The sequence below is a fragment of the Podarcis pityusensis genome (genome assembly GCF_964106645.2).
Source record: "Podarcis pityusensis genome assembly, chromosome: 7".
Taxonomy (NCBI): Eukaryota; Metazoa; Chordata; class Lepidosauria; order Squamata; family Lacertidae; genus Podarcis; species Podarcis pityusensis.
Genome location: NC_138031.1, coordinates 78,889,357 through 78,961,445, shown reverse-complemented (window position 1 = coordinate 78,961,445; position 72,089 = coordinate 78,889,357). Strand labels below are relative to the sequence as shown.

General features: G+C 41.6%; 1 long non-coding RNA gene across 2 annotated transcripts; it reads left to right on the top strand.

Annotated features, from left to right (window-relative positions):
* Positions 1 to 37,987: 37,987 nt before the first annotated feature.
* On the top strand, positions 37,988 to 62,310 carry LOC308482194. 2 transcript variants are annotated; one of them, XR_013989136.1, is made up of 4 exons: positions 37,988 to 38,014; positions 51,165 to 51,299; positions 51,499 to 51,572; positions 62,272 to 62,310. It is a non-coding gene; the product is annotated as an uncharacterized lncRNA (long non-coding RNA). The 2 variants fall into 2 exon arrangements; XR_013989137.1 differs by lacking the exon at positions 37,988 to 38,014 and having other exon boundaries at positions 51,057 to 51,299.
* The last annotated feature ends 9,779 nt before the right edge of the window (positions 62,311 to 72,089 follow it).

Below are 72,089 nucleotides of genomic sequence, written 5' to 3'. Positions count from 1 at the left end.
TAGCAATGATGGACAAGACTCCCAAATACACTGCTTACACTTCCCAAAGAAAATGAAAGCAGTAACCCCCAAGGTTCAAGTCCCCAGCCACATGTAATTTGATGGGTAGGAAACTGCCATGTTATGTGCATATTTGAAGCTATGTGCATGCTAATTAAAAAAATGCAAACCTGATCCAAAGTGCAAAATATACAAAGGGGGCCACTAGGGGCGCATCGGAAGATGGCTGACAATAACATCTCTCCGACCCACACGAGGTAATTAAGAGGCTGTGATGGGAGTAAACAGCCTCCCTGCCCCCCCAAGCCTGTGGGGGGCACTGCCCTTGCCTGTTGTGCCTTATACCACCCCCGAATTTGTGGGGGTGGGGGCACTAGGCAGAAAGCCATCCTGTGGATCTCGGCGCTCCTGGACGCTGTCTCTGGTCCGCGCCCCTAGCTGCAGTAACTTCAAAAGAAACAATTAGGAGGAAGCGAATGCACATATTTCAAGGAAGAAGGGGGAGTAAAGACTGCTAACTGAAGAGATCTCTGATAAACAAGATGGGTCGGAGGAACAAGAATAAATCATGAGAAGACACACCAAGGAGGCTCGGTATGTTCGGCAAGGACTGGATGGGGGAGGGGAAAAAACTTCCTTCCTTCTTTTCTCTATGTGATTAACCAAGAAACACCCCCCCCCCTCAAGTCACAAGTCAGAAATGCCATTTAAATGATTTAAGCTGTGGATTTAAGGCTGTGTGGAGATAATTTTCTAACCAAAGCATGTTTTAAGAAGATCGTGGAAAGTATAAGAGCTTTGGAATGACACAGTAAAAAATGCCGTCGCCATTTTGGCAAGTTCTGTCGGAAGACTTAAGCCTGGGAGGAGGAACAGAGTTGTTTTTATATTGTGGGTGAGCCTTCTTAGGGGGGCTTAAGAGCGACAGATTTGCAAGATTAATGATGGAAAGAGTGATGTTATTTATGAAAGCGATGATATATGGAAACCATCTTGATATGAGGATTGGACGAACGGAAAATTCACACAGGATTATAATTGGTGTTTACCGGCTTAAGGAGATTATGAGAAGAGATCATAAAGGAAAAAAGAAAAATATACGAACAAGATGAGATGTGGAAACAGCAAGATAAGACTGGATAGAATTATGAACATTATTTGGACAGATTTGTGGATATTAACGCAGCACCAAGAAGATGATTGGAATCCCCCCTCGGAACTTGAAATATGGGTTCCCCCAACAAAAATTTAAAATTTGGCTTTGTAATTCGGAATTTATGTGATGTGATTTGATTTGATTGGTCGTTTAATAAAAAAGTATTTTTAAAAAAAAAACAAAACAAAGTGCAAAATATATTTGGAAAAATCAACCTGACTCACATATACAAAAGGTGGTTCACATATGCATGTTCGTCAGCTGATCACCGATAGAACAGCACAGATAGAACTTTGTATCACCTGAAGTGCATTGCTTTTCAGCCACATCAGTTCACACATTCAGACACCAGTCTTTAAGGTCTGGTTTCCAACATGCTTGCTCATCATTTGATGAATGCAATGTTTTATTATTTTATTTTTATTTCTATACTGCCCTTCATCTGAGGATCATAGGAAGGTTTTCAATATGAAAACACAGAAATACATAACCTAGTAACATACACAATAATAATAACCCCCACCCCTGTCCATAGATAGTTTTATGAATGTTTTCGCCTGCCAGCTAACATTGCTCCATTTCACTACACATGATGGCTGTGTGTGCTTGGTGACAGGCAGATGGGTGTGTGAACTGATTCCAAGTACACCACAATAATCAAGAAATCCAATGATGTAAATACATATGTGAACTGGTCCAGAGAGGATAAGGAAATTGGATTAGCACTTGCTAAACCAGGTCTTTGCCAATCGCTGGCTCTGGGACTTTGAGCCCAGGTGTTCCAACATGCCTTGTAGAAAAGCAAGTGCTCTCTTTTGGTTATTCAGCCTATGTCGTTCATTCAGAATAAAGTTTAAGAGCTTCTGTCAAAGTGATGACTGGCCCCTTGCCTATTGAAATGTCACATCCAATGTCTACAAATCTATGCCTATATGTTTGGAGAGTAATCCATTTTTTATTTCTTTAGTAGTCCTTTATTATCTCCCTTTTCTGCTATCTTCTCTGCTGAATTAAAGCTGCTCAGCAAGTCAGATTTTCTTTCAAATTGCACAGTTGAAAAAAAAAGAAAAAAAGAACCTCAAGCTCTTTGTACAATACTTATTGCTGGTATTATTTTAGAAATCCATGAAATAAAAATGAAAGCGAGTGCCATGTAGTCTTCTGAAAGTCAGATAATTGCTTAATTGTAACATTTTTTTCTGCTGTGGTGTTCCACTTAGAAGGCTTGTGTTCTATTCCACTGTGAGCTATCGCGGAAGACCATTATAACATTTAAATCATGATTTTCAATGAAAACTAGTAATATTTAGAGCTGCATGAAATCTCTGAAGTCAATGGGAGATTTGCATTTACTGAGTAATTTCTTAGACACAAAGTAGGTCTATGTCAAACTGATTTTGAGGGTCACTTTTACCTCCTTATTGGAACTACCGTTGAGAGTTTTATTCTTCTCCATTCCCTTTGTCCAAATTAGGGTGCACTAAATATACTCCAGTTTCAGTCTGCACCAGTATCCCATACATAGGGATTCTGGTGGGATAGAAACATTTCCTGAAAAACACTGTAAAAATGAACACCTTTATTTGTGGATGGTTGCTGCTTCCTTTTTTTCCTAAGTTAGTTATATTGATAATTCCAGCCAGTCAAAGATCACATGAAAATGATGACACTCTGAAGATGTATATCCGCGAGGGGGCGGATTCTATTTTACCAATGCTAAGGGACCCAGCGATCTACCATGATCTACCAAAACCTACAAGGGATCTACCAGTAGATCGCGATCAACCTGTTCAACATCCCTGATCTACAGGGTTGAGGACAATGATTCCTGTGCAAAAGTTGTGTACAGTATCTTCCTCTTGTCCTAGTCAAAAAGGACAAGAATTGCTACAAAATGAAAGAAATGCTTCTGGTTACATGGAATTGTGCCTACATAATATTGTGCTGCTGTGCCTATAAGAGAACGGATGGTGGAACGTCAGCATTTCATAATGGTGGCTACATTGCTCCTTTTTCGTTGGCTCTCCAATACAAAATGGTTAAGCAGAATCAAATGAAGAAAGGCAAACCAACACACACACACATACACACACCCCAGGTGCAGAAAGAGGTGAATGTGGAAATGTGTGCTGAAATGGCAAGTGACAAACATAAACCACAGATTGCACCATTCTCCAAATATAATCAAATCTCTCCTCTTTACTTGCAATAGGAGGGTTATACTTCAGAGCTGTCAGAAAAAGCTAACAACCGTAGATAGTGTAGGAAAAGGTTTTAGACTCTTTATACTGTCACATACTTCTGCAGCGGAGTGATTAATGATGCCATGAAAAGATTAAATAATGGAATTGGAGAGGGGGGAGACAAAAGGTTGGGGCAGGGCAGAGACACACAAATAGAATGAAATAAGCTCTTTAGGGAAGAAAACTGCCCTGATTGGTCCAGCAGGTGCGAAGCTCCATTCTGTATACAGAAGCTGCTCAGGTATGGCTGCATTTATAAATTCTCTGTTTCAGCAAATATTTTCTTCCCTTTTGCTGTTTGAACCAATTTGGCCCTCCAAAGGAAAGGTGACTTGCTGGATTTCTATGCAGCATAGATGGCGATTGTGTCAGGAACTTCATGCAGGGATGTACATTCTAACCCACAGTCAATTTCCTTGCTGGCTTGAAAGACACACACACACAGAAAAGTCTGGAGTTGCATCCACATTCGAGACATCAAGTACAAATCCTATTTACACTATAGGGTGAGACTGGAAATGCATGCAAGGATCTCCTTTGTCTTGGTTTAGGTTCCCCTGGAAAAATGTTTTTCAGCTGATGTATTTTCTCTCTCATTTTTTGGGCCATGTGGGGTGCAGCTAAAGGAGATTGAGTTGGGGACAATGCTGACATTAGCACCCCCTTAAGTTAGTCTTTGGGATTGAGCTGCCTGGTGCTGCCAGTGTACAAACACTACTGAACCTAAGAGCATGTTGGAGTGAAGACCCTGATGTTGTTTGCCCTAGTCCAGCAAAATAGCAAGCAGGTATACTGGGCTTGGGATGCGGGTGGCGCTGTGGGTTAAACCACAGAGCCTAGGACTTGACGATCAGAAGGTCGGCGGTTCGAATCCCCACGATGGGGTGAGCTCCCCTTGCTCGGTCCCTGCTCCTGCCAACCTAGCAGTTCGAAAGCACATCAAAGTGCAAGTAGATAAATAGGTACCACTCCAGCGGGAAGGTAAATGGCACTTCCATGCGCTGCTCTGGTTCGCCAGAAGCGGCTTAGTCATGCTGGCCACATGACCCGGAAGCTGTATACTGGCTCCCTCGGCTAATAAAGTGAGATGAGCACCGCAACCCCAGAGTTGGTCACGACTGGCCCTAATGGTCAGGGGTCCCTTTACCTTTACCTTTATACTGGGCATAACAATACATAATATGTATATGGATGCATACCAGTTTAACTGTTATGGATTTTCTCAATGATTCCTGAAATTTGCCGTTTTGTGAAAGTACTGTATGTTAGAAATCCCTAATCCTTTGAACCACAGTTCCCAGGGTTCCCAGGAGAGAGGGAATGACTGATAGCTCAGGAATGTGGGTTTGAGCCCCAAGTTAGGCTAAAGATTCCTGTATTGCAAGGGTTGGACTAGATGACCTTTTTGATCCCTTCCGCCTCTTCAATTTTATGAAACAGTGTCTAATCTGTGCAAAGGTGCCATCCTGGGGATTGTTCCAGTTGAATGTGCCTCCCTGGGGATTGCTTTGCAAATCTCACTAATATAGCAAATAGCACAATTTTATATGCTAGGTTATAAATGATGTTTAACCCATTTAAATTTGTTGTGTAGATTTGCCCATAATACCAATTGATGCATGCCTGCAGACTGTATTTACATTCCGCAGAAGGTCAAGGTGGGGATCAAGTTTTACCCTTTACTGACAAACCATCATAATTTCCACAGAACTTCTCTGGGTCAACATTCCTTAATGCACTGAGCTGTTTCCTCATCAACTCCACTCCACAATAGGCCCCTGCAGCCAAGAGCAAGTGGCTTAAAATTGCCCCTTCAGTTCACCAAGCAGTTCTGAAGTTATCTTCTACATGGGTGCTGTGGGATGTAAGAATCAGATGCAGTCAAACACAACATGGCTAGAGTAGACATGAAGGTTATCTCAGTCCTCCAGCCGGAACTTCCTGCTTTCCAGGACTGAGACGAAACTTCCTATGTATAACTTGAGGTGGGCGTGGCCTCTTCTGAAGTAGAAAGAACCAGAATCACAGGCTGGCGGTCGTCTTGTCATCTTAACAACATCACTACTAAGATGCACTCTTGGCTCCAGGCCAAGAGACGAAAAGGGGGGCTTTCTCCCATAAGGAGATAGTCACCACATTTAAACTATGTTCTAACCTTTTAAGTCTGCCTTCTGGGAACCTTTGTGTGAACAGATGATTACTTGTGAGTAAACATTTTATACTTTACAGAAGACTGTGTAGCATCTTATTTTAGGAGGGATTAAATAGGGAAAATACCAGGAAATATTTGCAGAGACTCTAACAAGTCTGAGCAAGCTATCTGCTGTGCGTGTGTTTAAAAAGGGGAATGTTAACTCTGCTGATTTTGTTGAACTTGTAAAGACAAGTTGGGATAGGATAGCTTAGACAATATATATCCTTCCCCTCATCCCTAAACATTCCCACAGGTGCAACTTCAGAACTTGGATTACGTAGGTACCTTCATTTTCCACATTCAAAAGCATCTCTTGGCTCCTCCTCACTTGCAAGTTCCCCATCCTTGTGCTGTTGAATTCAGTCTCTTTGCACAGGGTGGATCCCCAAAATGGCCAGACAAAAGGGGAGATGGCTTCTTTGAAGTGACAAAGCACTGGCATTTATTTCCACCTGCCAAAATCCCGGCTGCTGTAAACACGAAAGAAAGGCCGCTCGCAAATGGTATGTGCTACTGTTTGCTGACATTTTGTCAGGTAGACAGTTAATGTTATCTTGACTAAACCAGATGAAATCTACAAACACGGCAAAAAAACTACACTGTAAATATGGGAAGACACAATGGGCTAGCAAAATCTAATTATCATGATGGCAAGTGTAGCCTATGGAGGTAAGAGGATAGCTGTCAGAGTCGTTAAAGCTGAAAGGTCTCTTTACAATTTCAAAAAGCATCACTTATCTCTCTTTTGTCTGGGCTGTCAACAGGAGATAAATGCTGGCATCCGTCCTAATCAGCGACATGGGTTTCTTAATGTGATGACATATTTGGCAAAGAGAGCACTCACTTTGCTCCGCCTATGTGGAATATTGGGAAAAGAAGAGGGTGAGCAAAGCAGCAGAAAGGGTGGTAAAGAGGTTCACAAAATACTGGACTTCATAATAGCCTTTTATTTCAGTAAACGGGAGAAGCCTTAATGACATAGGAACCATGCATGTCCCTGCAGACCATTAGGCCCAAAAGTCAGCTCACACACATTGCTGGAAGCTGCTGGGTGTGGGATGGTGTGCAGTCAAACCAACGATGCATGTTTGTGAGTCGAGGACCTGCCACCCGCTTAGGGATAAATAAGACACAAGGACGCATGTATTTTAAGTTAATGGGCTAAAGAAGGCCACAACTTTATTGGTTAGAGCATGTGAGTGGTATTGGCTTAGGCACTAGATCAAGCAAACTATATATGACTCCACCCTGCACAGCGGGGGGGCATTTGAAGGTTAATAACCAGTGGGAGGAGCTTGTTGATGCAAATCCAACTGGAAGCTTCCCCTGACGTCACCGGGGGTCATACCATGGCCCTAGCTACCAGCAGGGCATCAGACAGGATCCACGACTGCAGGATTCCTTTAATGGAATACCCAAGAAGGGGAGGGGTAGGTGATGGCCACAACCTGCCCTCCAACACACGACACATATTCCAATGCCTAACCGCCAATACCCGAAAAGTTGTGACGATTTGCTACGAGGTAGGCAAAAAACCAGGGACGCAGGTGGCACTGTGGTTTAAACCATAGAGCCTAGGGCTTGCCGATCAGAAGGTCAGCGGTTCGAATCCCCGCGACGGGGTGAGCTCTCGTTGCTCAGTCCCTGCTCCTGCCAACCTAGCAGTTCAAAAGCACGAAGTGCAAGTAGATAAATAGGTACCGCTACAGTGGGAAGGTAAACAGCATTTCTGTGCGCTGCTCTGGTTTGCCAGAAGTGGCTTAGTCATGGTGGCCACATGACCCAGAAGCTGTACGCTGGCTCCCTTGGCCAATTAAGCGAGATGCGCGCCGCAACCCCAGAGTTGGTCACGACTGGACCTAATGGTCAGGGGTCCCTATACCTTTACCATTACCAAACCAACGATGCATGTTTGCTAGATAGGCACACAATAGGAGTTGAAGCTCAGAGTTTTCCTGTAAGTTTGCTAGAGCCACTCCTACTGTGCCTGGACAGGGAGAGGACATGACTGTATATAACTTCCCCTTTGCTCTTTCAGCTCATTCCAGCAATGTAGAACATCTTCATTTCTGAGCTTCATCGCTCAGACACCATTTTAAACTAGACTATAAAATAGGTCTTTGTAACTGAATTACCATTTTAAGCCTGCCTGAACAAAGCCACTGTCATCTGTTATTCTTCAACAAGAAATACTGAGCGAGTAAATGTTATTTTTAGCTTTTACAAGGCTGTTTGTGTGATTGTTGTTTGAAGGGGGAGAAAAGGGGGGAACGCCAGGAGAATCCAGTCTGCCTTAAAGCATCCTGGATTACCTAAACTAAAAGGCTAAAACTAGCTTATCTAAGATTCCCTTTAAGTTGCAAAGGGATGGCACTCTGCCAAACTCACCAAGGAAGGATAGGATAATATCTAATAAATATATCCTCTACTTGCATCTAAACCAGGGGTAGGCAACCTAAGGCCTGGATGCCAGACGCTGCCCAATCCGCCTTCTCAATCCGCCCGCAGACAGTCCAGGAATCAGCGTGTTTTTACATGAGTAGAATGTGTCCTTTCATTTAAAATGTGGGGTGTAAGAATCAGGTGCAGTCAAACACAACATGCTAGAGTAGACAGGAAGGTTGTCTCAGTCCTCCAGCCGGAACTTCCTGCTTTCCAGGACTGAGACGAAACCTCCTATGTGTAACTTGAGATGGGCGTGGCCTCTCCTGAAGTAGAAAGAACCAGAACCACAGGCTGGTGACCATCTTATCTTATCTCTATCAATGCCATCTTAACAGCATCACTACTAAAATGCACCCTTGGCTCCAGGCCAAGAGAAGAAAAGACTATAAGGAGATAGCCACCACATTTCAACTATGTTCTAACCTTTTAAGTCTGCCTTCTAGGAACCATTGTGTGAACAGATGATTGCTTGTGAATAAACGTTTTATACTTTACAGAAGACTGTGTAGTGTCTTATTTTAGGAGGGATTAAACAGGGGAAATACCAGGAAATATTTACAGAGACTCTTACGAGTCTGGGCAAGTTATCTGCTGTGCGTGTTTTTAAAAGGGGGAATGTTAACTCTGCTGATTTTGTTGAACTTGTAAAGACAAGTTGGGATAGGATAGCTTAGACAATATATATCCTTCCCCGCATCCCTAAACATTCCCACATAAAATGCATCTCTGGGTTATTTGTGGGACATAGGAATTTGTTCATTTTTCTATCTCCAAAATATAGTCCGGCCCCCCACAAGGTCTGAAGGACGGTGGACCAGCCCCTTGCTGAAAAAGGTTGCTGACCCCTGATCTAAACACATCACTACACTGGGGATCCTGCTTTTCTTCCAACAGAACAAAACCTAGGCATGTTTAGATAGGTGTGTGGAGTACTCTTTGCACAAATCTTTTTTTTTTTTTAATAATATTTATTAAGATTTGAAAGGTTACAGAAAGGAAAAAGGAAAAATAGAAAACAGCATATTAAGCAAAAACAGAACATCACATCACAATACAGAAAAGAAGAAAAAAAATAAAAAAAATAACAAAAAAATGCAATGAATCTTCCCATAACTTATCTTTCATTTACTTATTTCCTTGACCTCCTCACACCTCCCTTTTTTGTATTCTAGTTCAGTTAGCTATTTCAGCAAATCATTTCCATCTTTTCCAGTTTTTGTCCTATATTTTATCTTAATATAATGTAACTTTACTTTCCCCCCTTTTACCATTTAAAAATCTATTTTTTCTTAATCCTCTATAGCATTTCTGCTAAAACCACATTACTTCATTCCAACATCCATCTAACATTCCTTAATTTTACAATGTTTCTGTAAATAAACTTTAAATTTCTTCCAATCTTCTTCCACCGACTCTTCTCCCTGGTCTTGGATTCTGCCAGTCATTTCCGCCAGTTCCATATAGTCCATCACCTTCATCTGCCATTCTTCCCGGGTGGGTAGATCTTGTGTCTTCCAATACTTCGCGATGAGTATTCTTGCTGCTGTTGTAGCATACATAAAGAAAGTTCTATCCTTTTTTGGCACCAATTGGCCAACCATGCCCAGGAGAAAGGCCTCTGGTTTCTTCAGGAAGGTATATTTAAATACCTTTTTCATTTCATTATAAATCATCTCCCAGAATGTCTTAATCCTTGGGCACGTCCACCAAAGGTGAAAAAATGTACCTTCAGTCTCTTTACATTTCCAACATTTATTATCGGGCAAGTGATATATTTTTGCAAGCTTTACTGGTGTCATGTACCACCTGTAGATCATTTTCATTATATTCTCTCTTAAGGCATTACATGCCGTAAACTTCATACCTGTGGTCCATAACTGTTCCCAGTCAGCCATCATAATATTATGTCCTACATCTTGTGCCCATTTAATCATAGTTGATTTCACCATTTCATCCTGGGTATTCCATTTCAACAGCAAGTTATACATTCTTGACAAGTTCTTAGTTTTGGGATCTAGCAGTTCTGTTTCCAGTTTTGATTTTCCCACCTGGAAGCCAATTTTTTATCCAAATTGTACGCCTCCATTATTTGGTAATAATGGAGCCAGTCTCGCACTCTATTTTTTAGTTTTTCAAAACTCTGCAGTTTTAATCTGTCTCCCTCTTGTTCCAAAATTTCCCAATATTTCGGCCGGTTGGCGTCCATATTGAGCTTTTTCTGAGCCTTCGCTTCCATTGGTGACAACCACCTCTTTGCACAAATCTTCAACTGGATACATGGGTGCTGGGAGTGAGGAGAGCAATCCCATCCCCCTTCAAAATGTTTTGTGGCTGTATGAAGAGTAAACATTCTTGTTGTTTTACACAGGATGCACATTCTAAACATCCCATAGCACTTTGAGGGAGGATAGGCTGAGAAGCGGGTGGCGCTGTGGGTTAAACCACAGAGCCTAGGGCTTGCCGATCAGAGGGTCGGCGGTTTGAATCCCCGCGATGGGGTGAGCTCCCGTTGCTCAGTTCCTGCTCCTACCAACCTAGCTGTTCGAAAGCACAAAGTGCAAGCAGATAAATAGGTACTGCTCTGGCGGAAAGGTAAACAGTGTTTCCGTGCACTGCTCTGGTTTGCCAGAAGTGGCTTAGTCATTGTGGCCACATGACCTGGAAGCTGTCTGCGAACAAACGCCGGCTCCCTCGGTCACTAAGACAAGATGAGCGGTGCAACCCCAGAGTCATCCGCGACTGGACTTAACGGTCAGCGGTCCCTTTACCTTTACCTTTTGGGCTGAGAAGCAGTGACTGGCCCAAGGTCACCCAGCGAGCTTCATAGCTATGTGTGGATTTGAACCCAGGTCTCCCAGATCATAGTCTGACACTCTAACCACTGCACCATGTTGCCTCTCTTATTCTAGACTTTTGCAAATGGGTGAATTAATTATTTCACAGCGTTACTGGAAACTATGCTGTGCAGCAGCAATTTCAGTTCACAACAGTAGCTAAAAAGGAAAATTGCATTTGAGTTTGCATTAATTGCTTTCAATGGACTGGCATCACCCACATTTCCCCTGTTGTTCTGCCTTGTGTTTCTCTACCTTCCCTTTATCTTCCATTTCATAATACTGCTTTTCGTATGAGGCTTCCTTCCCACCAGCAGCCATAACAGCTTGAGGGCAGCGAGAGCAGAAGCTCTCATAGGAAACTGCCATGGCCAAAGAATCTAGCAATTTCCCAAGATGGATTAGATACCAGTAGAAAACGGGGTCCACGATTGCCAGCTGACTGTGCTAAACTGCCTGCATATGCTTATTTATGTATATCATCCTCTCATTGGAGTGATAAAAAAGAATTACAGTAAAACATCTTAACAACGATTTTAGTGAATAACAACAATTCTAGAGACAACATCAGTGATGCCAACTAAGAAAGATCTCAGAAGGCTGGCTGAAAGAATAAAGTCTTCAGTGGAGGCTGAAAAGACAAACAAGATGGTAGATGTGTAATGGTCAACAGGCTTATATGACTGGTTCAGTCCCTGCACCTCCATTTTGGCAGCCCTGTTTAGAAAAGTTTTTAATGTTTGATGTTTTTAACGAGCAAGATAGAATCCTCTGGGTTCAGGCAATGTATAGAGCAACAGGTCAGTCCTATAAGCCCATTGCTGCAAGTAAAGCCCAGAAGATGAACTCAAAAGGAAGAAACATGCAGGCAGATGTGTGGTAGAATGCAGATCGTGCTCAGAAACATGGCATGGATGAGTTCATTTCTGCTAATCCTTGCAAGTTTGACCATGCTGCACTCTTTAGAGTACTTCAGAGGCAGACCTGGGATCACTGATTGAATGATTCCTATTCTTGTTTGGGTTGGTTTAGCCTGGGCCAAGTCTTTGTGTTAGTCGAATACTGTGCTCATTATGGTGTGAGGGGCTGTCACCTCCATCTGTGCTACCTGAATGAATTTGATGGAACACTCAGAGAATGGCGCTGTCATTGACCTGTTTGATGTTTTTAATATTCTGTTGGGAGCCGCCCAGAGTGGCTGGGGAAACCCAGCCAGGTGAGTTGGGTATAAATAAATTATTATTATTATTATTATTATTATTATTATTATTATTATTATTATTATTACTGTCACCTTCTCCCACATCCTGAGAATGGAAAAAGCACTAGGAGTAAATGTCAGTGCTCACAGCTCACTGAACCTCACCAGAGACTTCACCTACCTCCCTAGGTTCAGCCGTGCCACTGGAGCAAGCCCAAGAACTTCTGCTTTTTGAAGATAACTTAAGCTGCGAGGAAGGTTTGGGCTGCAGGTTGCAGCATAGGCTTCTGCTTGTTTCTGAGATCATGGATAGAGTTCTCTCCTGCCGCTGTCCATGGTACTGATCCTACATCACTCCGTTATCCCATGCAGCCCACACCAGTACTGTTTACTAGGGCAAGCAAAGTGTGATAAACCTGTTGTTTTTTGCAGTTTAAAGCAGGGACCAAAGCAAGAGATTTAGGGTACAACTGGGGACAATGCAGAAGATCCTTAGTCACATTCTCCCTTTTAAAAAAAGTTAATTGCAGCTGGTAAATCAAGATCTTGTTGCCATTTTGCTGATTAAAATATATATATCTCTCTCTCTCTCTCACACACACACACACAGAGAGAGAGAGAGAGAGAGAGAGAGAGAGAGAGAGAGAGAGACTGCTTTTGCCCTGCAACGAACATATATCTTTTCTCACAGGGTGCAAACAGCAACTTCAAGGGGAAAATTAGAATGTAGCACTGAATGGGGAAAGGTTGCCCCTCTTCTCCAGTTCTGACGCGGTTGCTATGGACCTTTTTCAAAACCCCAAGAGATCTTGGTTAAGGATCTCCCACATAATGTCTCGTTTGGCATTTATTGAGCACAAACACCAGGATTCCCCTATCACATTCAATGAAAAGATAGGTCTTCATATGGATTTCCAGTTTCACTTTCAGCTATTTCAGAGCCATTTGATGTTCACAACAGGCAAGTGTTTAAACAGGCAAGTACCATCAACATTTCCCCTGGTCTTCTGCCTCACATTATTCTACTTTTCATTCTGCATAGCCTTTTATATGAAGCTGGGTGGTGGAGAAAATATACAATATCACCTAGTATAAACTTCGCGAGGCTGAAGAATTATTTCATTCCTGTTGATGTTTCTTTTTTTTTTTTTTTTTTTTTTTTGCTTTTATGATTTTATTGAATTCCAACTCATAATACATTTTATCCATTATACAACAAATCATATCCATTTTAGACTTCCTTCAACGTCACTGACATTCTTTCATAGTTATCCTTTTGGTACACATTCCATTCTTCCATATTGCCATTTACACCTCCCTTCCCTCATTATTTCTATTAAACAATATTCATAAATTCTTTACAGAGCCTCTTTAAAACCCGCCAGCGTTGTATTTGCACCATAGTTATTTTCCAGATAACACACAAATTTCTCCCAGTCCTTTATAAATTTTTGGTCTTTAGTGTATCTGATTTTCCCTGTTAATTTGTCCAGTTCTGCATATTCTATTAATTTTGCTCTCCACTCTTCTACCCTTGGAATTTCCTCCTGCTTCCACCTCTGAGCCAATACGATTCTGGCAGCTGTTACAGCATACTGGAAAAGTTTGCAATCTTTCCTTCTAATGTCCTTCCCTACAACACCTAATAAAAAAGCCTCTGGCCTTTTCACAAAGGTATACTTTAACATCTTCTTCATCTCATTATAGATCTCATCCCAGAAGCTTTTTACTTTCTTACATTCCCACCACTGGTGGAAGAATGTCCCTTCTTTGCATTTACATTTCCAGCATTTGTTATCTACCTTATACATCTTTGCCAATCTTACAGGTGACAGGTACCATCTGTAGAGCATTTTCATCATATTTTCCTTCAATAACGTGCAGGCCGTAAATTTTATGTTCTCTTTCCACAACCTTTCCCAATCCTCCAGTTGAATATTATATCCTAAGTCCCTTGCCCACTGTACCATCACTGACTTCACCTCCTCATCTTTCGTGTGCCACTCAATAGAAATGGACAGATTGAGAAGAACGAAGAATAAAGAAGGGAAATTACCTAAAACATTCTTTTCGATGACAAAGAATTGTAACTTAGTAGATATTTGGAGGCTCAGACATCCCCTAGAGAAGCAATTCACATACCACTCAGAGTCGAACCAATCAATGTCAAGAATAGATCAAATATGGGTATCAAATGAGCTAACTCCAAGAATTCAAAAAATTGAAATACAGGCTAAGGTGATTTCGGACCATAACCCAATAGAAATGGAGCTAAAAGGTTTTGAAGAGCGAACTTTTAGGTGGAGGTTGAATGATAACATATGGGACGACCAAAAGTTCGTCGAAAAAGCACAAAAAAATCTAGATAATTACTTCAGAGATAATATGGATAAAGGGACAAAAACGAGTGTGGTGTGGGATGCAAGTAAGGCAGTGATGAGGGGCCTCTTTATTCAGCAGAATGTATGGAAAAGAAACAACAAAGAAAAAAAGACAAAAGAGATCTTAGAACAGATTATGAATAAGGAACAAAAATTGATAAAAAAACCTAACAATGAGAAGATACTACAGGAAATTAAGATTCTCCAAACCCAATTTGCGATGTTAATAAATAAAGAGGTTGAATGGAATATCAAAAGGCTAAGACAAAAAAACTTTGAGTTTGCCAATAAATCAGGAAAATGGTTGGCCTGGCAGGCTAAGAAAAGGAAAGAACAAAGTACAATTAATAAAATTGAGGTAAATGGAGAAGAAATAACAGACCCGAAAGAAATTAGGAAAAGATTTTTAGATTTTTACAGACAACTATATAAGAATAAAGAAAAGAATAACAAGAAGAAAATAGAAAGATATTTGAAAGAGAAGATGGTGAGAAAGATCCCAACAGATCAAAGGGAACAACTGAATGCCCCAATATGTAAAGAGGAAGTAGAAGAAGTCATAAAAGAATTAAAAAGAGGGAAAACACCAGGTCCGGATGGACTTACATCTAGCTATTATAAAGAGATGAGAGATACGTTGATGGCCCCGTTGGTAGAAGTAATGAACAACATTTTAAAAGAAAAGGACATTCCAGGAACATGGAAAGAGGCATTTATTACAATAATACCAAAACAAGATTCGGACTTAACCCAAATTAAGAATTATAGACCTATCTCGTTACTGAACACAGATTATAAGATCTTCACAGGAATCCTAGCTAAGAGATTAAAAAAGATATTAGTAAAAATCATACATAAAGACCAAGAAGGTTTCCTACCGGGCAGACAACTAAGGAACAATATAAGAAATATAGTCAATGTTATTGAATATTTGTCCGATAGGTGTGATAAACCAGCAAGTTTAATATTCGTAGATGCAGAGAAAGCCTTCGATAATGTGATCTGGGAATTTATGTTGAAAAATTTGGAGGCTATGGAAGTGGGTCATGAATTTTTTAATGGTATCGAAGCAATCTATACAGAACAGAAAGCTAGGTTGATTATAAATAACATCATCACGGAAGATATTAAAATATCTAAAGGAACAAGGCAGGGTTGTCCGCTTTCGCCATTGCTATTTATAGTGGTCCTGGAAGTTTTATTAAATGCAATAAGACAAAATAAGCAAATCAAAGGGGTGACATTAGGCATAAATGAATATAAAGTTAAGGCCTTCGCGGATGACGTGGTTGTGACTCTGGAAGAACCTATAGAAAGTACAAAAGAAATTTTGGATGAGATGGAACAATTTGGAAAATTAGCAGGATTTAGACTGAATAAGAGGAAGACCAAAATGATAGTTAAAAATATGGACCAAGATAAAATTGAATTATTAAAACAACAAACGGAGATAGAGGTAGTCAAAAAGGTTAAATACTTGGGAATTTGGCTCTCGGATAAGAATATAGATTTATACCAATATAATTATATCCCTATGTGGAAAGGAATAAAGAGGGATTTAGAGGTTTGGAATAGATTGAAACTATCACTATGGGGAAGAATATCAATGGTAAAAATGATGGTGCTTCCTAAGTTGTTATTTTTATTTCAAACTTTACCCATACTAAAAGGTACAAAAATTTTCGGGGAATGGCAAAAGGCGATTTCAAGATATGTCTGGGAAGGAAAGAAGCCTAGAATTAAATTTAAGTTATTGACAGATGCAAAGGAGAGAGGAGGCTTCGCACTACCAGACATGAGATTGTATTATGAGGCAGCATGCCTGTGCTGGTTAAAAGAATGGGTAAAATTGGAAAACAAAGAATTATTAGATTTGGAAGGGTTTAATAACAAATTTGGGTGGCACGCGTACCTATGGTGTGACAAAAAGAGAGTACATAAGGGATTTGGAAATCACATTTTTAGAGGAGCACTAATAGAGGTTTGGGATAGATATAAAAATATACTAGAACCAAAAGTCCCACATTGGTTATCCCCGTTAGAAATAATGTGTGTTAAGAAAACTAACATGAGAGGAAAGTGGGGAACATATGGAGAAATGGTTACCAATGAAGGAGGGAAGTGGAAAATGAAATCATACGACCAAGTTAAAGCATTAACATATGATTGGCTACACTACTTCCAGATAAACGAAATGTTTAAAAAAGAGTTGAAGGAAAGGGGGTATGCAGAAAAAGAATCAACCTTCCAAAAGGAAATAATAAATAACGAATTTAAAAATCTATCAAAGATGCATTCCTGTTGATGTTTCTAGCTGCTTCAAGTTTGTTTATTTTCTTTCCCCATTGTCCCTAATGTTGGCAATTATTGCCTCCTTACTGCAGTTTGCAAATGTAATTAATATGCATTTCCCTTCCTGTTTTGCATTATTAATACAAGTGCTGTTGCTCTGAACTTCAGGGTCAGCAACCAATCCAGATGAACTAAACTGTACTGATGGATTTTGAATATTTGTTTTATACAGGATGACCATTCTAGACTTCTGAGAATGGGTGCATTAAGTGCTCTGCAGTTCTACTACAACCCATGGTGCGTAACAGCTCTTCCATGTGCAGTAGCAGTTAAAAAGGAAAATTGCATTTCAGACAGGATGCATTTGAGTCTGCATCCAAATTGTACAGCGTCTCAAATAACTTAAATAAACATAAATGTATTTCTATGCTCACTGAGAAAAGGGATGATTAAAGCAACAAACGCAAAAACACATATCTTATGCCTTGTATATTTCTAGAGTGAAGGCTTTACCTCTTTGTCAGAAGTGATACTTACTAGAATATGGAGTGGGCCTTTTTTTTGTAGCTGCAGTCACCCTTAGGAGCTCCTTGTCTAGAAAGATCCATAAACAGCTTCCTTGTTTCCTTTCCGCTTCATGTAAAAACATTTTTTATACAAGAGCTTTTCCCAGAAAGTTAAATGAACTGTGTTGCAACTGTATTTTATAGTTTTAGGTAGTAATTTACAATACGTTTACAGGAATATTTTGACAAGAAACTTCAAGTTATCATGTTAATTTGTTTATAAATGCCTGTGATACTTGTATACTGCCTTTCCTGAGAAAACGTGCTCTGAGAACTAACTTTAGGGGAATGCTGGTAGTTATTAGCTTACTGGAAATGTAAAGAAAAAGAAGGTACTTTTTGTCACATGTGGTGGACGTGTAAAGTAGTAAAAAACTTTTGGGAGATGATATATAATGAAATGAAAAAAACATGTGTTAAAAAAAACCCAGAAGCTTTCTCACTAGGAATTATAGGTACCAAGATCCCAAAGGATCATAAAAGATTGTTTATGTATGCGAAAACAGCCGCACAGATGCTACTGGTCCAAAGATGGAAGGAAGAGTCAACCCCGACCAGAGAAGAATGGCAAATCAAGGTGATGGACTATGCTGAAATGGCAAAACTAACTGGGAAGCTCAGAAATCAAGAAGACAAGAATTTTAAAAAAGCATGGGGAAAGTTTATAATTTAAATACGAGACCACTGCAAGCAAGTTAAAACATTGGCAGGATTTTAATCACACTTTTAAAGTAACGGAAACTATGGACAATCTAGAAGGAAAAATATTTGGATAAATATTGATATGCCATTGTAATTATTTTTATTAGGACCCATGGAAGGGATGGGGAGAAGTCAGGAGATTCAGAGTAATCTCAGTATTTGGATTTTGAATTGATGTTCATTGTGTGTTTATATTTTTTAGAATCAAAGATAGATAGATAGATATATGATAGATAGATGATAGATGATAGATAGATAGATGATAGATAGATAGATAGATAGATAGACAGATAGTTATTAGGACACATGGATATCAGTGAAATAAGTTTCTGAATTTGGAAAAAGAAGCAACTTAGACAAAACTCACAATAAATTAATCCTAACCTCCATAAATCCATATCAGATTGTGGAATCAAGATGGAGACCAGATGAGCAGCAAAGACTGGCATGGTCTAGTATTGCAGGTCACAAGCAGCTGAGTACTCATCCTCTCATCTAGCTAGGATATAGATATACAAACCTTACCTGCATGGTGTGTGTAGAGGGGTCCAGATAGATTAGTGTGCATTCAGCTGCATGACAGATTATACCTTGGAGCAAAAGACCACTTGCATCTCACATCAGATATTATGGTAAAGATATTCCTGCATGAAGATGATCTCTATATGGGAAAATGTAAACACATGTCAGCCCTTAGTACAGGGTTGGAAAGCATCAGGTACGGGGGCGAATACAGTATAGCCCTTCACGCTTCCCTGTCAGAATGCTCTCCAGGCCACACCTCTAGCTAACCACACCTCCATCTTGCCTGGAGTGTTTTTGCCTGGCTGGAATGTGTCCTTCAACTATGGTAAGGTTTAGCGAAATGTCTTAGTTCGAATGGTCTGTTGTAAAATCACCCACCTTCTGATATGTGAAAAATACAAATATACAGCCCCAAAATTAAACATTTAAGAATACAATTAGTGGCAAGAGCTGGGTGTCCCCCCCCCCAAAAAAAAACCCCTGAAGGGGGTATTGCATTACCCACTGTTATTCCAATTATAGGAAGCCCATCAAAATGTACATTCGGCTCCACATCCTTTTCTCAGTGCTATGTTGCAACCATCTGTTATAAACACTCACTCACACTTTCACATACAAAGAAATAATTAGTGCTTAATCACGATCAAGACAAACTCCAAGATGCACAGAGGCAAAACACAATACAGAGAGAGATGCCAAATCTGCAGATTGTGTTGATAAGCGCAGAGAGAATAAAGATTGATTGAAGCATAGCAGAGAATTTATTGGGTTTTGGATTGTTTTGATTGCTTGCCTGGCTGCAGGCAACAGCCAATCATTTCTGAACATGCTTATACTGGAATGTGAGCCGAGGAAAATAGTAGTAGGAGAGAAAGCAGTGAACTGGTGGTATCCGAAAGAAACACTGCCACATGCACAGATGTATTTCAGATTGCAAGGGACTCTTGGGCAGCCTTGTGGCTTGAGGACCTAGAAGGTTATTTTCCACTGGGGAAAGATTTGTGCAGCATTACATCAGGAAGTATAAAGAGGGCTGGTTGTAGGCTGCTGGGATTACACTGGTGGAGCTTGCCAGTGTCATCCTTGAAAGCTCCTTCTCCTTATGTTTCGGACAACGGGTAGGTGGTGGCGGCTGCTGCTTTGCCTCACCTCTCTACACAAGCAATGGCTGAGCGGCAGTGGCTGCTAGAAGGTAAAGGTAAAGGTAAAGGACCCCCGGATGGTTAAATCCAGTCAAAGGCGACTATGGGGTTGTGGCGCTCATCTCGCTTTCAGGTCTAGAGAGCTGGCGTTTGTCCACAGACAGCTTTCTGGGTGATGTGGCCAGCATGACTAAATTGCTTCTGGTGCAATGGAACACTGTGACAGAAGCCAGAGTGCATGGAAATGCCATTTACCTTCCCACCACAGTGGTACCTATTTATCTACTTGCACTGGTGTGCTTTCGAACTGCTAGGTTGGCAAGAGCAGGGACAGAGCAATGGGATCTCACTCCATCATGGGGATTTGAACTGCCGACCTTCTGATGGGCAAGCCCAAGAGGCCCAGTGGTTTAAACCACCACCACAACAATTATCAATCCCCAAAGGGAGAGGGCAAGTAAGAGAGTGATTGGTGGCAGTGGCTTGGAGCAGCTGATGATGATGACACCTATCCACTTCTTCTGGGCGACTATTGCTCCTAACAATAGCTGTCACGGAGAAGTGGAAATCAATTCCCCCAGGGCATTGTCCAGTCCCACTGCTGTTGCTTTCCAAAAAGGGCAAGTACTGGTGGTGGTTGCTGTTGTACAGCTATAGGTCAGGGGTGACTACTCCCAGAAACTGGGGCCTTGGCAGCTGCCCAACCATACTGACCCCTGGCACTAGCCCTAAGTATGAAGTCTTCAGATTGCCCAGACCTAATATACCTATGAGGAGGCTGGCTTTCTACTTTTGCCTGCTCAACAAAGGGGAAAAATCTCAAGCTCCAGTCGCAGCAACAGGAGAGCACACATTCCATGTTTGGATTCAGGTTTGGCCAGCTGTGGTACAAGTCTGGCCCTGACGTATATTAATCTGGAATATGGAAACTCTGAATTGGTGTAAATTGTACACTTTGGTTGGGACTTTCCCATCGTTCTGATATCTCCCAGGCTTTTCCTGACCCGGAAGACTTGACTCTGGATTTCTGTTTTTATAATACTGTTTTACTTATTTTACGTTTGCACCTCTGTTTATATGATACTGTTTTGTTTTTACTTTATATTTTTGTCTATGTGGAAATGTGGCCATCAGCCTCTCCACATGGCTGCTCCACAATTGTGCATGTCGGTTTTCAATCACAGGAACAAGTGCACATATAACCTGTCCAGTGTGATCGCCATTGTCTCTGCGCATTATGGATGGAAATGAGCGGAAACAGAATGAAAGGCTAGATGGGCCTTGGCTGATAATAATAATAATAATAATTTATTATTTATACCCCGCCCATCTGGCTGAGTTTCCCCAGCCACTCTGGGCGGCTTCCAATCAAGTGTTTAAAACAATACAGCATTAAATATTTAAAACTTCCCTAAACAGGGCTGCCTTCAGATGTCTTTTAAAGACAGGATAGCTGCTTATTTCCTTCACATCTGAAGGGAGGGCGTTCCACAGGGTGGGCGCCGCTACCGAGAAGGTCCTCTGCCTGGTTCCCTGTAACCTCACTTCTCGCAATGAGGGAACCGCCAGAAGGCCCTCGGCGCTGGACCTCAGTGTCCAGGCTGAACGATGGGGGTGGAGACGCTCCTTCAGGTATACAGGACCGAGGCCATTTAGGGCTTTAAAGGTCAGCACCAACACTTTGAATTGTGCTCGGAAACGGACTGGGAGCCAATGCAGATCTCTCAGGACCGGCGTTATGTGGTCCCAGCAGCCACTCCCAGTCACCAGTCTAGCTGCCACATTCTGGGTTAATTGCAGTTTCCGGGTCACCTTGGGGCAGTTCTTACCATCCTCAGTGAAGGTGGAAGTGTTTATCCTAAGATCCCACTGGTTACAGCTTTCCCCTTGCCTATCTTGTCATGTTCACTGCCGTGTTGTTTGTGGCCATCTCTAGTTCTGCTAAGAATAAATCTATCTTTGAGAGCTTTAATAACTCCTCCGATCAAAATAACAACATGTTGGTCTGTAACGCTGGGAACTGAAATACTGAGTGGAGGCAGTTTGCTGCTTGGGAGTTGAAACTGCATTTAAAACATTTGCATGAGAAGGGGAAGATAGTGAATTTAAATGTACCAGTTCCTGAAGATAACTATGTTAAGTCTGTTGCAGTAAGAACAACCAAGGCTGATGAAATGGACTGTGGCCTAGAAATCCACAGGCCTCTTTTTCCCCTTTCATTTACCAGTATATTTGAGAAGCTTCTTAGGTAGGAATAACTGGAAAATTCTGCAAATTTGCTGCATTCCCTCCTCCTAATTTGTCCAAGAAGATGTTTTAGAAGACGCTTAGCAAAATGATTTTTTAAAAACTTTGGCCAAAGGAGGGGAAAAAAACTCCAACCCCTGTGGTTTTCTTTTGTAATATGTCAAGCAATCTTTGTAACATTATATAGTGTATTACATGAGAGGTTAAGAAGCTGTACATGATGATCTCATCTTGCTCCTTTTTTCTATTTTGGCGATCATGTTGTGAAAGAAGCAATCTTACCTTTTGACAGGCTCACTGTTGGAGTGAATGTTTTCAGCTACCTTTAATTAATTTGGGTCATTTTAACCTAGACCACAAAAGAGAATTAAAGCACCCACGAGGCTTTCTGTATTTTTCTTTAGATATAATTCAATTGGACAGCCTACTGAGCAAAGAGTGGAAAGTGAGTTCCTTTGCAGTCCGCCCCCCCCCCCCCGCATATCCTACAGGTTGCTTATGTCTTGTAGCACAGCCAGTAATTCTACCAAAAAGTACTACCTGCCTAGACAGAACAATATAGAAGACATAATTGTTTCATTTCTTGTGGATCATTGATATATAATGGTTCCTCATTGGATTATCCATGGAAAGGTACAGCCTCCCCAACTTATTTTGGACTACAGTTACCATGATCCCCAACCAGCACAGTCAATGGTAAGGGATGCTTTGGACTAAAACTCCCATCTTTTGAGCAGAATTCTCTGATCAGGACTTTCTGTAGAAATAAATAAGCTCCACCACAAGGATGAGTTCCAAAACGTTTTACTGCAAAACTCTCTTAGTTACAACACAAAACATTACAAAATACAATCCAGCCTTCTTTAAGTCCTTAGTTCCGTCCAGTAACTGTCTTCTCTCTGATCCCAGAGAGAGATCCTATCCAAGCAACTTGCTTGTCTAATAATAATAATAATAATAATAATAATAATTTATTATTTATACCCCGCCCATCTGGCTGGGCCTCCCCAGCCACTCTGGGCGGCTTCCATAGAAACCAAAAATACAGTAAAATATCACACGTTAAAAACTTCCCTGAACAGGGCTGCCTTAAGATGTCTTCTGAATGTCAGGTAGTTGTTTATCGCTTTGACATCTGCTGGAAGGGCGTTCCACAGTGCGGGCGCCACTACCGAGAAGGCCCTCTGCCTGGTTCCCTGTAACTTTGCTCCTCGCAATGAGGGAACCTCCAGAAGGCCCTCGGCGCTGGACCTGAGCATCCGGGCATAACGATGGGGGTGGAGACGCTCCTTCAGGTATACTGGACTGAGGCCGTCCAACAGCTCTGACCTGAGATTCTACTACTAGCTTCGACTGGCTTCATCTCCTGGTGAGGGGGAACTGCTTGGATTTCCTCAGAGGAGTCATCCGTTAGCTTAAGCACTCAAACAGAAACACCCACCCTCTTCTTACCGCATTCACCTAGAGTTAAACCTCTTGCCTAATGCAAACTAATTTTTTGGAAAAGGCAAACTTTTAAATAACTTTTAAACTTCAATGCATACCAATGCAACACTGCATTTTATGCACATTTATCTTGTATCTTTAACACCACAAGCTCCAGCCAGCATGGCCAATGAAGGGCACTACATTGGGGAAGGCCATTCTAGAATATTGATCAGATATTGAAGAATAGTCCCTCAGTTCTCCAGGGCTTATTCCTAACAGAAATGCTTTTACCAGATACATACCACTAAGCTGTTGGCTTTCTGGTCACATATATTGAGCTGAAGAGGTCATAATATTATGGGAAGAGAGAGCTTGCTTTTTTGAATGGGCTTACTACCAAAAATCAGGTCAGTTGCCTTAAACTACATCAGGCCATTGCTCCATCTATTTCATTACTGTCTCTCTTAGTGCTGGACCAAAGTGCTTGGGCCCAGTGATTCTTGGTGCTTTTGGGGGGGTGGGGGTGGGTCTGAACACACCCTGGAGATTGGATTAATTCCCCAGGAGGAACATCGCCCGGCTGTGAGACATGAAGGCCGCTCCCTGCGAGGCCCTTTCCACTTGGCCAGGGGGCAAGGCCCAGACTCACCAGCCCTACTGATGAGGCTCCTCATGAGGCCAGAGGAACAGCTCCCGGCTATTATTTTATTGTTTTATCGATTTAATATGCTATAAACTGCTTTGAGGTTTTTGTTAAAAATGAAAAGTGGTATAGAAATCAAAATAAATAAATAAATAAATTTGAGGGGAGCGGTTGAAGAACTTTCTGATGGGTGGGGACTTACTTTCAAGACCATTTAGACAAGAACAGAAAAGAGCTTTAGCACCACTCTGAGCTGCCCAGCCACAGCCCATTTAAAACCAGGGACCTGTAAAAATGACACTGTGTCATAGGCAGTGCACTTTAAACACGCAGAGTGTTTTCTCCTAATTGCATAATACGCAATGTGCTCGCTTGTTCCGTCTCCAACTCTCAGTAATGCGCGCACACACAGAGAGAGATCAGAAACATCCTTCATTGCTCTCCCTCCTCGATATTGCTCCCTTTCAGATACAAGCCCGCTCTTGCAAAGTCACCTGGCAGAATGAGAACCTCTCTTTCGTCCTCATTATTTATGGGCCAATTTAAGCGAAGTGGCGGCCACTAGAGGGTGCTCTCTCATTAACGTACCATAAGAGAACAACTGGATTAGCAATGTAGTTACCTTGTTGACTCGGAATGCTTTGAAGCATGTTTTTGGTTACCATTAGAGAAGCCAGCAAAACGTGTACTTCCAGGCCCTAGAGACAAGTTTCGGGAGTCGACCACACTTGCCTTAAAGAAGGGGGAAGCATTAGGAACATCGGCTCATATTAACGCTATGCACCCGCCAATCAGTCCATGCTTACTTTCCCATTGCTTCTCAACCACCCGGGAAGCCTGGACCATACCCTTTTAAGGAAAGCAATTTCCAGAGGTGGGTGTTCATTCCTCGTTAAGGAAAGGGCCATAGTTCAGTGGCAGAACAGATGCTTTGCATGCAGAATATTTCCAGTTCAGTCCCAAGCATGCTGAGGCAGAGAAAAAAGACTCAGAAAGGAGTTTTACATGTAATGATGGATACACTACATTGGCTCCCAGTGCGTTTCTGAGCACAATTCAAAGTGTTGGTGTTGACCTTTAAAGCCCTAAATGGCCCCGGCCCAGTATACCTGAAGGAGCATCTCCACCCCCATCGTTCTGCTTGGACACTGAGGTCCAATGCTGAGGGCCTTCTGGCGGTTCCCTCACTGCGAGAAGCAAAGCTACAGGGAACCAGGCAGAGGGCCTTTTCGGTAGTGGCGCCCGCCCTGCGGAATTCCCTCCCACCAGATGTCAAAGAGATAAACAACTACCTGACATTTAGTAGACATCTGAAGGCAGCCCTGTTCAGGGAAGTTTTTAATGTGCGGCATTTTAATGTATTTTTAATCTTTGTTGGAAGCTGCCCAGAGTGGCTGGGGAAGCCCAGCCAGATGGGCAGGGTACAAATAATACATTATTATTATTATTATTATTATTACTATTACTACTACTACTTCTACTACTACTACTACTACTGCTAACGTCCAATATAAGTGTGCCTCTTGTTTGGAGGCAAGATGTCAATGGTTCTCAAAGGCAAGCATCCTATAGGACAGAATCCTTTTGCAGGCACAGAATGTTTACAGGGAAAGTGAGAGTTATTCCACAATCCCACTGCGGCTTTCTACTTATTGACCCTGGAGTAGAAAAAGGGCATCCTCCTCACGCCCGCCTGAATTCATGCATTACTCCATTGTCAAGGCAGACTGTGTAGGTGGGCAATGCTCAATTTTTCATGACACTTCTGAGTCCTTTCCCCAAATAACCTAAAGCATTTTGTGGAAGCACATGTCCTCCTGTTCCACACCCCTACTCCCCGATTCCTTTGCTCTTCTTACCCTGAGGCCATGGGCAAGAATGAAAGAGTTTTGTGCGGTTAGCAACGGCAAAGAAGTCTGGGTTCTTTTGTTGTTGTTGTTGGTGGTGGTACAGACACAGTGCTGGATTTATGTATAAGCTAAACAAGCTACAGCTTAGGGCCCCACTCTCTTGGGGACCCCCCAAAAAATTAAAGGAAAAAACAACAACTGGATGTACATTTCCAAAATTTAAGATAAAAAACAAATAAATAAAACCTACATACAGCCACAGTGTTTTGTGTTGTGTGGGCTCTTATTTGTTATGTGCCAATGGCTTTAGATACTGATTAGGTCCATAAATTACCATATAGCATATATTCAATGCAAAAAAACAGCAACAATTTGTTGTTGACAAAGGACAGCTGGACATATAAAGGGCCCCATTACCTTCAGTAGCTTAGGGCCTCATCAAGCCTAAATCCGGCCCTGTACAGACATACGGGCCAGGAGACCTAAATTGAAATCTTTTTTTTTAAAAAACCTTACTTATCAGACTTCACCTGATCCTACCTGGAGAACAGCAGGGGGGAAAAGAGAGAGGAAGCAACTGAGGGCTTGTAGGCTCTCTCCTCTACCTGACAAAATGCAAATGGATGTGCCCCCCTCGCTGTATTCACACATGTGCATATGCAACCCCCACTTGGCACAGTAAGGAATCCTGATGGGTTCTTTGCATTCATTAGCCTTCGGTGACAGCTGTTAAACAGGAGTGGATTGCTGGAGCAGCTCGGAAGAGAGGATGGCAATGCTTATCCTCCTGCCCGCGTGTATTTATCCTTCGCTGATGAGACTGCCCCCCTGCCTGCTAAGGATGAATCCTGTTGTTTATTCTGGAAATGTTTAGGCTTCTCTTTGGCATAGAAGTGTTGCTTCACGCTGATCCTCACACTGTCTGGAAGCTCTCAAGCCTGATATAATTGGCAGAGAGGTCATATCACTGCGAGGGGGGATCCCAAAGCCTGTTATTTTTTATTGTACACTATCTGCACAATATTTGATAGCTGCGTGAATGGCTAAGGTGATCCCTTGTAAGCCATAGCTAAACATACATTGCCTCGACTTAATGTTCAGGCGCGTTGCAAAAGGAAGTCAGAATGAAATAGGGACTCTTAAAAAGATTTGTATACTCTGGCCCCCACCACAAAATTTAAAAGCAGAAGCACTATCTGGCAACAGGTAGGTTTTAATCCCTGGGTATCCACATCTATCAAGGACAAGAGAAGTTATAGGGCAAAGATGCAATTGAGAGTTGAACAAGTGAAGCACACTTAATTAACATTAATAGGATATTAAATCTATGTTATATGGCTAACTCCTCAGATGCCTCTAAACAGGGCAGCTGGGGATTGCTCCAGTCACATCAAGTAACATCAGGCTTTCATGGAGTCCGCAAATCTGCTGTGCAAACTATTGTTGTATTAGCATTAATTACTTATTTAGCGTATTGCCAGATCTAGAAAAATGGTGAAAAATATGGGGGTCAAACGTCAGGGACAACTTTCATTGTCACAGCTAAGAACACTGACAGGTGCAATTCACATAAAGGCCAACTGGGCTGCAGAGGGCAGTGTCGGCACACTGTTATGCCCGGGGAGCGGACCTGAATGAGGACTGCAACACTCAGGTCCGCTCTCCAAGCACCACCTCCCAGACTGTCGCAGATTGGCTGCATTTGAACTGAGGGCCTGGCAGTGCCCACAATGCTTTGCAGCGGCCGGGGAAAAGCAACCACTGCTCATCGCAAAAACGGGTATGCAGCCATGCACACATTTCAGTTAAATGGTTAGTTTTTATTCTTATCCCCTCCCACAGTAGGCAAAAACCAAATGGCCCCAGCCAATCAGCCAAATGGACAAAATTCCCACTGGGTCCCTGCCCCAAAAGCAGACGACCCCATGACAGGCATAGCAAGGTCAAGCGAACAACTTGAAAATAGGGAGGGAGGGCGGGTGATCCGATGCGTGCAGGGAAAAGAGGAAGCTCAATGCTGCGCGCAGGGTATTTAAAGGCTATGGCTGTCAGTCATTTAAATCTCCCCAGCAACAGGAAGCTCAGTGATAATGGTGGCCAAACACTTTTCCCGCCCAGCAACAGTGGGTGTCTTGTTAGCCCCCACCGCAACACGTGCTCTCCATGAAGAAGAACACGCTTTGACACACCAGTTGATGCTGATATTATGCACTCCTGGCTACAGCAACCACCTGTTGGGTTTAAGTGCAAGAGGCCTTCCAAACTGTAACCCTGGGGATGAGGGAAGGCTGCCTACTTTGTGCTTGACAACTGTGCATTATTATACTTATTTTGCTTTTTGAGGAAGTTAGTAGAGTGGTTTGTTTTTTTTTTTTTTTTAAAGAAAAAGGTAAAATGAAGGACTTCCCTTGAAAGAAAATCAGTGAGCACACACACGTCAAATGCTCAGTAACTGGCTCGCCTTGTTTCAATTAAAGCCCAGAAAAAGTCATCATGAATTACTACCTCCCACTTGGCTTTTTCAGATCTGGAAGCTGAGGAGTCTGCTGAGTGCTGGGGAATGTATTTAATGGAAAGAGAATAACCCACCAGTCTCAATCACCTTGCAACAAGAAAGTAAGCTCAACCGCACACTCACTGAAATTCTAATGCGATCCTTAAGTACCTTGTGGATGGCACAGAAAAATGGAAGCCTCTTTTGCAGTGGAAGAAGACTTTCAAGAAGCACAAGGTACTGGTTTCAGCACAGCGTGACTTTAATTGGGTTGGAAAGACAGAAATAAAATGGAATCAGTTTCCTATCAAATATTTATGGTATCCAGATGAAAAAAAAAATGGCTGGGCTTGTGCATATTTAATAGTGGTGTAAAAGAGGCAATTTTCGCAGGCGGATCTTGAGCTACTCTTCATCTTTGCCACTATTAAAGGCACCAGATGCCTGTCTTCTTTCACATCTGAACACCCTACAAACAATGCAGGATGTCAGATCAATACCCTTTTTTGGAAAAACACCTGAAAACACAGAGAAAGATAAAGGACAAATCTCTGAACTCACATGTTCCATAAACTATCGCATACAGTAAAGGAGTCTAGAATACTGTTGGCATCTTCCTCCAAACGATTCTTTGTGAAAAAGCTTTTCCAAGTAGCATCCGGTGCTCAAATGGGGGTGGGGAGGAAGTGGAATGATTTGATTTCAAATTAGGCCAGACACAATTTAATTCTCAGTCTATTCATCTAACCACATGAAGAGCACACTTTTATTACAGTCGCGAATCATTAGAGTCAATATATTTACATCACAGCCATCAGTCTTTGCTGTGAATAGTTTACTATAAATGAAGATAAAAGCATAAAATACCTCTGGAAAGGTGTGCAGATATTCTCATTGTGTAAGCGCCTGCAATGTAGCAGTACTGTATAGTCATTCTGTCAATTCCCCAACCATCATTTTGCATAAGCTTCTGACTTAAAAACCAACCAAGTTGTGTTCTATCTGCTAATACTGAGTTTCCGTATTTGGAACTTTTTTCTTTGTTTGACAGTAATAGTTATTTATTTATTCATTCATTCATTCATTCATTCATTCATTCATTTATACCCTGCCCATCTGGCTAGGTTTCCCCAGCCACTCTGGGCGGCTTCCAACAAAATATTAAAATACAATGGTCTGTTAAATATTAAAAGCTTCCCTAAACAGGGCTGCTTTCAGATGTCTTCTAAAAGTCTGGTAGTTGTTGTTCTCTTTGACATCTGGTGGGAGGGTGTTCCACAAGGCGGGTGCCACTACTGAGAAGGCCCTCTGCCTTGTTCCCTGTAACTTGGGCTTCTTGCAGCGAGGGAACCGCCAGAAGGCCCTTGGCGCTGGACCTCAGTGTCTGGGCAGAACGATGGGGGTGGAGACGCTCCTTCAGGTCTCCTTCAGTATTGCAGACCTTGTGTTTTCACTGGGGTGACATAAGACTATATCTTGAAATCATATTTCCCCCTTCAGAGAATCATGGACACTGTAGTTCAAGGGTTGCTGGGAACTGTAAAGTCCCAGAATTCTTTGTGGGAGAGAATGTGCTTCAAATGTGCTGTAAAGATATAGCTTGTATGCATTCTGTGTCTAACTTCCTTCTAGACTTCCACGGATAAGATCCTAGGTCCCCCCCCCCTACAATCAATCAATCAATCAATCAATCAATCAATCATCTAAGTTGAAAATAGTCTTCCATACCCTCCAACATTTCTCCGTTGAAAATAGGGATGTCCCATTCCATAATGATAATTTTACTATTTATACCCCACACATCTTACTGGGTTGTCCCAGCCACTCTGGGTGACTTCCAACATATAAATACATAATTAAATATTTTAAAAAACCTTCCCATACAGGATTGCCTTTAGACGGCTCAGGGGTCGGATAACTCCATACCTGGACGGTTGGCAAATTCAAAAATTTTCTGCCATAACATTTGAATCTTCCATTCAATTTCTTGATTTACCAACATCAAATATTGTGTTTGTAACATTTTTATGGTTTGTTTTATTGAGTCTTTTCCGGGTTTTTTTAATCAATTCTTTTTCATTTTTAATCAATACTTCCAACAATTCTCATTTATTTATTTTTTTGGTTCTCTCAGCTTCTTTTGGAAAGCATTTTGTTGAATAAAAAAGTCCCACATTACTGCCTTACTTGAGTCCCAGACCCCACAATAAGGTTATATGGCCTAGAGCCTAGTCTGTTCCTGTTTAGCTTTGCCCAGAGAGGTATGAGCAGAGGAACATATTGAGTGACTTTTCACAATACCGCTCCGACCTTGCCCTGTGTTACAAGGGCAAAGCAAAATGGCTGCATATCCACTGAGAAGCAGCAGAATGGTTTCAGGTTTGCTGGGAAGGAAGCAAGAAGACACCCCACTCCAACCTGCCTCACTTTAAACACTTTTAATGCAGCTAAAAAAAGTAACAATGTCATTTTTGCCTGTAGAATATATACTCCCCCACCCCATATTTCATGCAGCGAAATGTGATGTAGTCATCTCATTAAAATGATGTAAAGATAGCACCCATTATATTCCACCCTGAATTCGAGGTTTTCTAAAGACTGAAAGAGGAAGCTATGTCTGAACCTTACCTGACCTCTGTGAGCTATAGAGTTGCTTTGGAACAAGAGTATTGAGGAAGGGCTTAATGTAAATGCGAATTTCTGATTGCCCCAATATTCCCTGTTCAAACCCCTTTTAAAGGAACAGGATCCTCTGTAGATAGAACCTTTACAGAAGCAGAACTTTCATTTTAGAATGAAATGAGATACTTCCCAGGACCAATGAAATGACTTTGATTAGGTGTGCTGCCTGAGATAAAACGCAGCTCGCAAATTTGCAAGAAGAACTGAACTAGATGAGAAGAAATCTGGCCCGCTCCCCCCCCCCAAAAAAAGATTAAAGGTTTTAAAAAAATCAGTGTTTACATATCTACATCAAATAATTGAGGTAGTGGTTTTCAGTCTATGTTCCGGCCAAATGTGAGATTCTGCAGAATGTTAACAGGAGTTCCATGATGAAAAGATCCATAACCACCTCCAATCTTCTTTCTCTTCATTCTGACTTGCCCATTGTTCCTTTTCTTCTTTCAATTTCTTTTGAATATGTTTTTCTTAGTAGCACAGGAGGAGAGCGGCAACTAAGCATGGATGAGATGGGTAACTGTGACTGTTTATATTGTGCATTTTGTTAGAAAACTGAAAGCAGGGGATGGGGGAAAGACCAATAAAACTGTCAGGAGTCCTTTACCTTTACCTTTTTTATACAAACATTGCATTTTATGCACATTAAAAATTTAACTTTAACAAGTTGGAGTTTGACAATATCTGGGAAGCCACAGTTGACTATGCCTGTGCTAGAAAACTATTCCATTTTTTAAAATAATGTGAGGTTGCGCAGCCTTTCTCTTCACCATAGCAGAAGTCATTCATGGCTTCTGACTATGCCCTTGACTTATAATGGTGTCATAATTGCCCTTATGTGATGCTTTATTCTTGCAATGGTAGTCTTCAAAGTTCCAAAGCCTTGACTCAGAAAACAGGCAGCATACTTTGGTATCCTGCTAAATGTTATATTTGGCAGGTGGTTAGCATAAATGGACTTATTGCTATGACTTTATATGACAAACTAATGAGTGATCAGGGACTTAGCAAACAAATATTGTTTGTTTGTTTTTTGAAAGGCTGGAAATCTCCTTCCCCATCTTTGAAAGATGGTACCCATCAGAGACTAGGGGAGGGACTCAGTCACAGGGAGAAGCTCCTGCATTTTGAATTTGGTCAAGAAGACAGAATGAGAGATGGAGAAGGAAAGCACTACAAACTAACAGGGTAAGCAAGCTGGATTTTTTTTGCTGTTGGCTGAGACTTGGGTCAAGGTGTGAAACCTGTTTTGGATGTGGTTGTACTGAAGAACCCAATTACACATATCATCCAGCATTACCCTTAGCTGCCTAGATGGCTTAGGAAGCTAAGGGTACCTTTACTATACAGTGGAATAATAATAATAATAATAATAATAATAATAATAATAATAGCAGCAATAATTTATTATTTATACCCCGCCCATCTGGCTGGGTTTCCCCAGACACTCTGGGCGGCTTCCAACCGCATATTTAAAACAATACAGTGACAGACATTAAAAACTTCCCTAAACAGGGCTGCCTTCAGTTGTCTTTTAAAAGTAAAATAGTTGTTTATTGCCTTGACATCTGCTTGGAAGGCATTCCACAGGGCAGGCACTACTACCGGGAAGGCCCTCTGCCTGATTCCCTGTAACCTCACTTCTCGCAGTGAGGGAACCGCCAGAAGGCCCTTGGCTCTGGACCTCAGTGTCCGGGCTGGACGATGGGGGTGGGGATGCTCCTTCAGGTATACAGGACTGAGGCTGTTTAGGGCTTTAAAGGTCAGCACCAACACTTTGAATTGTGCTCGGAAACATACCTTGGTTCTCAAACTTAATCCATTCCGGAAGTCCTATCCAAAACTAAAGCCTTCCAAAACCAAGACACGCTTTCCTATAGAAAGTAATACAGATCAGATTAATCCATTCCAGACTTCTAAAAACAACCCCTAAAACAGAAATTTAACATGAATCTTACTATCTATTGAGATCATTGATCCATAAAATGAAAGCAATAATCAATGTACTGTACTATAAAATAAATAAGACAGTATTGTCGATGATAAATAAAAAATAAAAAAAATCCCCTTACCTGCACTGATGATAGTCATTGTTTGGATAGGGGGGCTTTTATCCATTTCCTCAGTCACACAATCAGTAGCTGAACTGGGTTCCACACAGTCACAAAAACAAACTAACCAAAAAAGCCTCAAGAACACAAAATAAATAGCAAAAACAAAAGCGCCAAACTTAATCCATTCCAGAAGTCTGTTAGACTTCCAAAATGTTCAAAAACCAAGGCACAGCTTCTGATTGGTGCAGGTGCTCCAGAAACAATAGCTGACAGCCACATTGAACGTTCAGCTTCTGAAAAACGTTCGAAAACCGGAGCACTTACTTCCGGTTTTTTTGGCATTTGGGAACCAAGGCGTTTGAGAACCAAGGTACCACTGTATTTAGTTCATTCTCTGCAAATGGGAGAGTCTGTGTCAGGGACAGGGACAGAGCCGCCATAGTACGACCACTTTTTCCTATTTTATACTGGCTTCTTAGGTTATCATGCTAGCATGTTTCCTATTTTCTTTTTATATGGATTGATTAAATTGGTTTGTTCTTCTTTGAGACTTGTGAGCTGCCTTGTAATTTCATAAAATTACCAGTGGCAGGCTATTCATTGATTAAAATAAGTAAAATGCGTAAGTGAAGCCTTTTGGGCACAGTTACTTTTTTTGGAAACTTGTTGCAGGATTCATGGTTGTGCCAGGAACTGGGAACAGGGAAAAAGCGTTTTTAGAAAGAAAACAGGTAATTACCTCTTTTGATGTATGTCCTGTGATGTTTTAGAAAGATACTGTATGTTCCGGCGTATAAGACGACTTTTTAATCCAGGAAAATCACCCCAAAACTTGGGAGTTGTCTTATACGCCACCTGTGGAGCCACCCGTGGAGCCACCTGTTGGGAAGGAGGCGAGGGATCCGGTGAGCAGAGGCGTCCCTTCTGCCGTCACCCCTTCTCCCTCCCCACAGAAGGGGACATAGCCTCTTGTGACGCAGCGCAAGGCCCCGTCTCTTCTGTACCGGCACAGCGCATGTTCGTTGGCCGCCACTCTCTTCTCACCGCAGAAAGTCCTTCTGAGCGCAGTGCTCACCCGCCCACACACCCGCCTGCTGCTGCCGTTGTGGGAGCCGGATCCGGCCTCTGCCGTGGCCACGCAGGGCTTCGCTCAGCTCACGGGCACCATGAAGAGCCTGCTGCGGTGAGGTGGTGCACGGCTTCGGCTGGGGCTCCAAGGAGCTGGGCATCCCCAGAGGTGAGGGTGGCGGAGGCCGAGGCAGCCACTCATGGCCTTTTCCCGGAGGGAGGGAGGGAGCTGGGCCAGGCCTCCCTTTCTCTGGGTGGTGGGTTTCAGTTTCGTTCCACCCACCAAACACCTCGCCTCGGGCTGCTGCTGCTGCTATGACGGCAGAGACAGCGAAAGGGTGCGCGCTCTGCCCCTGGCGGCGCTTGGCGGGCGGCCAAATTCTATAATTTAACAGCAAAAGTTGGGGGTCGTCTTATACACCCAGTCGCCTAATACGCTGGAACATACGGTATATCTAATATCGTTCTAATAACGTTAAATAAGTTGGTGTAGATCCAGCCCTGTTTTAGAAGCCTGCTTCCTTACAATGGGCTCTGCTTGTGTATTTGTAAATATATAAGCAGCATAACTTTCATAGAATTGTAGAGTTAGAAGGGACCCCAAGGGCCATCTAGTCCAACCCCTGCAGTGCAGGAATCTTTCACCCAATGTGGGGCTCGAACACACAACCCTGAGATTACGAGACTTGTGCTTTACCCACTGAGCTATTTAGCAGCTCTCTTGTCCAAAGGAAACGAAACCCTGTAGTGCTGTTCCTTAGCTTATCATTTTGTGGGGAAGTGATGAGCATTTAACAATATTAATTACGTCTTCTGAGCACCTCTCTAATAGTTTAGCAGGGTTTGTTTTCATAAACCAATGTTTCTCTTGCTTCAGAAACAGCCGCATCCTCATTAGAAGCTTCAACAGCTTTAAAAAGGAGCATTGATTACTATTTCATCAGCTAAAAGACTAATTGGTCTCCATTAGTTTTAATTGGGACAATTTGCTTTCGAAGCTCTAAAAACTTGCATTGGATGACTTGACAGTTCTGAGAGGTTGCAAACCCTAATCACTTTCCTTCTTTTTACGTTAGACTAGCTAAAATTACTGTACAGTGCCAAGTTCCTAAATGATGAGGGACTCTAAAATCTAGATGGCTTTACTAGAGGGGATGCATTTGTTCACCTCTAATTAGTGGCTAATTGTGGAAAAAGAAGTAATTAAGCATTCTCTATGAAGCTGAATGGAAAACGTCTTTCAAGGAGCTTGTGATCTGAAGCCATGCAGGCAAACAATAGCTCTTGGGGTTGGTTTGTGATGAGCTTGTTGATAAAGGTCTGTTTTACCATTTACGTAGCTTGTTCTTTTCATGCGATTGCCTGCACTTTAAATCATTACAAATCCAGAGTTATTGGGGGGAGGGGAATCGCCAAGATCTGAAAGGGAAAGAGGCTTATGACGCTGTACAAATGGTTGGTATTTTTACAGGAATTTCCACAATAAGGAATTTTTTCCCATGGTATGACTAGTTGCCACCTTCCTATTTCGACTCGCTGGCACCCAATCTGCATAACCTAGTAATTCTAAACATAGGCACGCTTTTACTCTTGCAAGATTGAATGTACTGCCCTCAGCTGTACTCGATGAAAGATTCCAACAGATTCCAGACAAAAAAATGCTTATGCCCCTGTGGAGATTGCAGTACCGAATTGGTGTCACATGCTCTTCTGGCTTGCACTCTTTATAAAGACTTGAGGAATGAGATTATCCCCCCTCTTTTATTGTCCATTCCGGGTTGCCCAACCACTGCCACAGTGTCCTTTCACTTGGCAGATCAAGCTGAGCAGGTGACAGGTTGAAAGGTTTTTAGCCGGGGCAATCAGAATAAGATCCACTATTTGACTACTGATTCAAAACCCTAAAATGTATTTTATATAATTGACTTTTTATTTCTATTCTTTGTAGATCGTATTGTTGTTTTATTGCTATGGCTAATGGATGATGCAAATAAAGATTCATTCATTCATTCACACTGCAATGTTATTAATGATGCATGGCATTCAACAACATAATGAAACTGCTCAAGTTATGATCTGCTCTTCATTGTACCTTCGTTGGGCAGAGGTACAGTTTTGAAATCTGAACTCAGTGGTTTTATGCCCCCACCCACTTTAGATAGCAATGTGTGTTATTTAACTCAGACTGAGGTAAGTCAACCCTGCTGCTTCCCTGTCCATTCTTCCCCCAAGTTCTGCACTGATGGTGCCCCTTTTGCAGTGTGGTGTAGTGGTTAAGAGTGATAGACTCGTAATCTGGTGAACCGGGTTCGCTTCCCTGCTCCTCCACATGCAGCTGCTGGGTGACCTTGGGCCAGTCACACTTCTCTGAAGTCTCTCAGCCCCACTCACCTCACAGAATGTTTGTTGTGGGGGTGGAAGGGAAAGGAGAATGTTAGCTGCTTTGAGACTCCTCTGGGTAGTGACAAAGTGGGATATCAAATCCAAACTCTTCGCAGAGTATTTCAAACCCATTCATTTAACTAGCTACTTTCTCCACAAAGATCAGAAGCCTCCCTTTGGGTTTTATACCCTAGCTAAAATGGAAACAATATTTGCTCCCCAGTTTCTCCTGAATTATTTGCATTTTGAACCACTATTCCCTGATTTCAATACTGACATTTTAAAATTGATGATATTTGACAGTCACCACACTGTGAAACTCTGTACAGTCGTACCCTGGTTTTTGAATGCCCTGCAACTCGAACGTTTTGGCTTCTGAACGCCGCAAGCCCGGAAGTGAGTATTCCAGTTTGTGAACTTTTTTTGGAAGCTGAATGTCTGCCGCAGCTTCCGACTGAGTCCAGGAAGCTCCTGCAGCCAATTGGAAGCCACACCTTGGTTTTCGAATTTTTTTGGAAGTTGAATGGACTTCTGGAAAGGATTCCCTTCGAGAACCAAGGTACGACTGTATTTGACAGTACAGTGGTACCTCTAGTTACGAACGTAATTCGTTCCAGAGGTCTGTTCTTAACCTGAAACCGTTCTTAATCTGAGGTACCACTTTAGCTAATGGGGCCTCCCACTGCCACTGCACGATTTCTGCCCTCATCCTGAGGTAAAGTTCTTAACCCGAGGTACTACTTTCGGGTTAGAGGAGTCTGTAACCCGAGATGTTTGTAACCCAAGGTACCACTGTACCTGGGAACTAACATGGAACAGTAGATACTATGTTACAATATTTGGCAACTGGTGTGCAACAGTAGTTAAATTGTGATCCTATTCACATTTATCTGGGAGGAAGCCCCAATGAACTCAATTGGACTTGCTTTTGAATAGACCACTAGAATTGCCTTGTTACTTTTCTGACAGTATTTAGTAGACAGCATGCAATGGCATTAATAGCCATTTCACAATTTATAGCATGTAATACATGATGCTGTAATCTTATTTTCCTTGTCAAGACCCTTTCAATGCCATGGTGTTGTCCTGGTGTTTCCTGAGGCAATGTTCCCTTGCTGCTCCTTGACACTGAAATGCTCCTAGCAGCCATTTTATCACATGTCATTGTTTGGCTCCATCTTTGCCAGAGGCCAGGGCTACTCCAAGAACTCCCATTACCCAGATGTTCTCCACACACTACACCAGTTAAGCGTTTACTCCTCTCCTCTCCTCTACTCTACTGGCTTAACTGCCCTCCAGCTGCCACACTCCAAATATTCCAGTTCCCTTAGCAACAATAGCCCAGAACCCTCAGACCTCACATGTGACAATTCCACTTGTTTATAACAGCAGAACAGAGTAGAACAAAAGCAAGAACATTAAACATAACAACAGAACCACATGAATAAATACATCATCTCCCATGAGGGTAGGGGTGTGCGTGTCCAGGTATTATTATTATTATTATTATTATTATTATTATTATTATTATTAGCATTTGTAAAACAGTCACAATGAACTCCATCACTTCAGTATTGGTTTTCTTATCATTGTTTTCTTATCATTGAGGTCTGACTGGCAACTTTTAAAATTTTATTTGACATGGATTTTTATGCTGGTTTGCTTTCCGTCAAAGGGCACAAAAGCTAATGCATCGATCAGTCTATTCTTTTTATGTAAAGTGAGCTTTGATTTTTCTCTAAATGCCAGCTGTGCTCTCACACCTGTAGCACAAAGCAGTGTAATCAGAAAAAGCAGCAAATGACTCATTATCTTGTTGATAATTCTTTCCTACTGAAGAGTCATTCATTCGTAACAGAAAGGCTTGTCATAATACATATATACGGTAACTCTATGATGCCGGGGGCAGGGAGAGAGAACAAACCAGAAACTGGAGATTCTATGTACTTAATTCGTTCCGGAGGTCCGTTCTTAACCTGAAGCACCACTTTAGCTAATGGGACCTCCTGCTGCTGCTGCGCCGGAGCACGATTTCTGTTCTCATCCTGAAGCAAAGTTCTTAACCTGAGGTACTATTTCTGGGTTAGCAGAGTCTGTAACCTGAAGCGTATGTTACCTGAAGCATATGTAACCTGAGGTACCACTGTGCTGGAAAACTCTTATTAGTGGCACAATGTTGATTTTATGTTTATCCAATTCAAAATCATGAATACAAACTGCTTATGTGTATGCCTGATGCTGAATCTGAAATTTGAGTTTCAAGTTCAATAGAATTGGGATTTTCTTCTTCTGTAAGAAATATTGTGTTGGAAGAAGGAGATGTATTTTAGCATTTGATTAAATTTTTAACATGCTTAAGGTGTCCAACACTTTACCTTCCACATTCACATCTGGATTCATTACTTAGAGAAAACTACACTTTGGTTCAATTCAGATGGGCACATATGTCAGGCAACATGCAAACAAGGTTAGCAATGGCAAAGTAAAGGGCTTGGATGATTTTTTCTAAACATCCACACATCCATTACCTTTAATAGCATTGCATAAATGTTCTTTAATTATCCTGTTCAGCAATCCATTTAGTTTCCTCTCAAGGCTGGTTCACATAGTCTCTCCAGTCCAAGTACCAAACCTGACCCTTCCCAAGAATATTGCAAGCACAGGTTGGGAATCCTAAATGCAGCTCTTGCAAAACTCTAGACCTAGTCATATGAGTTTGAAGTGGAGAGGAGGCAGGAGCTGTCCCCAGTGTCCCAGCATATTGTCAGATCTACTGCACCATTCTTACATTCAGTCCAAAAGACTGAAAAGGCATTCTAAGTGTGTTTGAGTGAATATGCTTAGAAGCTACCCATGATCAGGAACCCTGATAACACAGATTTTTGTCCTCATCATGCAAATGTTGGAAGTGGAGCCAATATGTGTGAGAATGTTGGGGGTGGGGCTTTCATGCGCCCCTGTTCCTGTTAGAATTCCCGCTCCGTGATTGCAGTCATGGGATTTTTGTCTATCCCATGACGGTATATGTTTTGACTCCACAGAGTGGGAAGTGACGGAGACAGGATGTTTGTGTTACTGTGTTCCGTGAAGTGGGACTATTGTCCTCTTTCCTTTTCTCTTTGCTGTCTGATGCTAGAGACAGAGGGAGCCATGTTGCAGTGCTCCGTGTGTGTTTATATGTAAATAAAGTAGATTAGCCAAAATGCTGAGTTGCTGAGGTCTGTCACGCGAACTGCGCAGACTCTGCGGATCCCTAAGTGTGCCGATGTCTCTTGGCATCAGTCGCTGTGATGTTTGGGCTGAAGAAAGCTTTTGAAGCTCCCCAACAAAAGACCAGGAGGGAGAAAACATGCCAGTCTCTGCCAGGGTCCTACTCGGAAGTAGGCTGAGCTCCCGACAGTTCCCTCCCTACTTTAAACTTATAAAGCATTTATTTGTATGCATGGATAGGACTTTCCACTTCAGCAGTAAAGATCTCTATAGAGCTTGGAACACTTTGGGTGCCCATATGATATTGTTGTTGTTGTTGTTGTTTAGTCGTTTAGTCATGTCCGACTCTTCGTGACCCCATGGACCAGAGCACGCCAGGCACTCCTGTCTTCCACTGCCTCCCACAGTTTGGTCAAACTCATGCTGGTAGCTTCGAGAACACTGTCCAACCATCTCGTCCTCTGTCGTCCCCTTCTCCTTGTGCCCTCAATCTTTCCCAACACCAGGGTCTTTTCCAGGGAGTCTTCTCTTCTCATGAGGTGGCCAAAGTATTGGAGCCTCAGCTTCACGACCTGTCCTTCCAGTGAGCACTCAGGGCTGATTTCCTTAAGAATGGATAGGTTTGATCTTCTTGCAGTCCATGGGACTCTCAAGAGTCTCCTCCAGCACCATAATTCAAAAGCATCAATTATTCGGCAATCAGCCTTCTTTATGTTCTAGCTCTCACTTCCATACATCACTACTGGGAAAACCATGGCTTTAACTATATGGACCTTTGTTGGCAAGGTGATGTCTCTGCTTTTTTTTTTTTTTTAAAGAATTTATTGGGTTTTACAATAGAAATGAACATAATAAACAATGTAACATTTATCTTAACATAATTTCACATTTTCTTTGGACTTCCTCACATCTCCCGCTCCCACTTTCATCGTTATAACATTTTGTCAGCAATTTATTATCTTATTTACATTCTTATATCCCTTCTATGTTTCATAATCTTCTAGTTCTCAAAAGGAGTTATATTTTCACAATCTTACTTGTTTTCTTAAAATCCTCTAAATTTAGTGGTGCTCAGTTATTTTGATCTAGCATCCTGTTTAGCATTCACTCAAATTACAATATTTTTGTAAATAATTCTTAAATTTCTTCCAATCCTCCTCAATCCTCTCTTCTCCCAGGTCACGAATTCTGCCGGTCATCTCAGCCAGTTCCATGTAGTCTATCAGTTGCATCTGCCATTCTTCCAGTGTGGGTAGATCTTGAGTTTTCCAGTGTTTTGCGAGAAGTATCCTTGCTGCTGTTGTTGCATACATAAAAAATGTCTGGTCCTTCTTTACCACCCCTTGGCCGACAATACCCAAAAGGAAAGCCTCTGGTTTCTTAGTGAAGGTATATTTAAATACCTTTTTCAATTCATTATAAATCATTTCCCAGAACGCCTTCACTTTAGGGCAAGTCCACCAGAGGTGGAAGAACGTTCCCTCACACTCTTTACATTTCCAACACTTATTGTCAGTCAGGTGGTAAATTTTTGCAAGTTTGACTGGGGTCATATACCATCTATAAATCATTTTCATTACATTTTCTTTCAAAGCGTTACATGCAGTAAATTTCAATCCAATACTCCACAACCTTTCCCAGTCCTCAAACATGATATTATACCCAATGTCCTGTGCCCACCTTATCATAGCCGATTTAACCGTTTCATCTTGTGTATTCCATTTTAACAGCAAGTTATACATCCTTGAAAGTACCTTAGTCTTTGGTTCTAACAATTCTGTTTCTAGTTTCGATTTCTCCACCTGGAACCCTAGTTTCTTGTCATTTTTAAAAACTTCTTTAATCTGAGCGTAATGTAACCAGTCTCGCACTTTGTCTTTCATTTTCTCCAAACTCTGCAATTTCCAGTTATCTCCATCCTTTTCTAGTATTTCCCAATATTTTGGCCATTTAGCCTCCATATTGGGTCTTTTTCGGGCCTTGGCTTCCAAAGGTGAAAGCCACCTTGGTGTTTTATTTTCCAGCAAGTCTTTATATTTTGTCCAGACATTAAACAGTGATTTTCTGACAATATGGTTCTTAAAGGCCTTATTTGCTTTAACCTTGTCATACCATAAATATGCATGCCATCCAAAAGCATTGTTAAACCCTTCCAAATCTAACACATCAGTGTCTTCAAGAAGTAGCCAGTCTTTTAGCCAGCAGAACGCTGCGGCTTCATAATACAACTTTAAGTCTGGCAGGGCAAAGCCCCCTCTTTGTTTTGCATCAGTTAATATCTTAAACTTAATTCTGGGCTTTTTGCCCTGCCAGACAAACTTAGAAATATCTCTCTGCCACTTCTGAAAGTACTCCGTTTTGTCCAAAACCTGAAGTGTTTGAAATAAAAACAACATCCTTGGCAATACATTCATCTTGATAGCAGCAATTCGGCCTAACAAAGAAAGTTTCAATTTTGACCAACTATCTAAGTCTCTCTTAATTTCTGTCCAGCATTTTTCATAGTTGTCCTTAAATAGACTTAGATTTTTTGCTGTTATGTTTACCCCTAGGTATTTTACTTTTTTAACCACATTAAGTTCCGTCTCATTCTGAAACCGTTCTGACTCTGTATCAGTCAAATTTTTTCCCAAAACCTTAGTTTTCTGTTTATTTAATTTAAATCCAGCCACCCGACCAAAGTCATTAATCAGTTGTAATACTCTTTTCGTACTAGGCTCTGGCTTCTGCAAGGTCAAAACCAGGTCATCTGCAAAAGCTTTTAATTTGTATTGTTTCTGTCCGACCTGAATTCCTTCCACCAACCGATCCCCTCTAATCATATTCAATAGCACTTCCAGAACCGAAATAAATAACAAAGGGGAGATAGGGCAACCTTGTCGAGTTCCTTTTTCAATTTTAAACTCTTCTGTAACCACATTATTGACTATCAGTTTAGCTTTCTGCTCTGAATATATCGCCTCAATCCCATTCTCAAAACCCCGTCCCACTCCCATCTCTTTTAAATTTCCCATCATAAATTTCCAGGAGATGTTGTCAAAGGCCTTCTCCGCATCTATAAAGATTAAAACTGCTTTTGTGTTTATATCTGTTTGCAACAGTTCCAAGATATCAATAATGTTCCTTGTATTAGCAAACAAATGTCTACCTGGGAGAAAGCCTGCCTGGTCCTTATGGATTACTTCATTTAAAACTTTTTTAAATCTACTTGCCAAAATGTCTGCAAATATTTTGTAATCCACATTTAAAAGGGAGATGGGACGGTAGTTCTTAAGTTGTGTCTTTTCAGCTTCCGTCTTTGGTATTAATGTGATAAACGCTTCCTTCCACGACTCCGGTGCCCTCTTCCCCTCCATAATTTCATTGCTGACCTCCATCAAAGGTTGTATCAAATAGTCTTTTAATGTCTTATAGTACTTGGAGGTCAGCCCATCTGGCCCTGGAGATTTGCCAAGTTGCATGTTCTGAATGGCTTGTTCAATCTCCTGTCGTGTTATTTTAGAATTCAGGATTGTCCTATTTTCTTGTGACAATTTGGATAGTCCATTTTTTGCCAAAAATTGTTTAATCTCAGCTTCGTCTTGCGGCCCTTGGGTATATAGTTTTTTGAAGTATCTCTGGAAACACTTTCTGATGTCCACTGGATTCTGAATGTTTTTTCCTTCAATCTCTAAGTTTGTAACCGTATTTAATCTTTGTCTTCTCTTCAACTGCCAAGCTAGCAGTTTTCCACATTTATTTGCCGACTCAAACGTTTTTTGTTTCATTAGTTTAACCTTCCATTCGATTTCCTGATTTATCAGTTTAGAATATTGTGTTTGATAAAGTTTAATTTCTCTCAGAGTTGGCTGTGACTTCGGGTTCACTCTTAATTTCTTCTCTAATTCTTTTATTTTATCCAGGATCTTATCTTTTTTCTCATTTTGTGTTCTTTTCTTTACTGCATTCTGTTGTATCAAGAATCCCCTCATTACAGCTTTACTTGCGTCCCAGACGATTCTTTTTTCCACCGTAGTATTCATATTTATCTCAAAATAATCCTTCAAAACTTTTTGGGCCTTCTTAGTAATTTCCTGATCTCTGAACAAATTGTCATTCATCTTCCATCTAAAGGATCCAGTTGGTAATAGTGTCATATCCATCTTTACTCCATTATGGTCGGAACAGGTCTTTGGGCAGATTTCCACTTTTCTGACCTTAGGTGCCAGGCCTCTAGAAATCCATATTTAGTCGATTCTTGTCCAGGTCAGTTGGGCTTCAGAAAAGAATGTTCCCTCTCTTCCTAGTGGGTTCTTTGTCCTCCAAACATCAATCAAATCCATATTGTCTGTCATTTCAAAAAAGGTTTTAGGTAGTCTGCCGTCTTTTGTAACATTTTGACTTTGTGACTTGTCCATGTTAGTTGATACGACCCCATTCATATCTCCCATCATTATGATGTTGTTGTAGTCCAGATAATCCAGCATTGTCTCCTGCAGCTTCTTGTAAAATTCCGATTTCCCTTCATTAGGTGCATAGATTCCTAATATCAACAGTTTCTCTCCTTGATATTGTATCTCAATAGCCAAAATTCTTCCATGTTCATCTTTAAATAAGAATTTGGGTGACAGGCTCTCTTTTGCATATATCACCACGCCTCTCTTCTTAACTTTATCCGACGATACAAATTCCTGGCCCAATCTTTTATTTATTAACACTTTTCTGTGGAGCCTCGTCACATGTGTTTCTTGTAAACAAATAATGTCCAATTGTTCTTTTTTTAATATATGAAATATTTTCTTCCTTTTTTCCGGAATGTTACAACCATTAATATTCCAACTCAACAATTGCAGAGACATCCTGAATTGATCTGGTTATTTCTCCAGGGGTGGTATCTTCTCTGGGTCTTCAGGTTCCCCAGGTGCTGGTGTTGGTGCTGGCGTTGCCCCAGGCCCGGAAGGTAGTTCAATTTCTTTTTGAAGGTCCTCTCCGTGTGTAGACAAAAATTTGTCTCTCTCTTCCAATGTTCTAATTTTGACCTTTCTCCCTCTAAAGGTAAAAGATATTCCTTGGGGAAATTCCCACCTAAATGGAATTGCGTTGCTCCTTAGTAGTTTGGCAAGTTCAGAGTAGGCGGCTCTAAGATCCAACAGTTGTCTTGGAATATCTTTGTAAATTTCAATTCTTCTGTCCAAAACCTCCAGTGACTTTCCGTAGTGTAGGCCCAAAATCTTATCCCTTTCCTCCTTTGATCTCAATGTTATCAAACAGTCTCTGGGCCTCTCCTTCTTTGTAAATCTTCCAAGTCTGAAAGCTGACACAATTTTAAAGTCCTTTTCTTCCAAATTCCAGAACTTGGAGAATTCTTTGGTCAAAAACTCAGCTAGATTTCCTTCTTCTGCCTCTTGTAGTGATCTAATCCTCAAATTATTCTCACGATTTCGCAGTTCTATCATAGAAAGATAGATCTGATGTTCCCCAACTTGTTTAGTGAGTGGTCTTACCTCTTGTTCTAAATTTTCCAATTTTTGTCTGGTATCCTCAGCCAATTTCCGATTTTCTGCTGTGGCCTCCGTTAACTGTCCAATTGCTTGTGTATTCTGTACCACTTGTATAGTTAATTTATTTAGGCATTCTGTATTTTTGTCAATCTTTGCTGATTGCACATCTACTTTCTTGTCCAAAGCCTCCAATTTTTCAAAGATTTTGTCTAAAACAGAAACAGATGCTCCTGAGGCCATATCTTCCAATTGTAACTGCTCTACTTCACCCTCTCCCTCTTTTGCCTGTAACGAGGCAACTTCTTCTACTTCTACTTCTGAGGGCAAAGTAGGTACAGATGATCTGCGTGTCTGCGAGGCTGAGGTTAGAGTTGTTAAAGTTGTTTGTCTAACTCTTCCTCTTCTTCTTGTGCCACTCATTCCAACGTTATCTATCAGTCAAGGTCACACTGAGTTATTCCCATGGGAATAGAAAGGCCCAGAGCAAGCAAACAACAAGGGAATCGAAAGTAAATGTAAATGTAAAGTCACTGTTTTAATCCAATCCTCTAGAGGGAGCTTAAAATGTCTTTCAGAGTCTAGTTTAGTATCCAGGAACCTTCAGATACAAATATTTAGCAGAGTTAATAAATAATCACTTTGTTACAGACAGTGCTTATTTGTCTCCAAAAAGAATGTTTCAAATTAAAAGGTCTCAATACCCTCAGATTGTTGCAAGTTCCAATATACAATATCCAAATCTGCAGTACTGACAGCTCAGTCTCTCAAAGCTCAGGCAGCTCCGGACCCTGGGTTTCACCTTTTGATTGTAATCCAATAAAAGGAGGAAAGTCAAGTGCAAATAATAATTCCAAATTATTCCAAATCTTTAACTTAGGATCTTTACTTTAGGTTGCAGGTTCAGTGGGTGCTTAGATCTGTAAAGTTTAAAATCTCTTTCTTTCAGCCCCCACTCCTCCAACTAGTTGCTTTTTTCAAGTTCAATGGCAGCGGAAGACGGACTTCCTGTTTCCACGTCTCTCCGCTTTCAGCCAAGTTCAAGCAAATTCAGATTTTTTGATTTAAAGTCTCTAATTTCAAGTGATTCAGTCTTTACTCACGAGTAAGTTGCTTTTCGTCCGAATCCGAATTTTGACAGGAAAAGGGATCAGCGCTCACCGGCAGCAGCAGCGCGGCTTCGCTCCGCAGACTGTGAAACAGCTCTCAGCGCCGCAACCCCCCTCCACGCTCCGGAGCCCCTTACGGAGTTCCTTTAGCGTTTGGAGGGTCACTTAAGGCGCCCACCGAGCCTCAAGACCACAGGCTCTTGCTGCCTGTGGTTTTCCGGAGTGGGTCTCCGCTTCGCCGTAGCGGACGACCCGTTGTCTGTGGAGCCTCCTCTCCCATTCAGAAGAGGACCGCCATTGCCGTTCGCGCCGCCCCCGGAAGTAGGCTGAGCTCCCGACAGTTCCCTCCCTACTTTAAACTTATAAAGCATTTATTTGTATGCATGGATAGGACTTTCCACTTCAGCAGTAAAGATCTCTATAGAGCTTGGAACACTTTGGGTGCCCATATGATATTGTTGTTGTTGTTGTTGTTTAGTCGTTTAGTCATGTCCGACTCTTCGTGACCCCATGGACCAGAGCACGCCAGGCACTCCTGTCTTCCACTGCCTCCCACAGTTTGGTCAAACTCATGCTGGTAGCTTCGAGAACACTGTCCAACCATCTCGTCCTCTGTCGTCCCCTTCTCCTTGTGCCCTCAATCGTTCCCAACACCAGGGTCTTTTCCAGGGAGTCTTCTCTTCTCATGAGGTGGCCAAAGTATTGGAGCCTCAGCTTCACGACCTGTCCTTCCAGTGAGCACTCAGGGCTGATTTCCTTAAGAATGGATAGGTTTGATCTTCTTGCAGTCCATGGGACTCTCAAGAGTCTCCTCCAGCACCATAATTCAAAAGCATCAATTATTCGGCAATCAGCCTTCTTTATGTTCTAGCTCTCACTTCCATACATCACTACTGGGAAAACCATGGCTTTAACTATATGGACCTTTGTTGGCAAGGTGATGTCTCTGCTTTTTTACTTCTAATAAATCTGTGTCTGCATCTGCTTATTGATTACACTGGCGTATGACTCCCGCCCCCCCCCCCCAGCCTTGGTCACCTTGTTTATCACATTGGCTTCTTCACTGGCTTAGCTTATAGAGACTAGTTATCCATAGAAAAGAACTGTGATTCTTCCATTAGAAAAAGAAAGGAAGGAAGGAAGGAAGGAAGGAAGGAAGGAAGGAAGGAAGGAAGAAAGAAAGAAAGAAAGAAAGAAAGAAAGAAAGAAAAACTGTTATATAATCTTCAACACATTTGCCAGACAGTCCATTTTCACCTTAGTGTTTCCTCTCCTAATCCCCTTTTCAAGGGCATTATAAGTTTAATCAGGGACACTGAGAATTATTTTGTGATGAGAAGTTAAATATAGACTTTAACTAGTAGAAGCTAAGTAGCACAGTTAGCACTTAATCACTGGAGTTGCAGTTAATTGAAGTGCTATAGAGATTGTTCCAAAATACATCTGCATAGTAACTTCTCTTTGGATATTAATATTCAGAATACCTTATCATAATGCTTAGGATCTTCATACAGAGATTGGGGCTGCTTGGACCTGGTGCGTCAGGTTATTGCTGTTGCATGTACAGTGGTACCTCGGGTTACATACGCTTCAGGTTACAGACTCCACTAACCCAGAAATAGTACCTCAGGTTAAGAACTTTGCTTCAGGATGAGAACAGAAATTGTGCTCCGGCGGCGCGGCAGCAGCAGGAGGCCCCATTAGCGAAAGTGGTGCTTCAGGTTAAGAACAGTTTCAGGTTAGGAACGGACCTCCAGAACGAATTAAGTACTTAACCTGAGGTACCACTGTAAACCTTTATGCATACCCCCCCCCCACACACTAAGTCTCTAAACACCACAACATTAAAACTACTTGGCCAAGAGCCCACGTGGCCGAGAAATGTGGCATAAAAATAAGAAAAGTGAAAAAACTGAAGGTAACCATCTTCTGAACTGCCTGTTATTCTGGATAGTGTAGATCAGGTCAGATTGCTTTTAAAAAAAAGCAGATTGAATAAAATCCTTGTGCATCTCTAACTTCCACGCAGTGCATTCCTGTCACTATGTGGTATGAATGGAATTGATTGTTTACATCAGTGTAGCCTTACGGTTTAAAAATGTTTATAGATGGAATATTGAACATATATTAATTCTTGTTTTGTGTTTGGCCTTAAAGCAATACACACACACACACACACACACACAGGTGTGTGTGTGTGTGTGTGTGTATGTATATATATATGGAAATGGGTTCTTTATGCTAGTTACTGTGTTTGTTTTTTGCTCATTAGCTTCTGATGCTGAATACACTACTATTCATGTAAACTGAATTTTCTTTTTTTTCTTTTTAAATTTTCTTTATTGCTAACATCATAGCTTTACCTCTTACCATTATACACATTCTTTGTTTTCAAAATGTATTCATCATTATTATTATTGTCATCATTCTCAAGTCAACATATATTACTATACACAAATAGAAAAAGAAAAGCAGATGTAATTTTAAAATCATAATATTCTTCATAAACAAATGACTTCCCGTCTCTTCCATTTTGTACTAATAAACTTTTTGCCTATATTTATTGTCTTTTTATTAACAGTATTGTCTTTTATGTCGATGTTCCTTTTATATTCATTGTCTACAGAAATTATTCAAAGGCTGTTACCCTTTTCAGATGGCAACAATTACTTTTTAAATATTCCTTAAAACAATTCCTATTTGAGATAAACTCCTGTTTGGATTTATCTTTAGTTCTTTCTGATAAATAGTCTAGCTCCGCATATTCTGTCAGTTTTAGTATCCAGTCCAATCTAGTGGGTATATACTCACTTTTCAATGTGTAGCTATTATTACCCTCACTGCTGAATTTTCAAATCAGCCTTCCCATGGCCTTTTTTTTTTTTTTTTACTATGTGGCATCGGGCAGTGTCTGTGTATTCTACTGAATTTTAAAAGGTAAAGGTAAAGGACCCCTGACAGTTCACAAATGACTCCGGGGTTGCGGCGCTCATCTCGCTTTACAGGCCGAAGGAGCCGGTGTTTGTCCGCAGACAGTTTTTCTGGGTCATGTGGCCAGCATGACTAAGCCGCTTCTGGCGAAACCAGAGCAGTGCACCAAAATGCCATTTACCTTCCCGCTGGAGCGGTACCTATTTATCTAATTGCGCTGGCGTGCTTTCAAACTGCTAGGCTGGCAGGAGCAGGGACAGAGCAACGGGAGCTCACCCAGTTGTGGGGATTTGAACTGCCGACCTTCTGATCGGCAAGCCCTAGGCTCCGTGTCTTTTTGACTGAATTTAGCCCTATCTCAAATTCAACTATAGATATCCGTCCTTCTGGGGCATATGATGTAGATGTAACTCTGGTGGGCACTTGTCCAAATGACTGCCCTTTATTAGAGGGTACAGGAAACTCTAGCTGACTCCAGTTTTGATTACAGGAGGATCATTAGCGTTCTTCTCTATCAGGTGCATTGGTGGTTTTAAAGGGTAATTTAAACATTTTACTATCTTAAATGTTTCTTTAAGACATAGTAAATGTGCAAGCAATTATTTATAGGCTGGCATTTTCCTCAAAGGAAATATTTTTAAAGTGGCTTTGAAAAGTCAATAACTGCAGCAGAATACTCAAGGATGACATCAGAGTAATATGCCAATACTCATGAAAGATGGAGAATAATATATCTTTCTCCCAAGGAAACTGAAGTAATCTTTCTTAGCTTGGGGCAAAAAGTTGTTAAAATACTTTTCTAAAAGATTCAACATAAAAGGCTTTAATGTTATTATTATTATTATTTCCAAAGTTACATTCAAAGATACTTTCTATCAAATGTAGTTTTTCAGGAACTGCCCTGGAAATGCATGTATATCATAAACCATAAGCATATACTTAAGTGATTTCAGCTAAAGATTTTCCAGTACTAATATTCTGCCATTTTATTTTAATTTCTTTTTAGGTTTAAAAAGCAAAGGTTCCGAAAGAAGTAATTCCTAAACTGTTGAATGAAAAAAAATGTTTTAAAGTACTTTTCCAAAAAAACCAGAGTCCTTTTTGTTGGGGATAATTCAGATGGAAATTCCCAGGTGTCAAAAAAGACTATTTATGTATGCCACTATTGCGGCCCATGTTTTGTTAGCCCAAAAATGGAAAACGAGTGAGGTCCCAACTAAATAAGAATGGCAACCTAAACTGATGGAATATGCGCAGCTGGCAGACTTATAGAATAAGAGAACAAGAAGAATATACTTTTAAAGAAGATTGGAAAATGTTTAATGAATATATAGGTGAAAATTTTGTAGATTTGAAAACGTTGGCAGCATTAAGATAAATTCAACAGTGTAAGTAAGTTTTGATGGATGTAAAAATGGAATACTGAATGGTTTAGTTTATGTAAAATATGCAGGGATCTGTGGCATGCAAATTGAACCATGGAAGGAGAAGAAGGGAAGTCATTGATATTTTAAGGTTGTTCAAATGAATATTTTAAAATAGAAAATAGAAAAACTTAATAAAAATTAGACCAAAAAAGGAATAACAACCAAGAGTTCTGTGACACCTTAAAACTTAAGCTTTTAAGGACTACAGTGGTACCTCAGTTTTTTAACAGCTTTGTTCACGAACAACTTAGAACCCGAATGCTGCAAAACCGGAAGTAGGTGTTCCGGTTTTCAAACTTTTCTTGGAAGCTGAACATGCTCCATTTTGAGTCCCCCTGTGTTTTCCTGTTGCACCGCTAATTTGCGCCCCCCCCCCATTGTAATTCAAGCCTTCTGTTTCCTATTGCAGTGTTCTGAGGTGATATTTGGAGCTTATATTTGGTGCTTTTGTTTTTGCTATTTATTTTGCGTTTTTTGTTTTGAGGCTTTTTCAGGCAATTTGTTTTTGTGACCGTGTGAATCCCAGTTCAGCTACTGATTGATTGATTGATTGATTGATTGTGTGACTGCGGAAATGGATAAAAGCCCCCCATCCAAACAATGACTATCACCAGTGCAGGTAAGAAGAAAAAAATAATTTTTATTTTTATCATCTACAATACTGTTTTATTTATTTCATAGTACATTACATTGTTTATTGCTTTCATTTTATGGATAGGTGGTCTCATAAGATAGTAAAATGCATGTTAAATTGCTGTTTGGGGGGTTGTTTTTAAAAGTATGGTACGGATTAATCCGTTTTGCATTATTTTCTATAGGAAAACACTCCTTGGTTTTGGAACGCTTTGGTTTTGGAACAGACTTCTGGAACGCATTAAGTTTGAGAACCAAGGTACCACTGTAGTCAGATTCAGGAAGAGTTATCCTCAGGTGGTAGGAAGATACATAGCTATGGTGTGTGTGTGTGTGTGTGTGTTTGCAAACAGTGGAGCCAAGAGGTCACAAAGTCCAAATAGGTTTGTCACAATTCTGCGCTTTAGACAATGTCTCAGATTTCAATGTTTCATTTCTGCCTATTCAAATAAAATGTAAATAATATTTAATAAATATTCACTTCAATTGGGGTGTAAGTAATCCAATCAGTGTCTTTATATTGATATCAACATACACTCTATATTGGATGGGGGTGTTGAAACCGCACAGAACAACCAACTTGCTTATTACAGAAGGAGCATTAAATGAGATAGGTTTATTTATTGGGTCATTTATGACCCCACATGTGTAAAAAGATTATGAATAAACTTCCTGAATATCTTAATCAATTACTTAACCAAATCTAACCTGTGCACCCACACAAAAGCTTACTGAGGTTGAAAACAATCATTCCTCATTTTTTAAACAGAGAGGAGAGATTATGTTGTCAATGAGCTAGATAGTTCATTATCCAATTACCCAATCGTTACATCCCCAGAACATCTCAACAGGATGCAACTTTTTAAAAGGTCACCATGTTACTGATGTGAATCTACTCTGGTTTTTGAAAACGGTAAGCTTCAACTTTGAGAATGACATCCTGGTTGTAAACTGGGTGTAGCTAATATCAGTTCTGTGATTTTTCACTCATCTGCTTGAGAATTTTAAAAATATGCACTTCCTGAAAGAAATTTAATTAACAGTTTATTATCTTGATGAATGATTTTTTGTTTGTTTGTTTTTTTAAAATAATTTTTATTAAAGTTTTAAACAACAAAGAAATAAAAGAAAAACATACACAATACATATAACAAAAACACAAAAAACAAGAAAACAAAAGCAAAATTTCAACAATAAAAATACAAAAAACATAACAATTAAAAACAATATCTCTGTTTCATTTCCGTTATTTAGTTGCTTATTTTCTGGACTTCCTCATACCTCCCTCTTTTGTATTCCAATCCAAATTATTTGTCCAGCAGTTTCTTTTCCACTTTTTTAATCCCAATCTTTAGTTTGATGAGATATTAAAGTATATAGCTTCAACTTCTTTAAACCTAATCCTTGGTCTTAATATCATATACCATTAAAATTTTCCCTCTTAATATCAAATTTCCATTTCTTTAAACATCTTTAATCTTAATCTTTAATCTTAGTCTAACCTGTACAGCTGGAAACCACTTGTTTTCAGTCCAACATCACTCTAACATTCCTTAATTTTGCAGTGTTTCTGAAGATAGTCTTTGAATTTCTTCCAATCTTCCTCCATCAACTCTTCTCCCTGGTCACGGATTCTACCAGTCATTTCTGCCAATTCCATATAGTCCATAAGTTTCATCTGCCATTCCTCCAGCGTGGGAAGTTCTTGTGTCTTCCAATACTTTGCGAAGAGTATTCTTGCTGCTGTTGTTGCATACATAAAGAAAGTTCTATCCTTTTTTAACACCATTTGGCCGACTATGCCCAGGAGAAAGGCCTCTGGTTTCTTAGGGAAGGTATACTTAAATACCTTTTTTAATTCATTATATATCATTTCCCAGAAAGCCTTAATCTTTAGGCACGTCCACCAAAGGTGAAAAAATGTACCTTCAATTTCTTTACATTTCCAACATTTGTTATCGGGCAAGTGATAGATTTTCGCAAGCTTGACTGGGGTTATGTACCACCTGTATATCATTTTCATAATATTCTCTCTTAAGGCATTACATGCCGTAAATTTCATACCTGTGGTCCATAACTGTTCCCAGTCAGCAAACATAATGTTATGTCCAACGTCCTGTGCCCATTTAATCATAGCCGATTTTACCGTTTCATCCTGAGTATTCCATTTCAGCAGCAAGTTATACATTCTTGACAAATTCTTAGTTTTGGGTTCTAACAATTCTGTTTCTAATTTGGATCTTTCCACCTGGAAGCCAATTTTCCTGTCCAATTTAAATACCTCCATTATCTGATAATAATGAAGCCAGTCTCGCACTTTGTTTTTTAGTTTTTCAAAACTCTGCAATTTCAATCTATCTCCGTCTTGTTCCAAAATTTTTGATGAATGATTTTTTGGAGTGGCTGTTTCCTCTAAGCTTTCTTCTTAAAAATAAAAAAAATCTGAAATCAATTATTTGCTTGTTACAAATATAACAATGCTGGTAGCTGTTAGTTATGTATCCATACGTCCCAGAACCTTGCCAATTTTTTATTATGAGCCAGTCTCACTGATTTTTATGGAATGCTTAAAAGAATACAGATGAAATAAAAATAAGATTTAGGGAACGATAGAGTGTCAAAATATTTTAAATACTGCCTTGCCTTTTATTACCTTCCATGTTATCTGAGATCAGTGGGAAGCAGATCACGTATAACGACAACATATAATAATGATAATAAAAAAAATTAGTAGCTGCATCAGCAGCATTCTTCAGTGAGAAGTGGAATGCACTGCTGAAGGAAATGGTGATGGATATGTTATAATTATAAAAAGAGGATTAGATTATGAGCTGATTTGCACCCTTAGAAAAGTTACATAATACACCTTTTTAGGACAGAACGACCTCACAATTCAGGTGAGGAAGGTTCATATAACTCCCACAATATGGGAGAGGTCAGATTGGAATCTTTTTTCTAACAGAATATTTGTTTTTTTCTAACTCATTTTTCTAAGAGACTGTCTTGGTTGTGAGACCTGGAAAACCTGCTTGCTGCCTTGCAGGCCTTTTACACCTGACCTGGGAGGGGAGGGCCTGGACTGACTCCAGCTACAAAAGCGAAGGTGGCTGAAGAGACTCTTTGGTTGGGGTATTGTTTACAGGGGTTCTGTTGTTGTTATTACTGCCCTAATTGTTCAAAATGTTCAAAATAGTTATTAAATTATGGGAAGAGAGGAGCTGGGAAGCGGGGAGCTGGGGAGAACTGGGGCGACCCCAATTGCAGTGATTCTGGGCAAGGCAAGTTATAAAACGGGTGCGGCAGGCCGGGTAAGGGGCACATAGCACAAGGCAGTTAGTGACTGTACCGTGTTAGCCTCTCCTCCAACTTGCAGAATTGCGGTTGTCCCATCAGCTAGCTCTTGGGTCTGCAGCTGCTGTTGCTAAATGCTAGGCCGGCTCTGAACAAGACCTCCTTCATCCATGATCTGATTATGGATGGGGAGGCAGATCTGGTCTGTATCACTGAGACCTGGGTGGGTGAGATTTGGCTGGTGGCCACTGATTCGTGTAGAAATGTGGAGAACTGGCTTTAAGATTTGAAAAATCAGAAACAGATTGGCCCATACCTAGGACTGATATTTGGAGCTTCCTTCTACCTTTTCAGGGAGGGGGTTTAACCATACCTGCAACATGGAATCACTATGCATATTTTTAAACTCTATGTTCCTGTTTTCCACCTCTTAATTTTCCTCAAATTTTCTTCTCTTCTCTTCTTCCTTTATGGTTTTTGCCTTCCCTTCAAAGAGTAATTAAAAGCTTCCCCTGTAAATTTTATCCTCTTGTAAAGAGACACAGACGAAATAGTATGGAGCAATAGTGTTGCTGGTGCAACTGAGGCATTATGGGATAGAATCATAGAATCATAGAATCATAGAGTTGGAAGAGACCACAAGAGCCATCGAGTCCAACCCCCTGCCAAGCAGGAAACACCATCAGAGCACTCCTGACATATGGTTGTCAAGCCTCTGTTTAAAGACCTCCAAAGAAGGAGACTCCACCACACTCCTTGGCAGCAAATTCCACTGTCGAACAGCTCTTATTGTCAGGAAGTTCTTCCTAATGTTTAGGTGGAATCTTCTTTCTTGTAGTTTGGATCCATTGCTCCGTGTCCGCTTCTCTGGAGCAGCAGAAAACAACCTTTCTCCCTCTTCTATGTGACATCCTTTTATATATTTGAACTTGGCTATCATATCACCCCTTAACCTCCTCTTCTCCAGGCTAAACATGCCCAGCTCCCTTAGCCGTTCCTCATAAGGCATCGTTTCCAGGCCTTTGACCATTTTGGTTGCCCTCCTCTGGACACGTTCCAGTTTGTCAGTGTCCTTCTTGAACTGTGGTGCCCAGAACTGGACACAGTACTCCAGGTGAGGTCTGACCAGAGCAGAATACAGTTGGCACTATTACTTCCCTTGATCTAGATGCTATACTCCTATCGATGCAGCCCAGAATTGCATTGGCTTTTTTAGCTGCCGTGTGACCCCCCTATGGACCCAGCTGAAGCCCAGCACTGTACACCAGTGACTCAGCAGATTTTATTCTTGGACTGGAAGAGCAAACCATCTCGTTAGTGATTAGTGTGTTCATTTGTTTGAAAGTTTGACTCGGCATGGCACATTAGTTTCTCTTTTCTTTTCCTGTATCTTCTCAAGGCAGGCCGTTGTTAAATTCATCAACAGGAAGCCAGAGACGGGTTTTGCAGATACATCATGAAACGATATGGTACATATTCGGATGTGTCAGAAGTAAAAATGCTGTTAAATTTGACAAGCAAGCAGGAGCTGTTCTGTGCTGCCAATGAATAAATCAAATTTGAAGCACAACAAAATTTATTTCGCTATTACGTGGCAATGATTTAGCATTTTTTCCTGCTATTATTATCATCATCCCCCCCCCTCTCAGGCTCTGTTGCTCTGCAGCGCTTCCTAGCTTCCCTTATCATTTAGGAATGGGCTGGCTTTACGTTCCTTATTGAATAAGCGATACATTCTGAAAACAGAGCATGTGCAGCTTTTAATAGTCCAAAAATGGTTTGGCCAGCTATCAACCTCACAATAGTGGTTGAGGTGAGGTGGGGAACCCATGGCTCTCCAGATGTTTTTGGGATTCCAAATCTCATCAGACCCAGTCATCACGGCCAGTAGCCAAGGATGGTGGGACTTGTAGTTTAGCAACATCTTGGAGAGCAGTGAGCTCCCCATTCCTGCTACTCAGGAGAGTGGATAAGCCTTCTACCTTGTCTCATGATTCTGGAACTAGATTAAAGAAGTTACTCCTTCACACAGATTTAAGGAATTAATGAATGTGAGGATGGACACTAGCTTTAATAGCTTCCTATAAAGCGTGTTCTCCCTCATGGAGAGCACGTGTTGCGGTGGGGTCTGCCACGCCACCCCTCTGTTGCTAGGCAGGGTTACTAAGCTGACCTGTGGCTGGGTTGCTGGGGTAAATTCTATGTTGCAATTTGGTAGGAGGGATCGGATATTTTTAATCCTGTGCTTGCAGCTTGAGCATTCTCTTTCGCTGCATGCAACGGATCACCCGCCCACCCGTCCAACCCTAATTTTATGGGTTTGCGTTGACCTTGCTATGCCTGTCATGGGGTCGTCTGCCGCTGGGGCAGGGACCTGGTAGGAATTTTGTCCATCTGGCCGATTGGCTGGGCCATTTGGTTTTTGCCTACTGCATAGCAAATTGTCACAACTTGTAAGGTTGCGGTTAGGCATTGGTTATCAATCGGTTGGAGGAGGGGTTAGGATTGGCTGGGCCTGCCCCTCCATGGTTGCTGTAGAAAGGGAATTCCGTTAAAGGAATCCTGGGGCTTGCCATCTTTTCGTCCGAATCCCTGGAATGGGGCTAGGGCCGGCAAGCCCTGGGGAGCATGTGGGGAGAGGTGAGGGTCTGTGCCTCAGCTCCATTTCTCCCCAATATTGCTTTCCCTTGCAGACTTTCGTTGGTGTCCGGAAGTCAGTTCTGTCCCCAGGCGGGGGGACAGATAGTCTTAACCGATGCCTAAGCAACCACTCACATTTATGTATTTCAATAAAGTTGTGGCCAAAATTATGCCAAAACCTTAAACAAAAATTATGTGTGTGTTGTGAGTTATTTGAGGGGTGGCTTGGGTACCTGTATACGCAAAGAGTAATGAAAGATTGGTTTAGAAACAGCTGGCTATGTCAGCTAAACAGAATCTCGGTATGCAAAGCCAACTTTTTGTGAATTTTCTGGGAAATTTCTTCAGACATATTGGAAGGTGATTCCGACTTTCCAGTTTTAGAAGGCTGTTCCCCTGCCTGGCTGAGTTCTTTTAAGTTGATTTAAGGAGTTTGATGGAATGCTTTGCATTTGCATTGTGATGACTGCATACAGAGGCTTTGTTGTTGTTTAATGTTGATTTTGAACTTGCTTTAAACGTTTTTGACTTGGAGTTTTGTAATCTATCTTGGAGCTTATTCTGGGGCAAATAGAAAAGGGGAAATGTCGGTACAACCATCATCAATATAACGATGTACTATGATGATGATGATTATTAGTACTATTATTACCTACCAACCCCATAATGCACTGTAAATCATTCAAATCTCTTCACCATGACTACTTCAGTATCCAATGACCACTTTACTATGTACCACATGGTGCAATGGAAAATGGACTTTTGGTACAGCTAGGGTTGATTTTTTCCTTCAGTCAAATGAATAGATAAAGCATAAGAGTACATTATTGCTCATTTCTTTAAAGGACCTAGATCAGAAACATGATCTAAGAGAATTGCTGTGTAGAGAATCCCTGCAGGACTCTTCGGTGGAAAGGAGACTACCCTTTCTTAAGTGAATTTAAGGAGCAGGGAAAGAAGAATCTTGAAACGATTGTGAAATCAACAATGGTAGGCACAAGCAGGGGGTGTTACAAGAAACATCTTTAGAGAACCTGTTCTGAAAAGAAGAAGCCATATTGGGGAATAAGAAATTGAAAAGATGTGTAGAATAGATTCATCTGGGCAAATAGGGAAAGATCCCTTTGGAAACAAAGTTTTGAAGAATGGGGAGGAAAGCTTTAATGGAAGCAACTCAAGACAATTTCTGCTCATTCCCTGCTGCCTTGAAAATTAGTTTAGTCAAGATGGATAGTAATTTGCATTGATTTATATGGAAGATAAGACCCACTGCTGGGTTTGATTAGAGCAAGCTGAACAAGGCCTTGACCAGTTGAAAAGGCAAGGCCATGCAATTATAAATTATCTCAAAATTATGGTAGCGTTTCTTTTTTTTTAAAAAAGGTATATTTTAATCTACAGCATTTACCTTGGTGTCAGGGCTGGTTCAGATGCAGGTCAGCACTCAAGATGCAGAGAAGTTAGCTCTTTATTCCAGAAAACAGCATACTAGGCAGCAATGCCTACAAACAGGACTGGCTCCCCCAAGGACTGAAGGTCTTTGCCTTCTACTTCCCACTAAGTCTCCTCCCCAGTTGGGTGTCTCCCAAGCAACCTTAAACTATATCAGGGAAGGGCCAAGCTCTCTGTGACCTTGGATACAATGGAGATGCAAGCTTACTACAGTAGGAAAGTGTTGGTGCTGACCTTTAAAGCCCTAAATGGCCTTGGCCCAGTATACCTGAAGGAGCATCTCCACCCACATTGTTCAGCCCAGACACTGAGGTCCAGCGCCAAGGGCCTTCTGGCAGTTCCCTCACTGTGAGACGTGAGGTTACAGGGAACCAGGCAGAGGGCCTTCTAGGTGGTGGCACCCACCCTGTGGAATGCCCTCCCTTCGGATGTCAAGGAAATAAACAACTATCTGACTTTTAGAAGACATCTGAAGGCAGTCCTGCTTAGGGAAGTTTTTAATGTTCGATGTTTTCTCATGTTTTTAATATTATCTCTGGAGCTGCCCAGGGTGGCTGGGGAAACCCAGCCAGATGGATGGGGTATAGAAAATGAATTATTATTATTATCATTATTGGAAAAGCAAGCTTTGTGGATGCTTCTGCAGCCTCTGGCCCCTCCTCAACTTCTTGTCCTGAGTCGGCGTTGTCTTCTGCATCTGGCTTTTCTCTCTCAGTGAAACTTGTTGCTTCTTCGGCCTCCGACCATTCTGCTCTCCCTTCATCCTCTGACCTGTCCTGAGTGTCCCATCGCCACTCTCCAGGCTCTAAGCCTTCCTCCTCTGAGGCTTCCCTAGGGGTTTCCCGAGCTGGTGCCTCCTCTTCATCCAGCCAATCCCTGATACTTGGTAGTTTCTAAGTTTCTATGTTTCTACGGTTGTTTTCCTTGCATTTACAAATATTTGCTTACATCTGGTAACCACATTTTGCAAAGCTACTCAACAGGATGTGTCACTACTCCCACTGCAGTCTCTCTGTGCAATCAGTGAGAGTTGGATGAGGCCAATCCCAGTTAGCGTTTTTAAATCACTTTTTAATGTTCAGGAAGCAAGAATAGAGCAAGATTGCTTAATTGCACATCCCCGGCGAAACAAAGAGATAACCATAAATAACTTTGGAGTGGGATGCTTGATGTACTGAAGTGGGATGCCTGTGTGTACTTGCATACCTAAATAGAGCCAAAGGAGGAAAGATGTCCTGTGTCAATCTTCCTCAGCCTGATGCCTTCCACATGTTCTGGACTGCAACTCCAAAAATTCCTGACCATTGGCCCTGCCAGGTGGAACTGTAGGAAGCTGGTGTCTAACAACATCTGGAGGTCACCATGTTAGGGAAGAAGAAGATTTGATATCCCACTTTATCACTACCCTAAGGAGTCTCAACCTAGACAGCATCTTAAAAAGTAGAGACATCACCTTGCCAACAAAGGTCCATATAGTAAAAGGTATGGTTTTCCCAGTAGTGATGTATGGAAGTGAGAGCTGGACCATAAAGAAGGCTGATCACCAAAGAATTGATGCTTTTGAATTCTGGTGCTGGAGGAGACTCTTGAGAGTCCCATGGACGGCAAGAAGAACAAACCTCTCAGTTCTTAAGGAAATCAGCCCTGAGTGCTCACTGGAAGGACAGATCCTGAAGCTGAGGCTCCAATACTTTGGCCACCTCATGAGAAGAGAAGACTCTCTGGAAAAGACCCTGATGTTGGGAAAGATGGAGGGCACAAGGAGAAGGGGACGACAGAGGACGAGATGATTGGACAGTGTTCTCGAAGCTGCCAGCATGAGTTTGACCAAACTGCGGGAGGCAGTGGAAGACAGAAGTGCCTGGCGTGCTCTGGTCCATGGGGTCACGTAGAGTCGGACACGACTAAACGACTAAACAACAACAAGAAGGAGTCTCAAAGTGGCTAACAATCTCCTTTTCCCTTCCTCCCCCACAACAAACACTCTTTGAGGTGAGTGAGGCTGAGAGACTTCAGAGAGAAGTGTGACTAGCCCAAGGTCACCCAGCAGTTGCATGTGGAGGAGCTGACCTATGCTATGTCTTCTTCTGCCAGAGGTTACACTTTTCAGCTACGGCATCTTGAGACGACCTGAGGTAGACAATTTCCCCAGGGGCCAAACTGCATATGGTGCTGGATATCCCTCTTCCTGCTCAGCAAACTTCCAGCTAAACTTGTGATAAGAAATGGCACGGACTTTTTTTTTTTTAAAAAAAATGATATTTATTAAAGTTTCAATAAAAGATTAAACATAAAACATAAAAAAGAAATACACAATTCAAAATATACAATACATAATCTAAAAGAAAGAAAAAAATAAAGAAACAAGAAAACAAAAGACAAAAAAGAAAGTAGAACAATTAAAAACAATATCACCTTTTCGTCTCCATTTTTAAATTTACTTATTTTCTGGACCTCCTCGTACCTCCCTCTTTTGTATTCCAGTTCAAATTGTTTGTCCAGCAATTTCTTTCCCTCTTTTTTTAATCCCAATCTTAACTCTTAATATAATATAACATTAAAATTTTACCTTTTAAAAACCAAATTTCCATTTCCTTAAACTTTTTTAATCCTAATCCTTAATCTTAATCTATCCATAATTTTAAATCCTAAACAGCTGGAAGCCACTTATTTTTAATCCAACATCACTCTAACATTCTTTAATTTTGCAATGTTTCTGCAGATAGTCTTTGAATTTCTTCCAATCTTCCTCCACCGACTCTTCTCCCTGATCACGGATTCTACCAGTCATTTCCGCCAGTTCCATATAGTCCATCAGTTTCATCTGCCATTCCTCCAGTGTGGGAAGCTCTTGTGTCTTCCAATACTTTGCAATGAGTATTCTTGCTGCTGTTGTTGCATACATAAAGAAAGTTCTATCCTTTTTTATCACCATTTGGCCGACTATGCCCAGGAGAAAGGCCTCTGGTTTCTTGGGAAAGGTATATTTGAATACCTTTTTTAATTCATTATATATCATTTCCCAGAAAGCCTTAATGTTTGGGCATGTCCACCAAAGATGAAAAAATGTACCTTCAGTTTCTTTACACTTCCAACATTTATTATCGGGCAAATGATAGATTTTTGCGAGCTTGACTGGGGTTATGTACCACCTGTATATCATTTTCATAATATTCTCTCTTAGGGCATTACATGCCGGACTTTTGGAGTAGTGGACCTTCGAGTCTCAAATTTCTGCAGTGCTCTGTGCAACACCAAAATTTGGCGCGCCCCCATTTATTGGGGTCCATTCCAATCATAGTTTCAGAGCCCCTCGTGGTGCCCCTGAGGCAAGTAAGCTGGTCTCACTCCCCTAAATCCACCTCTGACTTTGGCACGCAACAACCTCTTCATCTGACTGTTTTACCAAGTCTCTCTCTTCTCTCTGGCTTGCTAGTTTTCTATGGACAAGGGTTTTTGGGTGGGTGGGTTAGCATTCTAAAATGCAAGACTCCCAAGTGCAGTATGAAGTGGTACCATGTAAGCTTTGATATGATCTTCTCAGTCTGTCATCCCTTTTTCATTCTTCATTGCAGGCTCCCAAGAGGGGAAATGACAGTGGAAATTGGACAGGCAGCCCCAGTGGTAGGATAGATCTATGCAGTGCTTTTTTTCGGGGGGGGGGGGGCACAGTGGTATGCAATACCCCTGACATTTTGTGAATCTTTGTACTTTTGTCCATTTACTGTATTTATTTTTCCTGATTTGAACTATAAAATGGGGATTTTCTTGAGTCAAAATGAGAGTACCCCTAAACATTTTTAAAAAGAAAAAAGCACTGGATCTTCAAAGAACACCATGTTTTACTTTCATGTGCTATGTCAAGACAAACGTGATGTTGGCATCACAAAACAATGCGCATAGCCCTGGACCCTGCCCACCTTACCTTCCTCAGTTTTATTTCGCTATCGGGACTATATTTATTTTCAACAAAGTTGTCCTCATTGGTATTTATTTATCCCTTCTTTCAAAAAAACCACACATTTGCAAAGTGTATTACTGTTAACTTATTTCAGCTGAACATGATGGAGGTTTACTGGCCAAGAATTCTGAGAAAGGAGTTTACAGATACAGTGGTAACTTGGTTTGCAACCATTTTGGATTACAACCGCTTTGGATTACAACCACGTCAAACCCGGAAGTGTGTGTCCCTTTTTGGGGGGATTAAAGAAAGGTAAAGGGACCCCTGACCGTTAGGTCCAGTTGTGGCCGACTCTGGGGTTGCGGCGCTCATCTCGCTTTACTGGCCGAGGGAGCAGGCGTACAGCTTCCGGGTCATGTGGCCAGCATGACTAAACTGCTTCTGGCAAACCAGAGCAGTGCACGGAAACACCGTTTACCTTCCCGTCGGAGCGGTACCTATTTATCTACTTGCACTTTGACGTGCTTTTGAACTGCTAGGTTGGCAGGAGCAGGGACCGAGCAACGGGAGCTCACCCCATCACAGGGATTTGAACCGCCAACCTTCAGATCGACAAGTCCTAGGCTCTGTGGTTTAACCCACAGCACCACCCGTGTCTCTTTTTTGGGATTACAAACCCACCCCTTTTTAGAATTACAACCAATTTGGGGGGGGGGAGGCCCCATTGGCGAAAGCGCACCTTGGGTTACAACCTGTTTTGGTTTCAACCAGACCTCTGGAACAGATTATGGTTGTAAACCAAGGTATCACTGTATCTACATGAATGAGAGGGGTTGGGACTGTCTTCTTTTTATCATAAGCACATGCTCCCCAAACTCAAAACATAGCGGAGCATTCCAGTGTAATAGATATGGTGAGAGAAACCTGTTGGAGATGTGAGAGAAATGTCAGATTTCTTAAGGATTCTACCTGAAAAGAAAATAGGTATTAAAGGAAATAGAAATGCTATCTTTCGATTCGGTAGCCTTAGATTACATTTTAGATTACCTTTCTCCAACTCACTCATACGCCAGTGGAGTAATAATAATAAAAACTATTCCAGGGACACCTGCTAAAATTGTCCTCTGCCTCTTTGAAGGCAGTTCTTGTGGCTGAGGGACTGAGCTCTGCCTCTGGATGGCTCTGGTTCAGTTCTTACCCCTACTATGAACTCAAGACGGTGACTCTCTTAGACTTTTCCCCACCATATTGGCAGTACTGAGATAATACTGATCTACCTTACAGGTTTTTCAGTAAGAATTACTGAGAGGTTTTGTGGAACACTGTTAAGCACTCAAATAATATTATGCAAATGCTGAGTATTAGATGCTCCAGTCTAGGACAAACCACCAGTGGTCTGCTTCTCATGATCCTTGTATGCCAAAGATGTTTATTAGATCATGTCAGTGCATCACTTGGCAAGGAAAACTGACACTTTTAACAGTAGCAACATGTAGCACTAAACTCACAGAATGTGAATTGTAACTAATGCTAGTCCTGCTCAGAGTTGACCCATTGAATTGAATTAACATGACTAGCTTAGGTCCATTAATTTTGGGTTTACTTTGAATCTGACTTTGTTAGAGGAAACCCAGCCCTCTGTGTGCAAGCTATTCCATGTCTTCAACTATTAAATTGATCATATTGTATGGTTTTATTAATTTATTGTCATCATTTTTATCAGACTCTTTTCCAAAAGCCATGGACTATCCTATTAAGGAAGGTAACAGGAAAGGAATGTAATGTAGTAAAACAGAACAGAATAACAATATAGAATTGTAATTACCATACTTTTCCGTCTATAAGATGCCCCCATGTATAAGATGCCCTATTTTGGGGGACTCAAATTTCAGAAAATGGGTAAAGATGGCACAGAGTTGTTGAGCTTTATTTGCGGAGGATTGCCCAGAATTGTAGAGCTACTTTTGGGGGGGGGGGTGTGCCAAAAATCACACACCCACACATGTCGCTAAAACCACCTCCCGTGTGTCCCCTCGCCGGCAGAAGTGCCAATTGTCTGCCCTATTGCCACAGTGTCAGCCAATCACCACCACTCATTGACGCAGCAACCACTAGCAGCCGCAGCAGCAACCAATCAAACGTCAGCCCAATTCAATGTATAAGACAACCCCCATTTTTAAGCATTCTTTTTCAAGAAAAAAACCTAGTCTTGTACACGGAAAAGTACGGTAAGTAGTAACAACAACAACAACAATGTAGCAATTGAAATATGTATGATTTACCGGTAGATATGAAAATTATTTCACATTGGTCATTGGAAGTATCCTGCACCGTAAAAGGCACATTCTCATATGCCAGAGGTGGAGAAACTTTTCTGCACAGTGGGCCAGAGCATTATCTCTCCAACTCCTGAGAGGCCAAATTTGACATATCTGTAGGATTTCCCACCTTTCAATCTCCTCATGTCATTGTGATGTCAGGTAAGGTGGAACTTGGAAGTCTTGATTAACAGGCTGCTTTATGCTTATGGTCTATGGCATATGGTCTGTGGTGATCATGGTCTGTGGCAGCCTTCTGCAACCCAGTGCTCTCCAGCTGTTTTGGCTTCCAGCTTCCATGTGCTTGCTGGGGCTGATGGGAGTTGTAGTTCAAAACAGTTGGAGGATAGCAGGTCTAAAGGCTTTCATGTTGACTGACTCCCAGAGACAGAGTTCTCTGCTTATAATTGGCAGACGTGCAGAGGGGATATATAGAGGCTCTAGATAGCACAGTGTCACTTGGTTAGTTTATATAGGGGATTTCAGGTCTGAGAATTAAGATGAGAGCAAAGATCAATTCATTAAAGACATCTCTCTCACAATATCACAAAATCAAATAAGCCAGCTTTCACCTTGCTTATTAAAATATTAGATACTGTTAGCCAGTGTCAAGTGTATCATCAGTCAATGTTCGGATTACTGAAGGTGAAATAACCTTTAACAGTTCAAATATCCTTCTTTAGCAGAATTTTTCTTGCCGAGCTCAGGAAACAAAAGTCAAACAACAAAAAGGGAACAGATCCATGAGCAAGGAGCCTGGATAATGCTTTCGGCTGACCAGCACCTTTTGATATTAACTGAAGAATGCAGAAAGAGAATTATTCCTAGTCTTTCCAGTAGCTCAAGAATGAGAGACTCCCCTTTTATGTCTTTCCTCAAATATACTTTTCATCAGTGCATGACCTAAAGGAAGCATTTTGCGTACCTTCACAGATTTCACATTTCACAGATGAAAACAGGATGACTCATGCATGTTGTAACACATTTATTCTCTCACAAAAAAGTCATTACCTGAGCATCCTTCTCCAGTTACATGTTGCTGAATACTCCTCTTCACCTAATCTTCAGCAGCTCATTCTGCATTTTCCCACCAAAACATTTATTTTTAAGTGTTTACTCTCCTTAGGTGTGTTTGTGTTAGTGTGTGTTAAAGTCTGGTATATGTATTTGAAATAACTTAAGAGCATTTTGTCTCACAATATGTCTAGTTGTACTTATAGAATAATTATATTAAAAACCCATTAAGCAGCATTTACTATCTGGCTAGACATTTGGAGGGGTTGAAGAGAGCACTCTATTACACATATATGAGTGTACACACATTTTTTAAATCCCCTCCCCGCCCCCCCCCCACAAGGGACAAAATAGATAACATGATTCACCAGGGACAATTGCCATGTATTAAAAAACACTCAGTCTAGGAAATAAAGACTGTTAGACACTATGTTTTTGGTGGGAGGAGGTAACATTTTAATGAAACTTTAGTTTTGCATTTTTAATTTCTTTTAGCTTGAGTTTATCATTGTTTTCTACAGGAATAACTGCGTCACTTCTCAAGTTATTATTTTATGTGGTTTTTATGGATATAAATATCTTTTTTAAAAAAGACTATGAGAACAGCTTATAAATCACTGGGGCAAACCCCACCACCACCCAAAAAAACAGCTCCTGCCCTCAGTCTCACAGTCTATAAGTGCAGGACGGGGGGGGGGGGAGGACTGGAAGTGAGGAGAAAATAAGCAAATTCAGGTTCAAGTCCTTAGTTACAAGTTGCTATAACGACCACCAAGGATGGAAAAGTTCAAGGAGAGGAGGCAGAAAATGCTGCTAGTATCTCAACTGTGTTTATAGTATGGGTTGTGTGATACTTTAATATCATCACTTGCTGACTGCTTACTTGCCTACAGCTACCTACCTGTTCATGAAGCAACTGACTGGAAGAGAGTAAGACTCATCCCATGTCCTGCCTGCATTTAAGAAGCTTTGTCTTATTTGCAGAATTGACATTCTCCAAAATGGGATAGGCACTGTGTGGCAGGGCCGTCTTTACCCAGGGATGCAAAGGGTGTGAGGCACCCGGGTACCAAATACTGGGGGACACCAGGTGCCCACCGCTGAAGCCGCCTAAGCTCTTAACTATCTATCTGTTATGAAATAATAAATAATTTTGATCAAGCTAGAAAAACAAAATGCATACATATATACAGGTATTACCGAGATATATACCTATATATATCACGGCCTAGGACCCTCATACCTATGGGACCGCCTCTCCCGGTATGCTCCACGGAGAGCCTCAAGGTCCATAAATAGCAACACCCTAGTGGTCCCGGGCCCTAAGGAAGTTAAATTGGCTTCAACCAGAGCCAGGGCCTTTTCAACTCTGGCTCCGGCCTGGTGGAACGCTCTGCCTCATGAGACCAGGGCCGTGCAGGATCTGATTTCTTTCCGCAGGGCCTGTAAGACAGAGTTGTTCCGCCTGGCCTTTGGCTTGGAGCCAGTTTGATTCCCTCCCTCCCTCTCTTTCTTTTTTCTTTTCCTTCTCCTCCTGTGATGAGGCTACATTTTAATATTTTAATGTTCCATTATTTTAATGTTGTATTTTATTTTTGTTTTTAAGTTGTAATCATTCATCTTGTTTTTATTATTGCTTGTAAGCCGCTCTGAGCCCGGCCTTGGCTGGGGAGGGCGGGGTATAAATAAAAAATAATAATAATAATTATTATTATTATTATTATTATTATTATTATTATTCATTCTTCCTTTGAATGAGAGTCACAAAAGCCATGATGGCCAACCTCCCTCTTTCAGACAGGCAGTTCCAGCAAAACGTCACAATGGCCAGTCTCTCTCTCTATTTTTTAGCCAGCAGCACCAGTTGGAGATCAATATTTGGCAATGGAATAGAAATTCAGACCTCCATTCTAATAAAGAACATATCTGTCAAACATCAGAGGAACCAATCCCCAACGGTAGGTTTCCAGGAATGGATAAGACAAGGAAAGTTCTTACCAATATTGTTTATTCAATATTCACAGAGAGAGGCTTAGAAACACAGCCTCTTGGAGTAATGGTGTTGCTCCAAGTAAATCTACACCCCCTTCTCTCCCACTTCCTCATTCGTCCTCAATTCTACCTCTATTCATCTGCCTTTGAGCTCTTTGCTCTCCTACTTTTAAGGCTTGCCAGGATCTGGGAGAAGGGGGGTCTGGAATGCTTTCTAGTGATAACGTGTCAGCCAGCTGCTCCGGCTCTGCCTCCTCATCCTCCTTTTCTCCCATTATTTCCCAACTTTCCCCCTCATCTTCCTCTGAGCTGTGTCCTCTTGCAAACCACTGTTGTAAATCTATACTGTCTTCCTCTTCTCTGGAAGGTTCAGGCTGGGGAGGCGGTTTCCACCATTCCTCCTCTGTCCAGTCCCTGACAATAACGTAGGAAGAGACTGTTGGATCAGGCCAATGGTTCATCTACTCAGCATCCTGTTCTCACAGTAGCCAACTGGATGCATCTGGGAAACCCACAAGCAGAACCTGAGCACAATAATATTCTCCCCTCCTGTGGTTTCCAGCAACTGATATTTAGAAGCATATGCCTCCAACAATGGAGGAGCAACATCTCTGTCAGTGTTAGTTGCCACTGGATGGGTAGAAGTACTGCCGGCAGGATCGCAGCATTAGACAGGTGAAAGGCTAATTTTGTACCTGGCTATCAACCATTTGAGACCAAGCGAAGATGCCTGGGCGCCAGGAAGGCACCTGACGTCTCCAGCATCTGGAGGTGCATGCCTGGGGATTGTTGGATCTTGACTGTTTTTGCAGACTAGCAATGCATCCTGTAGAATACTATTCATGATATTTTGCTGCACCATCCGAATTAATTTCAGAAACCAAAGAGCTGCATTGAAAAATATGACTTGAGAGTAAGGTTACCAGATTTTTCCCAAAGAATCCGGAGACACTTAAAAAAAAAAAAGTATTACCCTGTCACTTACTTACTCTGTCACACGGCCTTCCTCTGGGCCCCGGCCTGCTCTCTTGGAAGCACTAGCCGCCGTGGAGTAGGCTCGGGCCGGGCCTGGGCTCAGCCACGTGTCCTTGCTCTCCCAGTGCTCTTCTACCTCTCCTCCTCAGCGGCGGCAGGGGCGGGGCAAGGGAGTGGCTCCCTTCTTTTTTCCTCCTTCCTCTTTCTCTCTCTTCCTTCTCCTCCTCTCCTCCTTCTCACTGTGTCGGCTCTAGGGTTTTCCTGGCCCCCAAGCGCTGCTGGGCAGTCGGCTGGATGGCCAGGCACTCTCATTCCTGGCTCGATTTGGGTCACGGGGGTGTGTGTGTCAGCGGTTCTCCCAGTTGACACACTGGGCGTCCCCAGTTCCCCCTCGACAGTGGCGGTGGCAGCGGCAGTCTCATCAACCCAGAGCCAGCCTGGTAGCACAGTTGGCTCTGGCTGGCTCCAGGAGCTGCCCACTGCCATGGCGCCCGCCATTTTGCCTCCCTGGAAGTCCCCATATGATGTGTCTTGTGCCGTTGAACCAATCACACAACATTCATTCCCTACTAATAAATCCACAACGCTTAAAATATAAATCTGGAGACATTAAATGAAATCCGGGGACATTCCGGAGACGGATTTTGTCCGGGGACAGATTTGTAAATCTGGGGACTGTCCCTGGGAAACGGGGATGTCTGGTAACCATACTTTAGAGCTATTTGGCCCATTTCACCATCTGAGGTGAAACAGGTATGTTCCCTCCATCCCCTGCCAAAGCCTTGCTTACTGGGGTCGCACCCTGGCAGTGGCAGCTTCTGAGAAGCTCCTGCCATGTGGCAGCAGTGGCAGTGGCAGGCAGGACACTGGCAAGGGGTGCTCCCTGTGAGATTCTGCTACCAAGGCAGCTGCTTCAGCCCTGTCCAGCATTCTTATCACACCCCACCACTGCCTGGTAAGAGTTGGGATTGTCCTGCCAAAATTCTATGCCAAAATCAGGACTTTGGTTTCAGAGAAGAAATGATGAGATTTAAGTAGCTGCTTTTTCCATTGAGCATAACCTAAGAAACAAAAACAAAACAACTGCTGTCTTGAAGGAAATTCTTCATATGGATTTTTCCATCAAAGAAACTCAAACAGACAAAATATGTCCATATTGGTTTTCTCCATCCCATCTTTACAATAAGCACTCATCTCCCTTATTTTTCACTGATATCATCCAGTAAAACAGAACCCCTTGATTTTAACTGCTGCCGAAGGTTGATTTCTGGTACTATTCAGCAGACAAGGTTTATCTCGAAGCCTGACAAGATGCTAATCACACTTGGAGTGTTGGTAAGCTCAAGAGAAGAAGAAGAAAAACAAGAAAAGGGAGCCCACAATAAGTGTTTCTGGAGGAAGCAGAACTTAATGAGAAGTTACTGACAAGGCTTAAAGGTGATACTTGTCAAATTTGTCTCTTGAAGCATGACTTCAGTATTCTGGAGAGGCAGGAACACCCGCAACAAAAATCTTCAGCAAAGAAGTGATATAAATCAATTCATTCAAAAAGAAGAGAAGAAAAAAGGGTTTCACTAAACCCTAGAATATCATTGTCTGCCACAAAATCAATCTGGGTTGCAGAGCAAACATATGTGATGGACGTTGCAGTTGAAGCTGTACTTTTTTCAACGATCAGAAGATCCACTAAGGAGTGTTACGGTAAAATCTGAGTGCAAGGCTACTCTGCCACCCAGCTCGTCGGACTAAGTCCGCGGGTCCCTGCGGAAGAAAATGAGCTCAGCCGGAGACAGGAGCAAACTGCAGAAGATCCAAGTTTATTACGCAACAGGTTCAAGGCGAGATTGAACAGCGAGAAAGGGGTGACATGAACTTTTGAAATTTCCCTCCATGTCCCAGAATACAGTGCAAAATACATCCCAGTTACATCATGAATACATTAAGAAGAGGTTGGGTTACACAGATTACATCACGAATACATTAGGAAGAGGTTGGGTTACACCGGATTAACATATGGAGGAGGGAGGGGGGAATATGCAGAGCTGGAGATATGCGCAGATAAGCACATCCTGAGAAGACAATGGTCCATGTATGCATAGTCTGTCACCTGGCATCGCCCGGAGGAAGGGCTTGGCAGAGCGATTTGACAGGATTAGGGTCTTGACACCTTGCTTGAGGGATTATGGAGGACAGGGGAGGTGTCATGGAGTCCTAGAGAAATTGAGCAAATTGGCACATTGATTTTCTATGAATTTTATAGATTTTAGTCCCTTTTGACATTGGCAATTGGAAATAAATGGATATATTGTAGCGAAGAAGAAGGTGAAGAAGAAGACATGCCCCCCCTTCCGTATCAGGAGAGACGCTCTTTTAAAAGCCCCTATCTAAAACATTTTCCTGTGTGCTCAACATCTGTTCGTCATCAGAGGTGGCACAGAGGTGAAGAACCTTACAAATGCACTGTGTGGGAGAGGATGCTTTTGAAACTCTGTACTTACCATTCATCAGATAATTCACACGGATAGGGGAAGGGACGCTTTCTAGCTGAAGTGACGTTGGAAAAGCATCTGGACTCAAATCACATTTGGTGGAGCATCAGCGAGTCCAACACACATAGGAAGTGGCCCTTCAGAATGGAAGTGAATTTCAAGAAATAGTTTTGTAACTGCTCAAAGCTTATAAATGGAGAGATGGGAAATGAAGATCTAAGAATCACAAAGGCAACTGACTGGTTAGGTCAGAGCTGGCCAAGAGTCCAAGGTGCCCAACATTCTATTTCCAACAACGGGCAACCCTAAAGAACTCTCAGAAATGGACAGGTTCTTCTGGAAGTTCCAAATATAATTCCAACTGCATGGAACTTACAGCAGGGCTTTGAGTGTAGCTGTCCATGTTCTGTGAAGATACAACATTCTGATCAAGCTATGGCAGGCACCCACTGGCAACTGAGAATATTCACCCCACAATGAGCTTCTCCACCCCCATCATTCAGCCCGGACACTGAGGTCCAGTGCCGAGGGCTTTCTGGCAGTTTCCTCACTGAGAGAAGTGAAGTTACAGCGAACCAGTCAGAGGGCCTTCTCGGTAGTGGCACCCGCTCTGTGGAACGCCGTCCCATAGATGTCAAGGAAATAAACAACCATCTGACTTTTAGAAGACATCTGAAGGCAGTCCTGTTTTGGGAAGTTTTTAA